The sequence below is a fragment of the Schistocerca nitens genome, chromosome 5 (genome assembly GCF_023898315.1).
Source record: "Schistocerca nitens isolate TAMUIC-IGC-003100 chromosome 5, iqSchNite1.1, whole genome shotgun sequence".
In the NCBI taxonomy this organism is placed as follows: domain Eukaryota; kingdom Metazoa; phylum Arthropoda; class Insecta; order Orthoptera; family Acrididae; genus Schistocerca; species Schistocerca nitens.
The window spans coordinates 762,840,480-762,912,568 of record NC_064618.1 but is presented as its reverse complement, the minus strand read 5'-3'; the positions used below and the strand labels follow the sequence as shown (position 1 = coordinate 762,912,568).

Here is a 72,089-nt window from a genome sequence, read left to right as displayed (position 1 = left end):
CAGTGTCCTCGGCCAATTTGAGTACACTTGATTCTTGAGGCAAGCTCAGAAGAAAAATTCTCAAGTTGACTAATCTGTTGTTCTTAATGTCCTTGGAGAGTCAACTTATTCTTCCTGCAAAGTTGCCGATAACAGCATTGCAGACTGGAGAAACAAAAGCTGGATAATTACGCCCAACATTTAACGAAACAAAAGCTGGATAATTACGCCCAACATTTAACCTATTTGGTAGACACTGCGCTCTATACAATCACCTTGTACCCAGGTTAAAATCGTTGGTGCACTGCATTATTTACGGAAAGTTAATCAGAGCTGATGATCGTCGTCCTCCAGTTCTTACGCAGTCTACAACTTGTTCAAGTGAAAGCTTAAACCAACACTGAAAATTCTGGGAAAGCTCCTTAACTGTGGCTGCTTGCTACCGAACTAGAGTCTAAGAATAAAATACGCAGCCGTGGTACTGTGTGTTGAACGCGCAATACCTGGTAACGTTCGCCCCTGGGCTCGTAGTCGACGGGGCGTCCCTAATATTCCTGCTACATTTAGTGCCTGGCCTGTCGGGTAGTTTTTTAATCTTTCCTTTTCAGAGTACACCCTAATCTATCACTGCTGGTAATACATAGTTTACATCGCGTATTCCGAGAATGTCCTGTCACTACGGCCTAACTGCAGTTCTATATGCGAAATGTACAAACATAACCTGATTTTTTTTTTGGGGGGGGAGGGGGAAGGGGGGGAGTTGGGTTGGGGGGGGGGCATTAGTTTTTTGACTGGTTTTGGGGAAAATCAGGAAGGGAGTACCACAAGAATTAATTTTTGGTTCATACCTGTTCATCGATGCTAAGTGTTATCATAAATCATACCAGACGGAAAGCAACAGAAGACATTATTAATGACGTTTTTCGAAGAACTATTAAGTTTTCTCGGCCTATTCCAGTGGTGAATTCTTCTCGGGTTATCAGCCAAATGGTGGCGTCGACTGGATTTCAACGTTTCGATGAGTTTCTTACTCATTATCTTCAAGTTAAAAAGATGATCAATGTGACACCTGTTGAAGCGTTGTGACAAGACGAAGACTGGTCACCCGGGAAGATTTCATTAATTACTAAGTTGTTCTCTGAAACCGGACCCTCCCTTAATTTTGAGAAAACACACTATATTTAGTTCCGTAGAACAAATAGAGACACAATAACAACCGATGTAGCACATAAACATGACTCACTTAACAGGGTACAATGCTTCAAAGATTTCGGTGCACACCGTAATAAAAATTTGAACTGTAAGAAGCATATTACTGAGATGCGCCAACAAAGAATTTCAGGTACTTCTGCTCTACGTAAAATTGCTAGTCTTGGAAACAAACGACTCAACATTTTTAGGAGGAGGTTAGTGTTTAACGTCCCGTCGACAACAAGGTCATTAGTGGCGAAGCACAAGCTCGGGTTAGGGAAGGACGGAGACGGAAAGCAGCTGCGCCTTGTCGAAGGAATAATTCTGTCATTTGCGTTAAGCAAATTAGGGAAAGCACGGCAAACTTAAATCAGGATGGCAGGACGCGGGTTTGAACCATCATCCCCCCGAATGTGAGTCCAGTGTGCTACCTTTTCACCTATTCTGCATATTTCCACTCAATAACGTCTTGTGGAATAATTTTCTGGGCACTTAGAAAGAAAGTATTGATTGTATGTAAGCAAGCAGTAAGAATAATATGTGTGTTTGCCCATGGTCGTCATGTAGGTACCTATTAAAGAAGTTAGGCATTTTAACTGCACCATCACAATACGTCTATGCCCTAACGAATTTCGTCATAAATAATCCATCACAATTAGAAAAGAATACTGGTGACCATATGTAAACCATTAGAGGGAAAAATGACTTTTATCAACCATTACCTGATCTATTAACATATCAGAAAGTAGTTCAACATGTAGCACCAAAAATATTTGATCATTTTCCCAATATCACAAAATGTGTGACATTTAGTAAAGCAAGTTTTCAATCTAACTTCAAATCTACCATCCTTGATAACGTCTGCTATTCATTGGAAGCATTTTTATTTAAAAATTGGTATCCTGTAAAGAATTACCATTTTTAAGTTAAATAAATTGTTTATTAATGTTAATACCAATAACTAGAGCCCAGATTTTATGTAATTTCATATTCTGTTCCTTTGTATGTAGTAATCAGACAAACTAAAATGTCTACAAATCATACAAGAAGCAGGGGCGGTGGCAAGGGTGTGGCTATGGGGGCTATAGCCCCCCCCCCCTCCCCCCAAAATGGAGTATCATATTACACTGGATTAAATGACTTCAGAAATCAGCGAATATATTACATCAACAGATTCAATCATTTTTTTATAATGATCTAGCAATACAGGATGTACTGCACTTCAAACACATTTTAACAAAAAAATAAGAGCGTCAAATAGCTTACTATCCAAACCAATAAATATCATTAAACTTAACATGTTAGTACTGTTATTTATTAATATACGTTGGGTTTATATTAATGTACCACTCACTATAATCAAGAAAGCTAAATATACTGTTGCAAATATTCATAAAGAAAGAAAGATGAACATTGAAAATATCACTGACATATACAGTAAAAGAAACTGAGACGAATGAGCATGATAAATTGGGCGGAAGACGGAAATATCCAGTGAATTTTGTTACAGAATTCTTTTGTATTCATGTCCAGTTCAAATTTTTACATTCATGTCAGCCTCTGTATCCAGAAAATAAACGAAAACTTATTTGTTGTAAGTTGATCTTTTTTTATGGTTTATCTAATTGATAAAATCTTCCATGTTAAAATAAGTTTTTGTTTTACCCTGAACTTCAAAACAGTTACCAAAAACTACTTTAAGCATTATTAGATGTTACCAGTTTGCCGGTGGAGGACCCCAACTCTCCTTTTGTTAAGCGATATTCAATTCCCCCAACCCCTTCCCCCAATAGCCCCCCCCCCCCCCTTGACCATCTTCTAGAATCGCCCCTGACTAGAAGGACCCGCATTTCAAAGTTTTAAATCACGTATTTTGAGATATAAAATATATTTCACATTACACTACACAATTTCATGTATTTTGATATTATTGTGGAATTACATTTTCTTAAGTCCCCTAAGTTTTCGTTACATATAAAGGAACATTGCTGTCGTCAAACCCGTGACACTCAAACCTAAATCGCACAAGTTTGATGCGGGCAACAATGACTTGTTTTAAACGCTTTCCTTGCTTGTTCTCAAGCGCTTCACAATATGCAACAATCACTTGCATTTAAGTTAACTATGGCGCCAGTAGCATCTTCGTTGTCATGAAAATGAAAAAATGGATTTCTATTGACAGTCCTTTAACCACTGATGGTAAAATAGTCCTCTGCTAATCTTCTGATAAATGTATAGAATGTATGACGAAATCTTAAACTAAACAACGTATACGAAGCAATCTACATATAGGGAATAAACAATGGATTTCTTCAACGAAACAGGTTTTACTTACACAGTTGCAGGGACAGCCTACAACATCTAGCAGTGAATTTTAAAAAGAACTTTTTGAATTGGTTACAGGGAACGTACCCAGGAAACCGTAGCCAGTGATAATCAGGTTGACAACATATACTGAAGCTGTGATTTTCTACAGTAAGCACTTCGGAGCTGTGAAGTCAGTGATGAAGAACTTTTATCTGATTCTACAATGTCTGTGAGTGAACCCTTGTCTGCACTGAACAATCCTAAAGTGCTCAGATTAGTTTCATACAACACAGGCCACTTCAGCTGGCTTCACCAGCCGAAGTGGCCGAGCGGTTCTAGGCGCTTCAGTCTGTAACCGCCCGACCGCTACGGTCGCAGGTTCGAATCCTGCCTCGGGCATCGATGTGTGTGATGTCCTTAGGTTAGTTAGGTTTAAGTAGTTCTAAGTTCTAGGGGACTGATGACCTCAGATGTTAAGTCCCATAGTGCTCAGAGCCATTTGAACTATCTGAATCAGCTGGCTTCCCGACGGTGTTAAGAAAGTGGAGACTTCAAGTATGCCTCTCTAAGAGGCTGTGGGAATAATGGAAGAACAGTTCGGAATGTCAGTGTTGTACCAGGAGAAGTGGATGGCATAGTTTGCAGTAAATCGGAATCTGTGCTGAACAAGAACCCTCAATGCTCAAACCTTGTTATTTTGTCTCGCTTATTAAAGATGAATTCGTAGAACCCTTGAGAATGTTATTCCTAGCACAATGCCTCTGTATATTAGGTGAGTGGGAAAAGTAATGAAACTGATTTTTTATCTACTGAATTTTTAATTTTTTTTTCAACAACAATATTTTCCCTTTCAAGGTAGCTCCCCTAGGCAGCTATACACCGGCGGAGTCGTCGTTCCCATTCTTGGTAGCAGCGCTGAAAGCCTTCAACTGGAAGGACCTCTAACATGCCGGTCATATGATTTTGAATGTTCTCCTGAGTCACAAAATGACGTCCTTTTACTTTTTCAGTTTCAGAGAAAGAAGAAAGTCACAAGAGCTCAGAGGAGGTGAACAGTTGGGCTGTGGAACAACAGGAATGCCTTTTGAAGTCAAAAGTGTAATGTCCGGTCTCACTCGATTCACTCCTTTCCTGAGTCTTTCAAGGCCATGTTTGTAAAACACTTCGTTGACAGTTTATAGTGGAGGAACAAATTTTTTATGCATGGTACCCCTATTGTCAAAACAGCTAATCAGCGTTGTTTAGATTTTTTATTTGCTAGTTCGAGCTTTTTTTCGGTCAAGAAGACGTCTCAGTGTGTCACTCCTCACTTTGCCGCTTTTTCTCAGGATCGTACTCAAAAATCCAAGGTTCATCACCTGTGATCACGCGACTGAACCATTGGTGGTAATTGGCAACCTTCTCAAGAACATCAGTGCGCACGTTCCTTCGACTGTCCTTCTGCTCAATTGTGGTGAGGTTTTTCGGCACCATTTTGGCACAGATGTTCCGCATGTGCAAGACTTCGGTTAAAATTTGATGTACGGTGAAAGTGTTTAACAGGTCAGTCATCATTCTCAATGTTAGACGTCGCTCTGACCTCTTAAGAGCGCGCACACGTTCGACGTTTTCGTCGGTTTTTGAAGCCTTAGGTCTGCCTGAGCGAGGTTCACCTTGAACGTGTTCTCGGCCTTCCAAAACTGATTTGGCCAGTGACAGTCTTGTGATCTTAATAAGGAATATTCCCTATAGGCCTGTTTCAACATTTCAAGGGCCACACTCGCGAATTCCTCAAGTTTAATACACAACTTGATGGCTTAACTTTGCTCTAACTTCCGCTGTTCCGTTTTCGTAACACTCAACAAACACGCAACTTCACCAATGGCGATCTCAAGAAGCACGCGGTGCCTGAACGGAGCTGAAACTCAGACTGAACATGTGGAAGGGATGAACCCAGCGGTCTACACATGTCTAACAGCACAGCGTTGCCAGATCGCTCGCAATGTTGTCAGTCTCATCACTTTTCTCATACACCTCAATAATACGCGCTAGTGACTTGTAGCATAGTTGTGCTATATTTTTCTGTTTATCAAAACATATGGTCAGATACAAGACTGCACATGGCAATAGAACTTTTGGAAAAGTATATTATAATTAACTGTGCATCCTGTTCCAAAGTGACTTAAATGCTTGAATAGGAAACACTAGTACCACACTACTTTGCAGCGGAAGTGAGCTGATTACCATTTAACATAAATATTTGACTAATCTACTTGTGAACGTATATTTTCTAGCAAAAAAGAAACGAAAATTTAGGATTTTACGTATAATTGCTTCATTATATATTTATCAAAAATGGTTCAAATGGCTCTGAGCACTATGGGACTCAACTGCTGAGGTCATTAGTCCTCTAGAACTTAGAACTAGTTAAACCTAACTAACCTAAGGACATCACAAACATCCATGCCCGAGGCAGGATTCGAACCTGCGACCGTAGCGGTCTTGCGGTTCCAGACTGCAGCGCCTTTAACCGCACGGCCACTTCGGCCGGCTATATATTTATCCACATACTTCAACAATTTTGGTTACATTCTTATGGGCGTATATCTTAATTTAATATTATATAAAATCCGGGCTGTAATAATAACATACATATACCCTGTAAACTGATTCACTTCACATTGTTTCAATAAGAGAATCATTCAACTGATCTATGGAACACGTAAGTAACGAACCACTAACCTCGACATCATCACCAGCACCAACCTTTTCGTCTCAGATTATTACTGTCACCCTGTGTCTCCGTCTACAGCTTTGGCCGCTACAGTTTCCTTTGATACCATGGAAGTTACTCCCCCACTTCCTCTCATTCTGTCTCTCCATCTAGTCAGCTGTTTTCCATATTTTCCTTTCGTCGCCGATTATGCAGATGATTTTATTTCTTATATTACCTGTCCGCTTCTCAAACCATTCCAGTCGTCTGCTCCAGGTTTAACACATTCATGATTCACTACTGTACAATGCAGTGCTCCTAACGTTGTTTCTCAGAAATTTCTCCTCAAGTTAAGATCGATGTCTGGTACTACTTCTTTCAATCAGGGCTTCCCTCTCTTCTCATATGCTCCTTGCTTTGTGCTTCATGTCCTATTTTACTTCTAAAGTAGTAAGTTCTTTACCTTCGTCTCTATATCGTCCTCTTTTTTTAAGTTAAGTTTATAGCTAACGTCATTTCTGCCTCTCCTCATTACATTCGGCTTTCTGTGGTTTATTCTCAGTCGACATTCTCTGCTCATTAGATTGTTCATTCCACCCCATAGGTCTTGTATTTCTTCCTCACTTTCACTCAGCATACCATCAGTGAATCTTATCACTGATATCGCTGCACTCTGTATTTTTATTCCACTGCAAAAACTTGCTTTTATTTCTGTCTTTGATTCTTCTATGTATGGACTGAACAGTAGGGGCAAAAACTGCATCACTGTCTAACATCCTTTTTAATCCGAATACTTCTCTCCTGATCTTCCGTTCTTGTTAGTCTTTTTTGATTTTGTACATGTTATACTGTATATTCCCCGTATTTTTCTGAGAATTTCAATCATCATGCATTTGTTTACGTATTCGAATGCATTGTTGCAAACCATTTTTGCATCCACTGCTTCAGTCACGTAGCCTGTACGATCTGCATAGATTTTTCTTCTTATCTCTCTTTAATCGAATTTTTATGTTGTTCATAATTTTCAACACCTTTCAAACCTTTCACGCTAATTAAGGCCAAAAGCGTGGTCTTTTCCGAATGTACTTGTGACTAAAAAGTGACTCTGGTAGCTGGAGTCCAAAGTTTTTGTTAATAATGTCTTTGCTTTCTTTTGATGATGTTTCTATAAAAACTTGTAACTAACCTGTTTCTACGGGTTATTACGTTAAGAGTAAGAATGGAAATGCTTATTGATTGTGAAATTAATGTGAGAAGATTAGGGTCGCCACCGACTCTAATAAAAGGTTTAACCGATTCGGAAAATAAATTAATTTGATCATAGACCAAAAACTCATAAAAATACGTACGTCGTGATATCGCTCATAGGGGATGCGATGTAATTAATAGTATTTCCCGTGCACTGTCCACGAGAATCAACCATTTAAAATAAAATAGTACATGCATGAACACTGTGCAGAAGATCAGCTCCCAGCAACACACCTGAAAATAAGACTTAATCTAAGGCATTTGATTTAAAATAAAAGGGGAAACTAATCACTGGACCTGTGCGTAAGGAAACGCGTTGGATGTGCTAACAGGAAAGCTACGAGGTGAGTGGCTTAGGTGCAAAAACGTAACCTCGGAATGCAAGAGAAAATTGTGTATAAAATCATTTATTCCTAAGATATGGATGTGAGGCATGTACACAATTCCTGATAACATTAATTCCTAAAACATTAATGAAAATCACCGAAACATACACCGTTATAATCTAAACTTAAAATCATTGGTGTGAATCATTCATACAACTGCTGTTGCCTGATAACTGATCGCAATAACTCGTGAAACGGTATACGTTTCGCAGTACACCCGCGTGCCCACGTGGTTGTGGAGATGCAATTTCTAGATATCGTGGCCAAGTTGCAACAATATCTCATCACACAATCATGAACAGTTAACGTTCTTTAAAACAAACATTAGACCGGACAGTTAGTGATGACGGTAGCCCAACTAACTTTAATGTTCAATCACGTGGTTGGCTCCCCACGGACGAAAGATACATAAAGCAAGGCAAATCTACTAGAAGGCAAAGCTATTAATATTTAGAAAAATGAAAGCTTATACAGGCACAGCCGAAGGCCAACAGACATTCATACAGAAGCGAGTGCTCACTTCTTATCGACACCTTTGTGTCGCGCTCTTCCGGTGGATCCAAGTCTGCTATAGAAATTTATTAAAAGAAAAATCTGCCAAAGTTTTGCATTCCTTGCTGCGACAAGGCAAGGCAATCTTTCAGAGTTGAAAAGCGAGACCAAAAGCTAACAGCTCTCCCCTCACGAAGTAACAATGCGCCACGCGGTCTAACTCACCCTACTTCGACTGGAACACAGCTGTGGACGCTTCCCGTACCGGCGGCAGACTGCGTCCCGCTTCTTCTCCAGCCTCTTCCACGCTCCGCGTGGCCCAGAAAACCCAAAGATGCCATTTCCGCCACCAACGTAGGAGGTGGATTTCTCACAAGTAGCGCAAACCTCTGTGCCTGCTTGACCACTACGAGAGTTGGCTATTCTGTACAACTGCTGCTGAATCTGTATGACTATCGCAAACTTTCTGCAGCAGACTACGCCACCGTCTAGCAACGTGACACACAACCACATTCATGCAATCACATCACTATGAGAGTTATGAGAAAAGAGAAACAAGGAAAAGTAAGAGAAATGGTAGTGAAAATGGGCTACCGGACTAATGGAAGGTGGCTACAGGACCCTTTCAAACTTTCATGCCCTAACACACATTTATCTATATCTAACCGAAAAGTGAAATACCAGTTTTCATAGATATAGCTTTAAACTGTTTTTAATATTGGGTGTTCAAGAAAAGTATCGAATACTTTGAGAGATGGTAGTACTCATCGAAACAAGAAAAATAAGTCCATTACATAATGATCCGGAGACGCATTCTTTCCCAGATACAGATGTGTTTATAGGAAGGGCTCCGTGGAGTTTGGTTGCGGTTATTAGGACAGTCGTTGCATTGGCGCTCCGCCAAATCTGTCAGCCATGTTTTATGATGTCTTACTCACAGTACTCTATCTACCAATACGTTGTCTACTGTCAGTTGTGCTGTTAGAGCCGTTTTTTAGGCTACGTTAATTTTCGTCGTGTTTCTTTGCATTATTGTACAGCACTGTCAACCCTAGTTACGTATCATGGTATTTTACCTTCTTCAAAATGTTGCTTCACGTACGTGTTTGTTGTTATTGCACTGTTTGTACGTACGAATGGTGTAGTACATTTACATTTTGTTTCTTCTACCACTTGTTAACAACGGAAGCCTACTAGTCGGCAGACTTTTCCAGCGTCTGAGGGACACAGGTAGCCTTCCACCTCGGCAGACTGACAGTGGAAGGCGCCGCACAGCCCGCACGCCTGACATGGAGGTTCAAATGGTTCAATGCGACTTAACTTCTGAGGTTATCAGTCGCCTAGAACTTAGAACTAATTAAACCTAAGTAACCTAAGGACATCACACACATCCATGCCCGAGGCAGGATTCGAACCTGCCACATGGAGGGGCGTGTGTTATGTTAGGTGGAAGAAACGCCGGAGAGAAGGCATCAACGCCGATTTTCAATCAACGTATGTGCAGTCATACTTGACGATAGATTGATAGGGCCATACGTGCTACCGCAAAGGTTAACTGGGACGCACTATCCGGACTTTCCCATTAATGTTTTGCCTAAAATGCTGGAGGCTGTGCAATTGCAGCAACGAATACAAATACGGTTCATGCGTTATGGCGTACCAGCACACTTGAGTCACAGTGTGCGCGAATATCTCACGCAGGCGTTTCAGGACCGCTGGGTTTCTCGGGGGCGGGGGTTGAGGCAAACCTCGGCCTGCTTGTTCCCCCCGACCTCAGTCCCCTAGACTTTTGGTTATGGGGACACTGGAAAGAATTGGGCTACGCCACTCCAATCAACGATGTGAGGACACTACAGGGTTGCGTCTTCAGTGCGTGCCAGCAGGTATAACAACAACCGGGTATTCTTGAAAGGGTGCGTCGTTTCTTAAGCCGGAGGTCAGAGGGGAGCATTGTCATGAGCGGACGCCTCGTTGAACACCCCCTATAAAAACGTTTTTTTCGAGGAATGTATGCATATTAGGACCCATGTTTATTGGGCTTATTTTTCTTGTTTCGAAGAGTACTACCACCTCTCAAAGTACTCGACACTTATTTTAACACCTTCTATAATTAAATATTTGCTAAAAAAGTTTCATCCTCTGTTCCACCCCTTAGGGTTTGAGTTTCCAAGCCAGCCGGTGTGGCCGAGCGCTTCTAGGCGTTCAGTCTGGAACCGCGCGACCGCTACGGTCGCAGGTTCGAATCCTGCCTCGGGCATGGATGTGTGTGATGTCCTTACGTTAGTTAGGTTTAAGTTGTTCTAAGTTCTAGGGGACTGATGACCTCAGATGTTAAGTCCCATAGTGCTCAGAGCCATTTGAACCATTTTTGAGTTTCCAAACACGGGAAAACTTGAATTTTTTTCTAACAGAGAAATGAAATACAAATTTCATAGGTTTAGCTTTGAAAATGCTGTCATAATGAAATAATTTCATAAAACTTTTCATCACTTCTTTCATTCCCATATCGGAGTTGAATTTCCAAAATCACTGAAATACGTATTTTTTTATTTCCAACAGAGATGTCAAATACCAATTTTATAGATCTGTCTTTAAAAATACTTCACCAGTTCTCTAACAGTGATTTATTTACAAAAATCTTTCTCCGTCTATTTTATCCCATTAGTGGTTGAATTTCCAAAAATGCTGAAACATGTCTTTTTTTTGTTTCTGATTCAAGACTCAAATACCAATTTTCGTACGTTTATCTTAAGAATTATTCTAACAGCGACATGGTTTGTCAAACACTGTCATCCTATATTTCATTCCCTCAGGAATGGAATTTCGAAAAAATCCTTCTTAAACAATGCCTACAGTATAAGATCCACATCCTGTCCAAATTTAAAGTTCCTATCCTTGGTGGTTTCTTACGTGCGATAATGAGTAATAGAATCAGTCTGGACCTACTTTACCCCCTTAGGAGCTCGATTTAGGAAAACGAGTAGGCAAACATCAGTTTTCAAAAATTTAACTCTAAAAATGCTTTTATAATGAAATATTTTCGTAAAACATTTCACTCCTATTTCACTCCCACAGGGGTTGAATTTACAAAAACAATGAATCACGTATTTTTTTATTTCCAACCGAGAAGCCAAGGCAAGGTTATATTTATCACACGGCCTTGTTTCACTGGGCTGACAACTACAGGTAACTGCCATGAAGTGTTTGAAGAAATTACATTCCTTGCGGGTTTGTGTTTCACTTGCATAATTTCGCCGTACTGAGTCACTTGAACTTATGTATTTCGTTGCAATTTTTCGCGTTGGCCTCGTCGCAAACATGCATTTAACTGTCCCATATGCCTAAGTGAGGACGAAGGCGGATACGTCTGCTGGCAGCTGACGGGAAGTCATTTGGCGCCCACCCTGCGTCGGCATTGGCGGTACCAAAGTGTCCCCACTGCGCCAAAAAGAAATGCCTGAGTCACGGTTACGTCTGCAGTCAGACGTACGCTCAGAAGCAAGCGGGATTTTTGCCAGTGGTGGGCGGATCATTAAGTAGATTTGCAACTGAGCACAGTGGAAAGCGTTTACATTCACTCACCAGCACATATTGCTAAAATAGCGGGTGAAGGCTTGGCTCATATTATTTGTGTCGACAAATTTTAGACGGACGTCGCAGTCCACGACCACTTACTTACGCAATAGTGTGGTTAAAATAACTTGCAGATTTTGAGTTTCAGGCCCTTGGAAACGTGCTAGGGTAGCCCGTGCACTTGCGAGGACAACTGTGGCTAGCGTAGTGGTAAGAACACCTGCCTATGCCGGCACGGTAGCTCAGCGTGTTCGGTCAGACAGCTAGCTGGCCTCTGTAATAATAATAATAATAATAATAATAATAATAATAATAATAAACTGAGTGAAGGGATCAACAACGAACTTCAACGTCCGCCACGACCAAATACAACGAACGACTACGAACAAAATGTAAAAAATAAAATAAAATAAAATAAACAGTATACCCTGGTTAGAATTTTCAATTTTCCCCATTGATTGAAGTCAATGCTAAGTCGCAGCCAATGTATGATGTATGTAATTCCTTTGTGACTTGGAGAGGACATCACACTATTGCTCCGCCAACACTAGTGGTACTTGCCAAAATGGGATATAATCTGTGCGGTGGTATAGTAGTAGAAGTAGAAGCAGTAGTAGCATTAGTAGTAGCTTTAATTAACCATAGATCTCTGCTGCAAGGGTATTGGACATATGACGGTATTACACTCCTGGAAATGGAAAAAAGAACACATTGACACCGGTGTGTCAGACCCACCATACTTGCTCCGGACACTGCGAGAGGGCTGTACAAGCAATGATCACACGCACGGCACAGTGGACACACCAGGAACCGCGGTGTTGGCCGTCGAATGGCGCTAGCTGCGCAGCATTTGTGCACCGCCGCCGTCAGTGTCAGCCAGTTTGCCGTGGCATACGGAGCTCCATCGCAGTCTTTAACACTGGTAGCATGCCGCCACAGCGTGGACGTGAACCGTATGTGCAGTTGACGGACTTTGAGCGAGGGCGTATAGTGGGCATGCGGGAGGCCGGGTGGACGTACCGCCGAATTGCTCAACACGTGGGGCGTGAGGTCTCCACAGTACATCGATGTTGTCGCCAGTGGTCGGCGGAAGGTGCACGTGCCCGTCGACCTGGGACCGGACCGCAGCGACGCACGGATGCACGCCAAGACCGTAGGATCCTACGCAGTGCCGTAGGGGACCGCACCGCCACTTCCCAGCAAATTAGGGACACTGTTGCTCCTCGGGTATCGGCGAGGACCATTCGCAACCGTCTCCATGAAGCTGCGCTACGGTCCCGCACACCGTTAGGCCGTCTTCCGCTCACGCCCCAACATCGTGCAGCCCGCCTCCAGTGGTGTCGCGACAGGCGTGAATGGAGGGACGAATGGAGACGTGTCGTCTTCAGCGATGAGAGTCGCTTCTGCCTTGGTGCCAATGATGGTCGTATGCGTGTTTGGCGCCGTGCAGGTGAGCGCCACAATCAGGACTGCATACGACCGAGGCACACAGGGCCAACACCCGGCATCATGGTGTGGGGAGCGATCTCCTACACTGGCCGTACACCACTGGTGATCGTCGAGGGGACACTGAATAGTGCACGGTACATCCAAACCGTCATCGAACCCATCGTTCTACCATTCCTAGACCGGCAAGGGAACTTGCTGTTCCAACAGGACAATGCACGTCCGCATGTATCCCGTGCCACTCAACGTGCTCTAGAAGGTGTAAGTCAACTACCCTGGCCAGCAAGATCTCCGGATCTGTCCCCCATTGAGCATGTTTGGGACTGGATGAAGCGTCGTCTCACGCGGTCTGCACGTCCAGCACGAACGCTGGTCCAACTGAGGCGCCAGGTGGAAATGGCATGGCAAGCCGTTCCACAGGACTACATCCAGCATCTCTACGATCGTCTCCATGGGAGAATAGCAGCCTGCATTGCTGCGAAAGGTGGATATACACTGTACTAGTGCCGACATTGTGCATGCTCTGTTGCCTGTATCTATGTGCCTGTGGTTCTGTCAGTGTGATCATGTGATGTATCTGACCCCAGGAATGTGTCAATAAAGTTTCCCCTTCCTGGGACAATGAATTCATGGTGTTCTTATTTCAATTTCCAGGAGTGTAGAACCTCTGAACAACAAAACTAAAGTAAATCACCTTTACGGAAATTTTCATAGTTACAAGTCTAGCATGACTAGTATGGAACAGGTAGTCAGCTGTAGCCTTGTAGTAGGAACCATCTCGGCATTTGCCTGAGGTAATTTAGGGAAACCACAGAATGTTAATCAAGATGGCTGTATGAAGATTGGAGGCTCTTCCCTCCGGAATGCAAGACCACTCTGGTTAAAACAATGATATCTCATTGGGTTTATCTCTAGTGCACAATGCGTAAAAGGCCAATGCTGTACTATTCATTAATTTTTCACTCCCATTCGCTGCACACAATACACACACTACACAAAAATTGTTTCATTACACCAAACATACCATCAGCTGACGTCAGGATCATTTTGTATACCGCAACTTCCCTTTGCTAGCCTGAAATACTGAGTCAGCAACCCTCTATAGTGATTGGGATATTGGGCTCATAAACAAGATCAGGTGTTAATATTGTAATTTCATAGCTTTGGGAGTAAATTTTTCCAGAAAAGGAAAATCAGGAAGCAGTGTAATGTGAAAGTGTTATTTGGATTGATAGATGTTTCATTACCGTTATTATTATTTATTTCTGTTACATTTTTTACCACACCTCTACTCTGTGTTACATAAATAACCTTTGAATGTGTAGAATGTATTTCTTAATAGCTACTTTTTAATTCCTTTTGAAATAAGTTTGTACCAGTAATTTCATTTCGTAATTTATTACATAGTTTTAGTCCTTGGTAAAAACTGCTGGCTTAAGTTTAATGTTGATTTTTTACTAGTAAATGTAAGTCTTTCACATCTATGCGACATACAGCAGAGTCGAATTTGCACCTAGACGGCACAACAAAGGTGGGCAAGGCTGGGGGGCCGCCGAATACCAGGAAAATTTTGGCTTTGGGCCTAAAATAGGGCCTACTGCTTTGGCTTCCTGGTGTGCTAGCTTGACCTGAAATGCCTGAATTTAAGTGACTTACTTATTTATTTAACATTAAATGGAAATTACTTTCCTGAAAGGTACGTCGTTGTAAAAACTCAGGTCTCAGAATGGATAGGCGTAAGCTATAATTAAATTTATCGCAAGAATTAATAGTCAATCATTATTACGGACAATTGAGGGTTTTTAGAGCCATTAAAAAAACTGCAGTAATCTCCAATAACTCTTTCTTTTTAAATTTGTTTTTACTTTTTTTCTATCAATTCGTTGAAGTAATAGCGCCGTTACTGGATTTAATACAAAAGAAATACAGCCAAAGTTGCAAATTTCACTTTTATTTACTTCTCGACCATTTTGGCGTCGGAACACATTTTCCAATCGTCTCTTGTCTTAGATGTTAAGTAAGCCTCTTGCAAGTTCGTCTTTTCAGCACGAGAAGACGGAAAAGGTGCAGGGGGAAGGAGGGGGCAGTGCAGAAAAGCAAAACTTCGCGAAGTGCAATGTTGGCATATAGAGTATATACAACTGCACAAAAAAATTAATTGTCCTCTCGCAAGTAACAATCTGGAAGAAGTTTCTGCCAGCGTTACAGCTGGTGGTATTTAGATGTATAATCAGGAATATGCTAAGCTGTTGATTCAATGTGACGATGTTTCCGTTGTGCGCAGTGGCCAAACTATTAGTGGGATGTCAACTGGGTAGTGTTGTCAGGTTCTTTATTTAGGAGCTCAAAACGCTACTAATGCAAATTAGTTTCTCTGTGCGTTGTCCGAAAATTTTGCTTTTAATTGCAATTCATTCACTCATTTCGTATAGGCCATCTTTTGACCACGTTATTTCAGCTGTCTTGCTTTACGTGTTCTGATGTTTGCCCAGTGCTGCCGCATTCTTTTTCGGTGTTGCTCCTTCCTTTCCTGGGTCCAAGCCTCTCCTGTTTTTAGTTTTGACTTTTCTGGGAAACCCTCACACGCCATATGTTTCTCCTTGAGTGGGACACGCTCCGAGATGTCATCATGGGTGATTCCCACTTCTTTAAGATCTTCCTCCACCTCTGTGAACCAGGCCCATTTTGTATTCTTCTCCTGAAAGTAGATGATCATACGATTGGTGAGTCTTCCAGGGCTCATTCGGGTCATATGTCCATGAAACATAATCTTCCTTTTCCGGATGGTATCGGTTATCTTCTCTATGTGGAAATGAATGATTATGACGTGTTCTATAATCCCCATTCTCTTCGATGGGACCTAAGAACTTTGTCAAAATATTCCTTTCCTTGGCCTCCAGTTTTTCGGTTAGACCTTTTTTGTTCATTACTAGGCGTTCAGAAACGTACAAGACCTCCGGACGGATAACACTGAAGTAATGCCTTAACTTTGCATTGAACGATACTTATCTTTTGTTGTAGATGTTTTTGGTTAACTGGAATGCCATTTCCATTTTGGTCATGCGTGATATGAAGGCTTCTTTCTCTGATAAGGTGGCTGTTATCCATTCTCCCAGATACTGAAACTTTTCATCTCGCTTAATTTAGCCTTGACCCACTACAAGCTCCCTTGGTGGTGAATTTATGTTCGTTATAAACTCTGTTTTCTCAAATGAAATTTGGAGGCCAGTCTTCTGTGCTTGTACGTTAAGCTCATTAATCTGTCTCTCCGCTGTTTCCACAGAATCATAAAAAATTGCAAGGTCATCTGCAAAAGCGAGACAATCGATTTCAAGATTTTGTTTCTTATAACCCAGCCTGACACCATTTTCAGTTCCTTGGTTTCCCAGTTCTTTGCGCCACTCACGAATCGCCTTCTCGAGGGCACAGTTGAAGAGCAGAGGTGAGAGCCCATCTCTGTGCCTCACTCCAGTCTTTATTTCAAAAGCTTCTGATGTTTCTCCTCTAAATTTCACTTTTGAGGTTGTGTTGGTTAGTGTTTGCTAGATTATCGCTTTGATCTTCTTGTCTGGCTAATTTCTTCTAGAATTGTGATCAGGGTTTTACGATCAATCAAGTAGTATGCCTTTTTGAAATCCACAAAGGTCACAACAATATTTTTATTCCTGAGCTTCAGGTACGAAAAGCTGGATTTGAGGTTCATTATCTGGTCGACGCATGATCGCACCTTTCTGAAACTTCCTTGATACTCTCCCAGCTGTGGGTCTAGCTGTCTTTCTGTCCTACTTCGCAGAGCGTTCGACGTAATCTTAAAGGCTGTTGATATGAGAGAGATACCACGGTAGTTATTTACATTTTAATTGAAATATTAATGTTTATTTCATAACAATTCATATGTCATGTTATGTTGGTTACAGATGATGATGCATTAATTAATATCATACTACAAATCCAAACAGTTGGGATACGATCACCGTTCGATGCTGGAGCTTGTTTTATTTTTCTTCTGGAAATTAACGTTACCTTCAATTATGCAATGCTTTCTATCCGTGACATATGTTAAGTTGTATCATGTTTCGAATACTATACAAAACTGTATATGACCTTAAAAAAGGGCAAGCAAATCTGTTGACACCTTCCAGGAGTGCAAGGCCTTGAATTTCCAACTGCTAGAGACATGAAAATTTCGTCTGAATGATCACGCGAAATTGGTAGTTATATGAAATGTGATATTTGGCACTTTATCCGTTCTCATGGAAACGTTTAGGAAGCCTAAAGACAGCAGTCAGCTATTGTTAGTATACGCGACGCAGTACTGACGCTACGTGCTGTCTTAGAAGAGAGTTTGAGGAAAGGGAAATCTCTATTTACACCATTTGTAGCTCCAGAGAAAGCTTTGGACAATGTTGACTGAAATATGCTCCATGAAACTCTAAAAGATGCAGGGCCAAAATACAGGAACGAAAGGTTATCTACGACTTGTACAGAAACCAGAATGCAGTTGTAAGAGACAAAGGGCATGAAAGGGAAGCAGTGGTTGACAAGCGAGCAACACAGGGTCGTAGCCTATCCCTGACGTTATCCAGTCTGTATATTGTACAAACCCTAAAGGAGACCTAGGAGAAACTTGGAACGGGAATTAAGTTTGAGAGAAAGGAAATAAAAATTTTGATGTCTACCAGCTACGTTATAGTTCTGCCAGAAGCGGCAAAATAATAAGTGACGGACAAGAAAAGTGGAATAGCGTTAGGCAAAGTGGGCATTCTTGGCGAAGAGAAGCCTACTGGTATTAAACATAAGCCTTATTTAAGGAATAAATTTCTAAGAATGTACGTTTCTAGCAAACGTTGTGTGGTAGTGGATCACGGACTGTCCTTAACCGGAATAGATAAAACTCGAATCGTTACGTGGCGCTGCAGAGGGTTGTTGAAAACTAGATAAACTGGTAAGATTAGGAACGAAGAGATTTTCCATAACACGGGCAAAGAAAGGAACATAGGTGCAGGACTGACAAGAAGAAAAGATAGGATTAGAACTGTAGCGAGGACAAGTTACTGAGGTCGTACAGTGGAGGTGCTACTCTGAGATAAAGAGGTTGGCACAAGACAGGGATTCGTGGCAGGCTACGTCAAACCAGTCACAACACTAATGACTCAAAAACAAGTACTATTCAGTAACCGTCATTTTAATAGTTACCTTAAATATCGTCCAGGGCTAATACTTAATGTGCCCCGCCTCTACTAATCTCGACGCCGACAGACAGTGGAACACAAACCTTCCTTTCTTCCAAAGGTACGTCGCCGTGAAATGGGTATAAGTGCAGATATTGTGCTCATTGGTACCTTAATATGTACCCACTTTGGTGTATTACTTGGTTTTTCTCTGCGTCTAATAGGCTTCCCACGAACACGTCACCTGATGTTTTCTGCCCGGTCGTAGCTGCAACACTAAGTGGACTACGCCTGTCGATATAGACTGATCGTTTTGCGACCACGTGTCCACACTCCAACTACTGGCCTGCTGTCCAGGAGAAAATAAGTCTTGATAGCTTGCTCTTGCCACATGTACTTGAAAGTACTGAACAACCTAAAAACATACTATGAAAGGTCTCTGCTGGATTCCTTTCATGTTAATGCCTTAAATCTGTTGTCATTTACGGCATACATTCCACTTCTGAATTTACTGTGGTGTTTCTGACTCCATCTGGGAGGAGACTGAGCAGTGGAACGTGTTACTTTTACACATAAACAAGAACGATCTGTCACACTACTTATTTATATGTAACCTACATATAGAACCTACATCCGCTTTCTTTTATATACTGTATATGATAAGATACTGTCATCTCCCTTTCTTTCTGTGTGAAACAATGAATGAGCAAATGTATTTCTAGTTGCATGCTTGATGGTAGCAGACAAGCCTGTCTGCTAGACAACAGTAGGACCAACGTCGAAACAGGGAGCTACGCTTTTTAAAAGCAAAGAAGTTTCTATTCTTAGTATGGTTCTGTCCGTACCTTGTCATGTTGGTATGGGAAGCTGTCTCTCTGGTCACTTCCGTTTGTATCTGTGAAGCACCGTCCGTAGGGGCCCAGGCCAGTCGGTCCGCGGCGAGCGTCTGAAGTGGTAAGATCTCTGGCTAAGCGCGTCTCTGCTAAGTCCGTAGGACAATGGATTTCTTAGGTTGAGCCTAAGTGAAAATTTAATCACCTTTATTTCAGGTTTAGATCTAAAATATCTAATGTTATCTTAAATTGCAACACAGTGTAATTCGAATGTGAAGTTCAGAATATCCTCCAGTAGCTGCTTGGCAACTACTTTGTGAGTAAAGTGGAACCATGTGTGGATGATCTGTAACTCTAAGATCATCAGTCTTAAATGCGAATGTGCGTGAGATTATAACGTCTCGTCTTGACAATATTTTTCAATATAGAAACTTTTCTTTATGTTCAACCCACGTGGGGTGTACTTTGTGATACCAGTACCACGTGCTTATACAATTGTTTGACCCATCAGGTTAATAGTATGAGGATAGTTTTGTAATTTGTGTTTCAATGTAATTTACTTTAATTATCAAAATTATTGTGGAGTTACACTCTTTGTGTAAACCAAGTTGACCACGTGAAGCATGCGGTGTAATCATCAAAGTAGCCCTCAGCTATTCTTTTCGGGAAGATTTGACAGAGAGTTAGTATGAATTTAGTATACCAGTGTGTGGTAATTTCATGACGGACAGGATTGCGCTACGAACGCAACTTCTTTGGGTTAAAATTGAATCGGTTGGATGTGGTTCATTTCCTCTTGCATATGTTTCAACGTTCTTCGAGTGTTATTTTATGAATGCGGTGTTGTATGCAGTCTCCCAATCTTGGCTCCATATTTGATGTGTTCCGTAAGATTACAAACTCACATTTTCACAATCCTAAAGAAGGCACCAGTTTAGTTAAGAATCAAGTTTAATATGCTGAAATTTTAACGGAAGAATGATCAATGTTAAAATAAATGTCTAAATATAAACAGATTTATTTCTTTTTATAATATATATATATATATATATATATATATATATATATATATATATATATATATATATATCACCGATTGTCGTAAGATGACTAATAAAAGATTATAATTAATGTTAGTCTGGTTGAGAATTTGATAAGCTAGACTGGAGACCTGGTGAAACAGTTGCTCAGTAATGCAAGGTTAACTTCCGCAGACAGCTCACAGCTTTTAACCCGCTTTTATTGTCTTCAATATCAGCACCGCTTTCAGAACAATTTATCGCATCAACTTACAACTACTCGTAACAGCTATAATTATTAGTCTGAAAATGAAATAAATACTGATGTAATGTTCTTCAGTACAATGTTCTCAATCGACGATAAAAATACTTGCAATTGTTCCCCTGACAGCCTGTACTGAAAGTGAGGAGCGCTCAGCATAAAGTCCTTCAATCGAGCTCCCATTGTGCCCACTTAGCCACGCTCTTTCAGGAATCTGCACAGCCCATTCCCTGGAGTGCGCACTCGCCATTTACAGCCGCTCGTGCGGGGTCTGCGCCGCTGCCACTCTTCATTACGGCGGAGAGGACAGCCGCTTCTGGTCCCCCGCCACCAGAGAGTACCTTTTAGCAGTCGGTATAATCATTTCCCGAGTTCCTCGAATCCCCTTGCACAAGGCTCTGAGGCGCGGAAAAGATCCATCAGCAAACTGCCACTGCCCGTGGGCGGTCGCCCTCTAGGCGGCTTCAGAGTTCCGCGGAATTCTCTGATTCACTTGTCAAATAGTTTGCCTCTACACGAAAGCTAATTGCAGGCAGCGTCCTCCTGGCAGATTATTACGAGCCCACCTCAGATTTTTTCCGTCTCATTTGCTGCTTTACTGACTTCAAGCACTGAGAATAACATGTCATCTTGTAGGCGCCTCTTCAAAGTGCTGGGCTTGTAACTTAAACCTCATTTTATACGATAATGAAACATGAAACTCGTCATAAGGAATCAATCGCAATTTGAGTATAGTGATATCGTTGGTTGTAATAGTAGAAGAAAAATCGTCATAACTAGAAAGTGAAGCTGTCAGTGGATCAGAAGTGAAGTCAGTACGGAGCCATAAAATCCACTGGTCATTTCCTCCCTTTAACAACTAATCTGAAATCATTTTTATTCTACATTAAATACACTGAAGAACCAAAGAAACTGGTACACCTGCCTTATATCGCACAGGGCTCCCGCGAACGCATAGAAGTGCCGCAACACGACGTGACATGGAAGAGACTAATGTCTGAAGTAGCGATGGAGGGAAGTGACACCATGAATCCTACAGGGCTGTCCATAAACCCGGAAGAGTACGAGAGGGTGGAGATCTCTTCTGAACAGCACGTTGCTGGGCGTTCCAGATATGCTAAACAATGTTCATGTCTGGAGTGTTTCGTGGCCAGCGGAAGTGTTTAAACTCAGAAGACTGTTCCTGGAGCCACTCTGTAGAAATTCTGGACGTGTGGGGTGTCACATTGTCCTGCTGAAATTGCCCAACTCCGTCGCAATGCACAATGGACATGAGCGGATGCAGGTGATCATACAGGATGCTTACGTACGCGCCACCTGTGAGAGTCGTATCTAGACGATCAGGGGTCTCACATCATTCCAACTGCACACGCACCTCACCATTAAAGAGCCTCCAAAAGCTTGAACAGTCCCCTGCTGACATGCAGGGTCCTTGGTTTCACGAGGTTGTCCCCATACCCATATACGTCCATCCGCTCGATGCAATTTGAAACGATACTCGTCCTACCAGGCAACAGGTTGTCTGTAATAACAGTCCAATGTCGGTGTTGACAGGCCCGGGAAAGGAGTAAAGCTTGTGTCATACAGTCATCAAGGGTACAAGAGTGGGCCTTCGGCTCCAAAAACCCGTATTGATGATGTTTCGTAGGATGGTTCGCACGCCGTCACTTGTTGATGGTCCAGCATTGAAATATGCAGTAGTTTCCGGAAGGGTTTGCCTTCCGTCAAGTTGAAGAGTCTCTTCAGTCGTCATTGGTCGCGTTCTTACAAGATCTTTTTCCAGCAGCAGCGATGTCGGAGATATGGTGTTTTACTGGATTCCTGATATTCACGGTACACTCGTGAAATGGTCGTGCGTGAAAATTCCCACTTCATCGCTGCCTCAGAGATGCTGTGTTCTATCGCTCATGTGCGGATTATAACAGCCGGCCGGGGTGGCCGAGCGGTTCTAGGCGGTACGGTCGCAGGTTCAAATCCTGCCTCGGGCATGGATGTGTGTGATGTCCTGAGGTTAGTTAGGTTTAAGTAGTTTTAAGTTCTAGGGGACTGATGGCCTCAGAAGTTAAGTCCCATAGTGTTCAGAGCCATTTGAACCATTTTGGTTCAAAATGGCTCTGAGCACTATGGGACTCAACATCTGAGGTCATCAGTCCCCTAGAACTTAAAACTACTTAAACCTAACTAACCTAAGGACATCACATACATCCATGCCCGAGGCAGGATTCGAACCTGCGACCGTAGCGGTCGCGCGGCTCCAGACTGAAGCGCCTAGAACCGCTCAGCCACACTGGCCGGCCGAACCATTTTGATAATAACATCACGTTCAAACGCACTTAAATCTTGATAACCTATCATTGCAGCAGCAGTAACCGATCTAACAACTGCACGGACACTTGTCTTATGTAGGCGCTGCCGACCGCAGCGTAGTATCTACCTGTTTACATACCTCTGTATTTGAATACGCATGCCTACACCAGTTTATTTGGCGCTTCAGAAGCAGGAGACGGGGATGTGTGACAAATCTTAACGTCCACTGTTTTGAACCTGAGGATTTTATTGTGGTGGAGGGATATCACGAGTACATGTGTATTTGTTATAAAATAATGGATTTTGTTTAGCGCAGGATATTGACGAATTCATGTGGTTCCTGAGGAGGGGCAGCAGCCTTTTCAGTAGTTGCAGGGGCAACAGTCTGGATGATTGAGTGGTCTGCCCTTGTAACATTAACCAAAACGGCCTTGCTGTGCTGGTACTGCGAACGGCTGAAAGCAAGGGGAAACTACAGCCGCAATTTTTCCCGAGGACATGCAGCTTTACTGTATGATTAAATGATGAAGTATTGAATAGGATTGGGGAGAAGAGAAGTTTGTGGCACAACTTGACTAGAAGAAGGGATCGGTTGGTAGGACATGTTTTGAGGCATCAAGGGATCACAAATTTAGCATTGGAGGGCAGCGTGTGGGGTAAAAATCGTAGAGGGAGACCAAGAGATGAATACACTAAGCAGATTCAGAAGGATGTAGGTTGCAGTAGGTACTGGGAGATGAAGAAGCTTGCACAGGATAGAGTAGCATGGAGAGCTGCATCAAACCAGTCTGTGGACTGAAGACCACAACAACAACAACAACAACAACAATTGACGAATTTTTGCTAATAAGCCCATATGGGCAAATCCAGCAGCTGACAGACGAGGTCGTCAGTATACGTGAACCGTGCAACAAAAATAATTTTATAACGTTGTTAAAGTCGCCTGCATACAGCGTTCGGCAGCTGCTACTGATAACACTCACACCTCTCTGTGTCCATGCGTGGGCCACATTCTCAGGCAGCATTGTTTTAAGAGGTGCTGTGAGTGTTTGTGCGGCAAACAGGTTTGTACTTCAAGTCGGCCATAGGAATTGTGGACCGTTAACGAGAAGGACACAGACTGGCGATTCCCATTTATCAGTTTTGCATAGGAAGTTTCTTCAGCAGTTACTGGCAACCAATGCGTATGTGTTGAGGCCATGGCAGGTATTCCCCACGCTAAACGGTTAACATACACACAATGTATAGAGGCGCTGGACTTGTTAGACAGGAGTCGCTGAGGCTCAGAGTGTGGGGCCATAAGCGAGACAGCGATAATTGCTGGGGCTGATGGTGCCGGGCATTAGTACCTGCAGGCTTGTTCAACCGAGTATTTACATGCGTCGTCTTGGCAAAGTGGGAGATGGTGAGACAAAATAATGTAAATAGCGATATGTGCCTGTCCATCGGATTGATTTTGTCTTTTTTTAACACTATGGCATCGCATATTAATAATGCAGGGACAATGTAGGCTTGCCACGTAGCAAGCGGTTGTTTGTTGTTAAATAATACACAGTGTAATTTATTTAACGTTCAACTGTCTCATACGTGTTTTTGAATGCTGGTTGGGCTTCCGCTTTGTAGTGCATACAGAAAACGCAGCGACGTTGTTAAATTATGGTAATTCTCGTCTTCTACATACACTACATCACATATTAATAATAATAAACAGCAATGACGCAGATCTCGTATGTATCAACAGTTTATTTCTTTAAATATCGTGCTGTGGCAGGTTAATGGTAATTATGAGTCTTTTTTTTATTTTGCCTGGGAGCACTGACTGACAAAAATAATGTCGCCCATATATGAGCTCTAGTGCTAAAAGCAGGATGGTTTGGGAAGGAAGGGTAGCTTGTTTCTTGTTGGCCCAGACAGAAAGTGGGAACGGGAATGCTCGGTGCTTAAACTGTTAGCAATACTTATCTGCAAAAAGCCATCTACAAATTTTCGCAGATGAACGTGTAGGAGCCCGTGTGTTACGACAGGCTTTCTGTTATTAATGTGGGCTGTATGACACCCTTTGAATGTTTCATTAAGAAGCAATGTCTTTCCTGACAGCAACCATGTGGGCTGCATTCTAAACTATTAGACATACATTGATTAAATGACGCAAATTTCCCTGCCATTACTATGGGAATTCAGGGCAAATGGTGGCGCCGATACTGGTCATCTCACTATGTACGTATTTGTAGCATTGTGATAAACCTCATACATACTGTATTTACGAATATCTTTGGTTGAGAATCTTGGAAAACGGTAAAACTGCAATGCTTCAAGAATTTTGCTATGGTGTTGAAACCTGGTCAGTCATTTGGGCTCACCTCTCTTTCATCTAACTAATCATAGTTATCGTGACAAAAAATAAAAACACCTAATCTGTCCTTATGATTTTATTTTATTTTGTCGCTACCAGTTTCGACGCTACATTGCGTCATCTTCAGGCTGTTTTGATGCGGTACAGGTTGATACGATCCCCATGCATAACCCGTCAGTTGCCAGCATTACTGGATTCGCAGATAATGTGTCAGCACTACAACCATCAACTGACAAAAAAAAAAAAAATCACAGTTATGGACAGTATGCGGATTAGGACACTCATGTTGCATTAACGAGACATGGTGACCAATTAAATGAAGAGTGTGAAGGACTGGCATGGATTAGGATCGGTATTGGTTGTTATGTAGTTTCTCATGTCATGTTCCAAGGTGAAGGAACTGAGCTCATGTTGGGAAACGTCTTCCTCATGGCCAGCTAAGGCTGCTGTTGAGCGCAGTGGCTACCACTGGCGTACATAGAAAATTATCCTGTTTATGGCAAGAAATTTAGAAAATACGAAGGACTGAGCTCAGGTATGCTGGATAACAGGCGAAAAGACTCGGTCACTGCTTCCCCCTGTGGGTGTAACAGTGCTGGACAGGCCATAACAACAGAGGTAGATTTGTGTTCCTCAGGGACAGGCACTTAACGGGACATGAAGCACTTCACTGCAGAGGTGGGTGCTAGAAATTTTATGGCTCCTTCGCGGGATCACGTTGGCACAGGGTGCTATTAATTGATCCCAACAGAGGAGAGAGCATGCCTCAGCTTTCACAGATAGGCCTGACACTGTTTTCCTCGTGAGCCTTCTAAAAGCCGTTTTGGACTGTGGAAAAAAACTTTTCTCATCAATTACCATAATGGGTTAGCCTAGCTATACATCCGCTGCTCAGGCATCTCAAGAATTCTTCCATTTTTCGTGGGACGTGCTGGTATCTATGCCAGTATTCCCGTGCGAAGAGAAAAGTGATGTAAGAGAGCTGATTGTGACATCAAGGTATGTACCGGAGGGTGCGTGTTTGATTTCACAGTAGAGAGATGTTTGGTCCAAAAGCATCTGCCCATCTGTCGAAGGCAGGTAGTATGGAGTATTAAAAAAGGCCCTATTGGCGGAAAAAAACCGTTCACAGCTTTTCATTTGTGCATTGTGCTTTTTGAAGCTCCTCCAAGTGGAACATACGGTTCTGAAAGGCACCTAAGACTGCAACATTTTGAATGTTGTGAGGAGAGAGTGTGGATTCCGATTAGACTGCCAGAGAGGAGTCATCATCAGCCTGCCGGACTTGTAAGTCTTGTCTAGCAGCCATGAGGCCCCCCATATACTCAGGGTTAGATGCAAAGCAGCTCTAGTCAGTTTTTGGTTTGTTGCTGTGAGGTAAATCAGAACGAACTTTCTGACAAAGAGCACGGTTTGTGAAGCATTGTAGTTTTGTGTCTTGTGTCTGCTATGGAGATGCATCTTCGGGTCCTGTATCAAGCAAATGCAGGTTATGATACATCGATCAAGTCCCCACAGAGGCACATAGTTGTCTGCATTGCAGATTCATTATGGTGCCTGGTAAATATTGTGCTCCTCTTGTCTGATAAGAATATTGGAGGTGAACTGCTCACCGTGTACGGCGTTTGCCCCCGTGAACAGCAGCAGACGTAGCTCGAGCATTAGCATGTAGTTCGCCATTCACAGTTTCTGTCAACTGAGTGAATTATAGTCAGATTGCATTATCCTCATTTCAAGTGGGAAGGGTAGTGTCGGACTCCACCCACTGCAGCACTATTCATCATCTTTCTAATTAAGTGTAATTATGTTCATTCTTGTGTTTCTCTCATAATAAATCTGTATAGACACATCTAAGATTTTTAATTTCAGTAAAAGCCATTCCATGGATGTTGTGTATTGACTCTTAGTAGCCTCTTACATCATAAATTTTGTCGTTATTTACCGAGACTTTGTGGAATATGTCCTGTTGTCATTATTTCTTTTAATAGGAGATTGGGTTCGTTTTAACACGTACACTATGACTGCACACACGCTAGTAACTTAGGGATGACTTAGCAAGGACTTATTTATTTATTGGCGTTTCTTTAGCATGTGACGTCTTTACAGGGACGTATTTGTTATTAATTTTTGCACTGGTGTAATTTGTTAACATCACATTCTGACCGAGACGAAAAAACCGGTAAAAATTTCAGCAAGTTAACTCAAAATAGCAATTAATTATGAGATTACTTACATGTTTTCTTATTCTGCTTGTGGCTGTTCCTCTCACTACAGAGCACGTACTTCAAATGGTGCGCAATAGCCCATATTTCCTAAATGATTAAGGGTATTTAGGTGCTTTTGGGGGGCAGGCCACATTGTGACTAGCTGAGAGCATCATGACATTGACATTAAATGACACTGTGAAAGGTCTCTGTTGGATTCCTTTCATGTTAATTTCTTAAATCTGTTGTCATTTACGGCATACATTCCACATCTAAATTTACTATGGTGTTTCTGACTATCTGGGAGGAGACAGCAGTGGAACGTCTTACTTTTACACATAATCAAGAATGATCTGTCACACTACTACACTTTAAAACACAGTTTGTATGTAATTCTCGTCACACAGTCTCATACGGAACCTACATCCGCTTTCTTTTATATACTGTATATGATAAGATACTATCATCCCCCTTCCCTTCTGTGTGAAACAATGAATGAGCAAATGTATTTCTAGTTGCATGCTTGATGGTAGCAGACAAGCCTGTCTGCTAGAGAACAGTAGGACCAACGTCGGAACAGGTAGCTACGCTTTCTAAAAGCAGAGAGGTTTCTATTCTTAGTATGGTCCTGTCCGTCCCTTGTCATGTTGGTATAGGAAGCTGCCTCTCTGGTCACTTCCGTTTGTATATGTGAAGCACCCTCACGTAGAGGCCCACGCCAGTCTGTCCGCGGCGAGCATCTGAAGTGGTAAGATTTCCGGCTAAGCGCGTCTCTGCGAAGTCCGTAGGACAATGGGTTTCTTAAGTTCAGCCTAACTGAAAATTTGATCACCTTTACTTCAGGTTTAGATCTACAATATCTTATGTTATCTCAAATTGCAACACAGTGTAATTCGAGTGTAAAGTTCAGGATATCTTCCAGTAGTTGCTTTGTCACTACTTTGTGAATAAAGTGGAACCATATGTTGAGGATCCGTAACTCTAAGAACATCTATTTTAAATACGAATGTGTGTGAGTTTATAACGTCTCGTCTTGACAATATTTTTCAATATGGAAACTTTTCTTTATGTTCAACCCACGTGGGGTGCACTTTGTGAGACCAGTACCACGTGCTTATACAATTGTTTGACCCATCTGGTTAATAGTAAGATGATAGTAACCAGTTCGAGGTTTTTCTTTTGTAAATTGTGTTTCGATGTAATTTATTTTAATCATCAAAATTATTGTGGAGTTACACTCTTTGTGTAAACCAAGTTGACCACGTGTAGCATGTGGTGTAATCATCAAAGTAGCCCTCAGCTATTCTTTTCGGGAAGATTTGACAGAGAGTTAGTATGAATTTAGTATACCAGTGTGTGGTAATTTCATGACGGGCAGGATTGCGCTACGAACGTAACTTCTTTGGGTGAAAATTGAATCGGTTGGTTGTGGTTCATTTCCTCTTGCATATGTTTCAACGTTCTTCGTGTGTTATTTTACGAATGCTGTGTTGTATGCAGTCTCCCAATCTTGGCTCCATATTTGATGTGTTCCGTAAGTTTGCAAACTCACATTTTCACAATCCTAAATAAGGCACCAGTTTAGTTATGAATCAAGCTTAATGTGCTGAAAATTTAACGGAACAATGATCAATGTTAAAATAAATGTCTAAATATAAACAGATTTATTTCTTTATCACCGACTGTCATAAGATGACTATTAAAAGATTATAATTAATGTTAGTCTGGTTGGCAATTTGGTAAACTAGACTGGATACCTGGTGAAACAGCTGCTCAGTAATGCAAGGTTAACTTCCCCAGATGGCTCACAGCTTTTAACCCGCTTTTATTGTCTTCAATATCAGCACCGCTTTCAGAACAAATTAATGCATCAATATTACAACTGACGTGACGTGATGTTGATGTGATGTCGAGAGCAATGGGAAGAAGCTCACTTATGTGCAATAATGAAATTAATTTGTTATTATTATTATTTTTAACAAACATTCACACTCTGCCCTCTTACTATGGATCTCAGACGAAGTAGGCAAAACTCATGTAACTGGATTACTAACAATAATAGTGAAATTAATTTATTATGATTTATTTATGACATCCTGAACCCAAACAAACCTCAAAGCTCTCCACAGGGCTCAGGAAACAAGACTGCTATTGCCCAATCAATTGCTCAGTTTATAAGGAATGAGGAGGGGGAGAGGGGATTCGAATCTTATTGGTCCAGGGAGGTGGGGATGAGTCAAGTGTGTGTGTGCGGGATGGTGATTGCCTATGGGTAAGGGAATGGGATGGGTGGGGGGGGCGGGGGGGAGGTGGCCTTGTGTATGGCTCGCACAATTGCCTCAGATTCGCAGGCTGGTTGATAGAGGAAGAGGTGACCTTTAATATAAATTCGCTAACGTGTAATCTGATACCTGATGTGTAACATCACACTCAAGGTCAAAGTCATCTCATACTGGTGCAGAATATCTGCTACAATGGCCTGTTGTAAAATTTATTATTCTCTATATAAATTCACTGTGTAAAAGACAAACTTGTGCGATGCCACATGAGAAGAGCGCGTTTCGAGTTTCCCATGAGCAGTTTTCTCTATACCCTGAATTTCTGACTGACTTTGGAAAGTCGTCTTGTGACGCACCATGTCTGAACATGAGCTATTCTTTCTTGCAGCCACTGCTCACAGTTATTTTTACAAGGGATCAGCAGTATATTATGATTAAGAGAAGAGGTGTGTTACCTGCAGTTTCTGTGTATTGTCTGATAGTGTTTTAATTGGCCCTGTGGCCTTGTGCAGTTGAAGTGATTTCAGCTCTTTCTCAGCGATTCCCACACTAATGCCTTTCTCATAAATTTTTGGAGTACTGTGAGAATTATGCTTCATCTATATCTATGTCCACACTCTGCAAGCAATTGTGAAGTGGTTGCCAGGAAGAACTTCCTACACTAAAACACATTATTGCCCATTGGATTTGTGCGTGGACTGCAACAAGAATGACTCCTTAAATCTCTCTGTTCATGCTTCAGTATAATTAAGCTGAGGTAGTACTCCTGGATTTCCCTTCGTAACATAATATTTGAAAATGTATTTAAGGGGCTCCGGAAAGGCTCAAAATCATGAAAAGTTCAATTTTTACTTTTTTGCGTTTTCTGAATCTGCAGACTATTACCTTTTAATAGATATATAATTTATTCAATTCCGAAGACTACAACTATTTTTAAATTTTTTTTGAAATGTGTTCCACATGGGCGTGACCCACTGTGGCGCTGTTAAACTGCTGTCAAATGGTGTTTTTATTAACGTCCGTGTTCATCAGGTACATTTTAGTGATGTGAGATAAAGTATGTATTGTGGCTAACCTGTAATGGTTCAATATATATCGCTGGTGTGATTGTCGATTGTTTCATGTTTATTTACTCTGTCGTTATCTCGAAAATATTCGTAATTAATTCTGTTTCTTGAGTCTCTGTTTTGTTGAAGTATAATAATGAGTAAAAGTAAAGTTATTAGAAATCCTCTGAAGGCTTTTAAGAAAAGGAGAAATGTTGGAAAGCCAAAGGTATGTGTTATTACTGTAAAAAATAAAGACGATGAAAATCCTCAACATAGCTTGTGTCCCAAAGAAGAAGACAGTTGGTGTAAATATAACAAAGGATTGCTAACTGGTGAAGTGTACACTCATAAGCATAGTCTGCCTCATGCAATAATGGAGGTGATAAAACCTATTTTCAGAGACTTAGCAGCACCTGAACTGTTGAAAAGTGTATTCACGGAAAAGCTCAAAACCCCAATGAAAGTGTAAATAGTGTTATATGGTCTAGAATCCCCAAGACTGTATTTGTTGGAATAGAAACACTTCACTTTGGTGTGTATGATGCTGTTGCGACTTTCAATGATGGCAACATTGTAAGGTGCAAGGTATTTAGAAATATGGGAATGAAGATAGGTTCTAACATGGTACGAGCGATGCTTGCTTTAGACAAGGAACGCCTTCGGGCTGCAGACAGGGCTGTAAAGAGTCTAGAAATACAAGCAAGAGTAAACAGGAGGAGGAACAAGAGGAAGCTGGAGGAGGAGTTTGTAGAGGATGAAGATAATCCATCCTATGGACCTGGAATGCACTAAAAAGTTAATCCAATCTTTGTCGCTCGATTCCCAAAACTTTTATTTTCTCATACTAATTACATGTTTTCTAAGGATCTTCCAAACATATTTGTTTCAAACTTTCAGTAAATGCTACACAGTACCTTCAACATAATTTGACACAGCCTTTTTCCAAAAAACTGTATATTTTTGAATATACAAATAAAAAATTGCAAAAAAATGTTGTGAATTTTCATTACAATTGAAAAAAAATCATCTTTAATAACTGAACTAAAATTTTGTAAAATCCCTGTGTTAAGTAGTAGCCCATATTCCAATAGATAATCTGTAAAAAGTTCAACTTCCTACCTCAAATACTTTGTGAGGAAAGATGTAATTTATAAGCGTTATTTTAACATTGCAAGTATAGGGCGTTCCGGAGCCCCTTAAGCGTTTTTGCTCTTTGCTTTTTCACATACAGTTTTGCTTCGAGTTAATTAAATGAAACAACAAGTTTACTGTTACCATTCACAGTGACTGGTGACAGTAAACTTGTCGTTTCACTCAGTACAAATAACAGCCACAGTAAAGCCTAACCAAAAATGTTCACATTTTCAGTTTGCTTCGTATGTTATCAAAATATAGATACTTTTGATATGGATAGGTGAACAGGCTAACCAAAATAGCCTTGCTGCGCTGATACTGCGAATGGCTGAAAGCAAGAGGAAACTACAGCCGTAATTTTTCCCGAAGGCATGCAGCTTTAATGTATGATTAAATACTGATGGCGTCTTTTTGGGTAAAACATACCGGAGGTAAAATATTCCCTTATTCAGATCTCCGGGCGGGGATTACTCAGGGGGATGTCACTACCAGGAGAAAGAAAGCTGGCGTTCTATGGATCGGAGCGTGGAATGTCAGATCCCTTAATCGGGCAGGTAGGTTAGAAAATTTAAAAAGGGAAATGGATAGGTTAAACTTAGATATAGTGGGAATTAGTGAAGTTCGGTGGCAGGAGGAACAAGACTTTTGGTCAGGTGAATACAGGGTTATAAAGACAAAATCAAATAGGGGTAACACAGGAAGAGGTTTAATAATGAATAAAAAAATAGGAGCGCGGATAAGCTACTACAAACAGCACAGTGAACACATTATTATGGCCAAGATAGATACGAAGCCCACGTCTACCACAGTAGTACAAGTTTATATGCCAACTAGCTCCGCAGATGACGAAGAGATTGATGAAATGTGTGATGAGATAAAAGAAATTATTCAGATAGTGAAAGGAGACGAAAATTTAATAGTCATGAGGAACTGGAATTCGACAGTAGGAAAAGGAAGAGAAGGGAACGTAGTAGGTCAATAAGGAATGAGGGTAAGGAATGAAAGAGGAAGCCGCCTGGTAGAATTTCGCACAGAGCATAACTTAATCATGGGTAACAATTGGTTCAAGAATCGTGAAAGCAGGATGTACATATGTAAGAGGCCTGGAGATACTGGAAAGTTTCAGATAGATTACATAATGGTAAGACAGAGATTTAGGAACCAGGTTGTAAATTCTAAGACATTTCCAGGGGCAGATGTGGACTCTGACAACAATCTATTAGTTATGAACTGTAGATTAAAACTGAAGAAACTGCAAAAGGATGGAAATTTAAGTTGATAGGACCTGGATGAACTGAAAGAACCAGAGATTGTACAGAGTTTCAGGGAGAGCGTAAGGGAACAATTGACGGAATGGGGGAAAGAAATACAGTAGAAGAAGAATGGGTAGCTTTGAGGGATGAAATAGTGAAGGCAGCAGAGGATCAAATAGATAAAAAGACGAGGGCTAGTAGAAACCCTTGGGTAACAGAAGAAATATTGAATTTAATTGATGAAAGGAGAAAATATAAAAATGCAGTAAATGAAGCAGGCAAAAAGGAATACAAACGTCTCAAAAATGAGATCGACAGGAAGTGCAAAATGGCTAAGCAGGCATGGCTAGAGGACAAATGTAAGGATGTAGAGGCTTATCTTACTAGGGGTAAGATAGATACTGCCTACAGGAAAATTAAAGAGACCTTTGGAGAGAAGAGAACCACTTGTATGAATATCAAGAGCTCAGATGGAAACCCAGTTCTAAGCAAAGAAGGGAAAGCAGAAAGATGGTAGGAGTATATAAGAGGGTCTATACAAGGGCGATGTACTTGAGTACCTGAGGTCAATATTATGGAAATGGAGGAGCATGTAGATGAAGATGAAATGGGAGATATGATACTGCGTGAACAGTTCAACAGAGCACTGAAAGGTCTACGTCGAGACAAGGCCCCGGGAATAGACAACATACCATTAGAACTACTGATAGCCTTGGGAGAGCCAGCCCTGACAAAACCATCTGATGAGCAAGATATATGGGACAGGCGAAATACCCTCTCAGTTCCAATCTTAAGGATAGAAGGTGTGTCCAGAAGTGAAAATTACCGAACCATCTGTTTAATAAGTGATGGCTGCAAAATACTAACGCGAATTCTTTACAGACGAATGGAAAAACTGGTAGAAGCGGACCTCGGAGAAGATCAGTTTGGATTCCGTAGAAATGTTGGAACACGTGAGGCAATACTCACCCTATGACTTATCTTAGAAGATAGATTAAGGAAAGGCAAACCTACGTTTCTAGCGTTTGTGCACTTAGAGAAAGCTTTTGACAATGTTGAGTGGAATACTCTCTTTCAAATTGTGAAGGTGGCAGGAGTAAAATACAGGATGCGAAAGGCTATTTACAATTTGTACAGAAACCAGACGTCAGTTATAAGAGTCGAGGGGCATGAAAGGGAAGCAATGGTTGGGAAGGGAGTGAGACAGGGCTGTAGCCTATCCCTGATGTTATTCAATCTGTATACTGAGCAAGCAGTAAAGGAAACAACAAAAAATTCGGACTAGGAATTAAAATCCATGGAGAAGAAATAAAAACTTTGAGGTTCGCCGACGACATTGTAATTCTGTCAGAGACAGCAAAGGACCTGGAAGAGCAGTTGAACGGAATGGACAGTGTCTTGAAAGGAGGATATAAGATGGACATCAAGAAAAGCAAAACCAGGATAATGGAATGTAGTCGAATTAAGTGTGTGATCTGATGGGATTGGATTAGGAAATGAGACACCTTAAGTAGTGAATGAGTTTTGCTATTTGGGGAGCCAAATAACTGATGATGGTCGAAGTAGAGAGGATATAAAATGTAGACTGGCGATGACAAGGAAAGCGTTCCTGAAGAAGAGAAATTTGTTAACATCGAGTATAGATTTAAATGTCAGGAAGTCGTTTCTGAACGTATTTGTATGGAGTGTAGCCGTGTGTGGAAGTGAAACGTGGATGATAAATAGTTTAGACAAGAAGAGAATAGAATCGTTCGAAATGTGGTGCTACAGAAGAATGCTGAAGATTTGATGGGTAGGTCACATAACTAATGAGGAAGTATTGAACATAACTGGGGAGAAGATAAATTTGTGGCACAACTTGACTAGAAGAAGGGATCGGTTTGTAGGACATGTTCTGAGGCATCAAGGAATCACCAATTTAGTATTGGAGGGCAGCGTGGAGGGTAAAAATTGCAGAGGGAGACCAAGAGGTAAATACATTAAGCAGATTCAGAAGGATGTAGGCTGCAGTAGGTACTTGGAGATGAAGAAGCTTGCACAGGATAGATTAGTATGGAGAGCTGCATCAAACCAGTCTCTGGAATGAAGACCATAACAACAGGTGGAGAGTAAAATTTGGAAACTACAAGAATAGATCAGTGGTTAGGGAGAACAGGTAATGATGATATTATATAAGTCACCGAAACAAATATCGTGTATCTCATCTTCAGACAATCTTGTAAGCATAGATTTCATTCAACAAAACATACATTGTCTATGAGAACCTGCTATAAAGTACAATAAATGATTCCGTATGCTGTATAGTAACTAAAAGAAAATATTTTTAGCTACTGGACAAAAACCTAGGTCCAATTTGTAATAGATTAAGGATAAGCATTTACAACAGTACCAAAGCAAATCAGCGAGAGATTTCGTGTTGAGAATGCTTTAGCGAATCATGTAACTATATTTAACCGAATCACTGACGTTTTGTCAGACATTATCTTACCTTCAGTGATGCTTCGGATTGAAGTGTTAGAGAGCTGTAGCGCCACATTAGGCCTATATGAATACGGGTACAGATTTTCAGATACTTCGTCTTAAGAAGGAACAGTTAGCATGCTGCTGCAGCTGTCGCGTCATCAGTCACAAATAAGAGTCACACTACGGAACAGCTAAGTAAACAGCATAATAGTGATAATAGGAAACGCAAAGGGCACATGTGTGACTGAAAGAACATGGCAGCTATCACATACACAATCACACATCTTGCAGCAAGTGCAGGAGCAAGACCTGACCTGCTCGTAATAGTACAAGTGCTGTCAGACCCTTCAAATCTGCAATAAGATGAACTTGGAAACTGCACACCGTTGGACATGGTGAATTGTTACTTCAGTGTTCGAAAAGGTATAATGAAATTCCAACCAAAGCAAACGGGGGATTTTAATTATACAGAATAGTTGATGTTACGCGGAGGCCTCAGTCTCCAGTTTGTATGGTGAGAGGGCACAATTGCTTTGCGGTGACTGTAATCAAGTTGTCTTTGGCTGTGGAACGACATGGGGCTTCTGGTACTTGTATCCAGTCGTAGTCTTCCCATACCGAGGCATCAGCCTTCCTTTGTAACGTTGCTGAAATGTCACTGACAGCAGGAGTCTGAAACACGCCGAAAATCTGAGAGGATTCATTAAATAATCTGACGACGCGGGACTGAGGGAGTGTTTACTGCTGAGCATGTTAATACATCCGACACATGTTAGTTACATTCGTTTCAAGCTAAGACGACGTGTCTTTCTCGCATTAAGGCCATTCCACACTGCACGTGGTGTGCGTGTCCGGACGTACGCTAGCTGCTTTTAAAAATATCGCTTCCCTTGTTATCAAATGAGACCGTTGACACTGCAGGGCCATGGCCACGCGCTACGCCAGCTATACTGGACACGCGTGGCTTCCGTTCGCTCCCTGAGCGATCTTTTTAAACGTGGCGGACACGTCTTCAGTCCGCGCATGCGCAGAGCTGGGTTAGACCTCGTGCAAGCCAAGCCTCGTGCACTACACAGCGCGCCATCATTGTTGTCTGAGCTGTTGTGTTTATTGTGGATCATTTGCAAGTAACAGGTGTGAGATTGTGCTTTCAGTAACTTTCGTGGGTTCAAGATGGAGCAATTGATTGAAGAAGTACGTACTCATCCAGTGATTTGGAACTTTACATTAGAAGTCTACAGAGACGTGACATCGAAGGAAAAAGCATGGGATGAAATTGCCGAATCATTATCAAAAGACAGTAAGTACATGCATATTCTGCAGTAATATTATTAAATATCTTATAAATAAATTTGTATAATATTTTATTAAAACGCGCAAAATTGTTAAATGTAGTGTCCAGTCACCATAATTTTCACCATATTTTTAATTTTATTATTACATTTTGAAAGAAACCAATATTTCAATAAACTGAAATAATCAGAAGAAAATTTTAAGATCAGCTACTGTTATATTCTGTTCAAATAATAGCGGAGAAAATGCAGTAATTATAAATAAAATGCAGTATTAACATTCAGTGCTCTTGTGTTTACAGAGAGTGAATACCCATAACAGGGAACTGAAATATCCAGTGTTTTCATAAAATAATGGTGCATTTTTGAAATAAAATAACAAACAAACCAAAAAAGGTACACCCAAAATATTTGGTTTATTGAAATCCCGACAGAAAACAGTTAAACTCCCTCTTAAATGAACCAGATTGCAAATTTGTTGTGAGTGAATTATCTTTTTCAGCTATTTCTATGTGAACAGGATATTTAAATTACCTTTGCCATGGAAAATTGCAATCTGTTTCTTTTAAGAGCAATAATGAGGCAGTATCCTCAGTAACAGGAGTCATGTTGCACCATATGTGCGATGAACTAGACCGTCATTTTGATATTTACACAGCTGTAAATGTTGTTGTTGTTGTTGTGGTCTTCAGTCCTGAGACTGGTTTGATGCAGCTCTCCATGCTACTCTATCCTGTGCAAGCTTCTTCATCTCCCAGTACCTACTGCAACCTACATCCTTCTGAATCTGCTTAGTGTATTCATCTGTTGGTCTCCCCCTACGATTTTTACCCTCCACGCAGCCCTCCAATACTAAATTGGTGATCCCTTGATGCCTCAGAACATGTCCTACCAATCGATCCCTTCTTCTGTTCAAGTTGTGCCACAAATTCCTCTTCTCCCCAATCCTATTCAGTACCTCCTCATTAGTTATGTGATCTACCCATATAATCTTCAACATTCTTCTGTAGCACCAAATTTCGAAAGCTTCTATTCTCTTCTTGTCCAAACTATTTACCGTCCATGTTTCACTTTCATACATGGCTACACTCCATACAAATACTTTCAGAAATGACTTCCTGACACTTAAATCTATACTCGATGTTAACAAATTTCTCTTCTTCAGAAACGCTTTCCTTGCCATTGCCAGTCTACATTTTATATCCTCTCTACTTCGACCATCATCAGTTATTTTGCTCCCCAAATAGCAAAACTCCTTTACTACTTTAAGTGTGTCATTTCCTAATCTAATACCCTCAACATCACCCGACTTAATTCGACTACATTCCATTATCATCGTTTTGCTTTTGTTGATGTTCATCTTATATCCTCCTTTCAAGACACTGTCCATTCCGTTCAACTGCTCTTCCAAGTCCTTTGCTGTCTCTGACAGAATTACAATGTCATCGGCGAACCTCAAAGTTTTTATTTCTTCTCCATGGATTTTAATACCTACTCCGAATTTTTCTTTTGTTTCCTTTACTGCTTGCTCAATATACAGATTGAATAACATCGGGGAAAGGCTACAACCCTGTCTTACTCCCTTCCCAACCACTGCTTCCCTTTCATGTCCCTCGACTCTTATAACTGCCATCTGGTTTCTGTACAAATTATAAATAGCCTTTCGCTCCCTGTATTTTACCCCTGCCACCTTCAGAATTTGAAAGAGAGTATTCCAGTTAACATTGTCAAAAGCTTTCTCTAAGTCTACAAATGCTAGAAACGTAGGTTTGCCTTTCCTTAATCTTTCTTCTAAGATAAGTCGTAAGGTCAGTATTGCCTCACGTGTTCCAGTATTTCTACGGAATCCAAACTGATTTTCCCCGAGGTCGGCTTCTACTAGTTTTTCCATTCGTTTGTAAGGAATTCGCGTTAGTTTTTTGCAGCCGTGGCTTATTAAACTGATAGTTCGGTAATTTTCACATCTGTCAACACCTGCTTTCTTTGGGATTGGAATTATTATATTCTTCTTGAAGTCTGAGGTTATTTCGCCTGTTTCATACATCTTTCTCACCAGATGGTAGAGTTTTGTCAGGACTGGCTATCCCGAGGCCGCCAGTAGTTTCAATGGAATGTTGTCTACTCCGGGGGCCTTGTTTCGATTCAGGTCTTTCAGTGCTCTGTCAAACTCTTCACGCAGTATCGTATCTCCCATTTCATCTTCATCTACATCCTCTTCCATTTCCATAATATTGTCCTCAAGTACATCGGCCTTGTATAGACCCTCTATATACTCCTTCCACCTTTCTGCCTTCCCTTCTTTGCTTAGAACTGGGTTTCCATCTGAGCTCTTGATATTCATACAAGTGGTTCTCTTATCTCCAAAGGTCTCTTTAATTTTCCTGTAGGCAGTATCTATCTTACCCCTAGTAAGGTAAGCCTCTACATCCTTACATTTGTCCTCTAGCCATGCCTGCTTAGCCATTTTGCACTTCCTGTCGATCTCGTTTTTGAGACGTTTGTATTCCTTTTTGCCTGCTTCATTTACTGCATTTTTATATTTTCTCCTTTCATCAATTAAATTCAATATTTCTTCTGTTACCCAAGGATTTCTACTAGCCCTCGTCTTTTTACCTATTTGATCCTCTGCTGCCTTCACTACTTCATCCCTCAAAGCTTCCCATTCTTCTTCTACTGTATTTCTTTCCCCCATTCCTGTCAATTGTTCCCTTATGCTCTCCCTGAAACTCTGTACAACCTCTGGTTCTTTCAGTTTATCCAGGTCCCATCTCCTTAAATTCCCACCTTTTTGCATTTTCTTCAGTTTTAATCTACAGTTCATAACCAATAGATTGTGGTCAGAGTCCACATCTGCCCCTGGCAATGTCCAACAGTTTAAAACCTGGTTCCTAAATCTTTGTCTTACCATTATATAATCTATCTCATACCTTTTAGTATCTCCAGGGTTCTTCCATGTATACAACCTTCTTTCATGATTCTCAAACCAAGTGTTAGCTATGATTAAGTTGTGCTCTGTGCAAAATTCTACCAGGCGGCTTCCTCTTTCATTTCTTAGCCTCAATCCATATTCACCTACTACGTTTCCTTCTCTCCTTTTCCTACACTCGAATTACAGTCACCCATGACTATTAAATTTTCGTCTCCCTTCACTATCTGAATAATTTCTTTTATTTCATCATACATTTCTTCAATTTCTTCGTCATCTGCAGAGCTAGTTGGCATATAAACTTGTACTAGTGTAGTAGGTTTGGGCTTCGTATCTATCTTGGCCACAATAATGCGTTCACTAAGCTGTTTGTAGTAGCTTACCCGCGTTCCTATTTTCCTATTCATTGTTAAACCTACTCCTGCATTACCCCGATTTAACTTTGTGTTTATAACGCTGCAGTCACCTGACCAGAAGTCTTGTTCCTCCTGCCACCGAACTACACTAATTCCCACTATATCTAACTGTAACCTATCCATTTCCGTTTTCAAATTTTCTAACCTACCTGCCCGATTAAGGGACCTGACATTCCACGCTCCGATCCGTAGAACGCCAGGTTTCTTTCTCCTGTTAACGACATCCTCTTGAGTAGTCCCCGCCCGGAGATCCGAATGGGGGACTATTTTACCTCCGGAATATTTTACCCAAGAGGACGCCATCATCATTTAATCATACAGTAAAGCTGTATGCCCTCGGGAAAAATTACGGCCGTAGTTTCCCCCTGCTTTCAGCCGTTCGCAGTACCAGCACAGCAAGGCCGTTTTGGTTATTGTTACAAGGCCAGATCAGTCAATCATCCCGACTGTTGCCCTTGCAACTTTGAAAAGGCTGCTGCCCCTCTTCAGGAACCACACGTTTGTCTGGCCTCTCAACAGATAGCCCTCCGTTGTGGTTGTACCTACGGTACGGCTATCTGTATCGCTGAGGCACGCAAGCCTCCCCACCAACGGCAAGGTCCATGGTTCATGGGGGGGGGGGGGCACATTGAAATATACTAGTCCTGCAAATACAATTGTATTTCACGAGGATTTCAATAAAATATTTTTTTTGTTGATCTTTTTTGGTTTATTCGTTATTTCATGTGAAAACTCTATCATTATATTATGAAAACCCTATATAATGTTTCTAATGTCCTATGCCCCCCCATGAACCATGGACCTTGCCGTTGGTGGGGAGGCTAGCGTGCCTAAACGATACAGATAGCAGAACCGTAGGTGCAACCACAACGGAGGGGTATCTGTTGAGAAGCCAGACAAACGTGTGGTTCCTGAAGAGGGGCAGCAGCCTCTTCAGTAGTTGCAGGGGCAACAGTCTGCAAGATTGACTGATCTGGCCTTGTAACATTAACCAAAACGGCCTTGCTGTTGTGGTACTGCGAACGGCTGAAAGCAAGTGGAAACTACAGCCGTAATTTTTCCCAAGGGCATGCAGCTTTACTGTATGGTTAAATGATGATGGCGTCCTCTTGGGTAAAATATTCCGGAGATAAAATGGTCCCCCATTCGGATCTCCGGGTGGGGACTACTCAAGAGGACATCGTTATCAGGAGAAAGAAAACTGGCGTTCTACGGATCGGAGCGTGGAATGTCAGATCCCTTAATCGGGCAGGTAGGTTAGAAAATTTAAAAAGGGAAATGGATAAATTAAAGTTAGATATAGTGGGAATTAGTGAAGTTCGGTGGCAAGAGGAACAAGACTTCTGATTAGGTGAATACAGGGTTATAAATACAAAACCATATAGGGGTAATACAGGAGTAGGTTTAATAATGAATAAAAAAATAGGAGTGCGGGTAAGCTACTACAAACAGGATAGTGAACGTATTATAGTGGCCAAGATAGACACGAAGCCCATGCTCACTACAGTAGTACAAGTTTATATGCCAACTAGCTCTGCAGATGACGAAGAAATTGAAGAAATGTATGATGAGATAAAAGAAATTATTCAGGTAGTGAAAGGAGACGAAAATTTAATAGTCATGGGTGACTGGAATTCGACAGTAGGAAAAGGGAGAGAAGGAAACGTGGTAGGTGAATATGGATTGGGGCTAAGAAACGAAAGAGGAAGCCGTCTGTCAGAATTTTGCACAGAGCATAAGTTAATCATAGCTAACACTTGTTTCAAGAATCATAAAAGAATCCTGGAGATACTAAAAGGTGTCAGATAGATTATATAATGGTAAGACAAAGATTTAGGAACCAGGTTTTAAACTGTTGGACATTGCCAGGGGCAGATGTGGACTCTGACCACAATCTATTGGTTATGAACTGTAGATTAAAACTGAAGAAATTGGAAAAAGGTGGGAATGTAAGGAGATGGGACCTGGATAAACTGACTAAACCAGAGGTTGTACAGAGTTTCAGGGAGTGCATAAGGGAACAATTGACAGGAATTGGGGAAAGAAATACAGTAAAAGACGAATGGGTAGCTCTGAGGGATGAAGTAGTGAAGGCAGCAGAGGATCAAGTAGGTAAAATGACGAGGGCTATTAGAAATCCTTGCGTAACAGAAGAAATATTGAATTTAATTGATGAAAGGAGAAAATATAAAAATGCAGTAAATGAAGCAGGCAAAATGAAATAAAAACGCCTCAAAAATGAGATCGACAGGAAGTGCAAAATGGCTAAGCAGGCATGGGTAGAGGACAAATGTAAGGATGTAGAGGCTTTTCTCACTAGGGGTAAGATAGATACTGCCTACAGGAAAATTAAAGAGACCCTTGGAGATAAGAGAACCACTTGTATGAACATCAAGAGCTCAGATGGAAACCCAGTTCTAAGCAGAGAGGGGAAAGCAGAAAGGTGGAAGGAGTATATAGAGGGTCTATACAAGGCCGATGTACATGAGGACATTATTATGGAAATGGAAGAGGATGTAGATGAAGATGAAACGGGAGATACGATACTGCGTGAGGAGTTTGACAGAGCACTGAAAGACCTGAGTCGAAACAAGGCCCCGGGAGTAGACAACATTCCATTAGAACTACTGACGGCCTTGGGAGAGCCAGTCCTGACAAAACTCTACCATATGGTGAGCAAGATGTACGAGACAGGCGAAATACCCTCATACTTCAAGAAGAATATAATAATTCCAATCCCAAAGAAACCAGGTGTTGACAGATGTGAAAATTACCGAACTATCAGTTTAATAAGTCACAGCTGCAAAATACTAACACGAATTATTTACAGACGAATGGAAAAACTGGTAGAAGCCGACCTGGGGGAAGATCAGTTTGGATTCCGCAGAAATGTTGGAACACGTGAGGCAATACTGACCTGACGACTTATCTTAGAAGAGAGATTAAGGAAAGGCAAACCTACGTTTCTAGCATTTGTAGACTTAGAGAAAGCTTTTTACAATGTTGACTGGAATACTCTCTTTCAAATTCTGAAGGTGGCAGGGGTAAAATACAGGGAGCGAAAAGGTATTTACAATTTGTACAGAAACCAGATGGCAGTTATAAGAGTCGAGGGGCATGAAAGGGAAGCAGTGGTTGGGAAGGGAGTGAGACAGGGTTGTAGCCTATCCCAGATGTTATTCAATCTGTATATTGAGCAAGCAGTAAAGGAAACAAAAGAAAAATTTGGAGTAGGTATTAAAATCCATGGAGAAGAAATAAAAACTTTGAGGTTCGCCGATGACATTGTAATTCTGTCAGAGACAGCAAAGGACTTGGAAGAGCAGTTGAATGGAATGGACAGTGTCTTGAAAGGAGGATATGAGATGAACATCAACAAAAGCAAAACAAAGATAATGGAATGTAGTCGAATTAAGTCGGGTGATGCTGAGGGAATTAGATTAGGAAATGAGACACTTAAGGTAGTGAATGAGTTTTGCTATTTGGGGAGCAAAATAACTGATGATGGTCGAAGTAGAGACGATATAAAATGTAGACTGGCAATGGCAAGGAAAGCGTTTCTGAAGAAGAGAAATTTGTTAACCTCGAGTATAGATTTAAGTGTCAGGAAGTCGTTTCTGTAAGTATTTGTATGGAGTGTAGCCATGTATGGAAGTGAAACATGGACAATAAATAGTTTGGACAAGAAGAGAATAGAAGCTTTTGAAATGTGGTGCTACAGAAGAATGTTGAAGATAAGGTGGGTAGATCACGTAACTAATGAGGAGGTATTGAATAGAATTGGGGAGAAGTTTGTGGCACAACTTGACTAGAAGAAGGGATCGGTTTGTAGGACATGTCCTGAGGCATCAAAGGATCACAAATTTAGCATTGGAGGGCAGCGTGGAGGGTAAAAATCGTAGAGGGAGACCAAGAGATGAATACACAAGCAGATTCAGAAGGATGTAGGTTGCAGTAGGTACTGGGAGATGAAGGAGCTTGCACAGGATAGATTAGGATGGAGAGCTGCATCAAACCAGTCTCAAGACTGAAGGCCACAACAACAACAACAACAATGTCCTATGTCTGCTACAATAGCAACTTGAAAGAGAGAGGAATAAAACATACGAAACTTCATGAAAGTAATAAAATTGTTAATCTATAAACATTACATTTAAAAATATGTAGAATAATACAGTATATAATGAAAATATGAAACTAGCCCTTGTAATTTATTGCTTTTACATAAGTTAGTCTTGCCATGGCACTTCGCCCTCCTCAGAATTAAAGTAAGCCACAAACTCATCGCGAATGTTTTTTGCTTCTTTGGAGGTTTGCGATCCAAATCGAGACACAGGCTTCCAGCAATTCTTGTAGGATTCTACGATGGCCTCTGAAGAGGCCATAGGTACTGGGTCGCCTCTGCTTTGAAGGTAGTTGTGCAGGACTGCTGTAGCTTTTATTATTTTGTTTACTGTATCAATGCTACAAGTCAATGGTCGAAAGTACACCCGCCACCTTTGTGCCAGTATACCGAAAGCGTTTTCAGCTACCCTCCTATAATGGCATACCCTGTAATTATACAGACGTTTTTCAGATGTCATACAACCTCCACAATCACAAGAAAATGTTATACAACGACCTACCACAACAATTTCACATACAAAACATGTAAGATATTCAAAAACATGGCATAAACACAGCCTACAAAAAAAATAACACAGTACATAAATACATCCCTAAACTATAATACAGACCAGGCAGATACCAACAATGTGGTATCTATATTTGTGATGACACAAGATGTAAAGAGTAAATCATCGCATGGAACAACTTTAAACAAGAATACTATAGACCCACCTCTATAGGAAAAGCTATGAGCATCATAAATATCAATTTCTTCTCTTTCCAAGAAAACATCCAGATGAACAAAGGACTAAAACGCAACAAATAGTTTTTCAGCGACAAAATAAATATTGGAAACCAGACACTGAACAAAATAACTAAAAAAATGACATAATGTAGGAAAAAACACCTTCCCTTTCCCATCCTTCTCTCTCTGTCGTTCTACCATTCCCCTCCTCATCCATATTTCATTTCACCTCTTGCTTCTCATCATTTTCCTTCAACTCACTCTCAGTGCCACTACTTTGCACTCACTGTTCACACACCTCATTCCACAGTTCACCGTAAAACTCAGATACTGCAGATAGCGTTATATGACTAGACAGGCGGCGACAATAATAACCAAGTCGAAATCTCCCTGTGCAGGAACCATAGCAATTTTGCGAGTGCAGGCCCCGTGGATGCCCCGTGACATATGAGGGTTTGGGTTGATCCTTAATGGGTGCTCAAACTGGAGAAGTTGTTAAGGCGACGCATCGGGTAAAGTGTGAAATCCGGGTTCGGGTTCAGGTCCAGCACAAATTTTCATTTGCAATGGGGTTGTGCAGCTGAAGCCTAATCATATTCGCAATTTCGAATACATTTCTTCCATATTATAATATTTCTTACATAAATACTTCTGTATATTTCAGGTGTGACAGTAACGTTCGCACTGCTATAAGACTCCAGCTACTGGAGAAGAAGAAATTCTCTGAGATAATGCTGCAGCGAGGAAGAAAATCAGGTCTTCGGGGCTACATAAGGATCGCCAAAAATCAGTCTACAGACTGGGCGACACCCGAGTAAAGTTCCAAAGTATCATACACCACGAAAATCTGAAATTACACAGTTGTAAAATGAACATCAATAAAAGTAATGCTTGTTACGCACATTGTTGTCAAGTCAGATCATGTTGAGGGAATTAAATTATGAAATGAGGCACTGTAAGTAGTAAACGAGTTTTGCTATTTGGGAAGCAAAATGACTGACGACGCTCGAAATTAGCACGATATAGAATGTAGACCCACAATAACAGGAAAGGCGTCTCTGAAAAAGAGAAAGTAACTAACATCGCGTATAAGTAGAAAAGTCATGAAGTTGTTTCTGAACATATGAAGTTGAACATGGGCAGTAAACAGATCAGAAAAAAATGAGATAAAAGTTCTGAAATGTGCCACAGAATAATGGTGAAGATTACATGGACACAACAGATAACTAATGAAGAAGTACCATATCGAACTGGAAAGGAAAGAAATTTATGGCACAACTTGAATAAAAGAGGTGGGTTGTTCCAGGCTAGTAGTACGCTATGTTGAATGAGGGCCAACAGTAGCCATAAGTAGACATTACGAAAAATAGCCGCTTAGCTACTCTTGTAAATAGTTTATTTAAGGACTGGTTTCGAGCCGGCCGTGGTGGCCGAGCGGTTCTAGGCGCTTCAGTCTGGAACCGCGCGACCGCTACGGTCGCAGGTTCGAATCCTGTCTCGGGCATGGATGTGTGTGCTGTCCTTAGGTTAGTTAGGTTTAAGTGGTTCTAAGTTCTCGGGGACTGATGATCTCAGCTGTTAAGTCCCATAGTGCTCAGAGCCATTTGAACCATTTTTTGACTGGTTTCGAGGTCTCAAAGCATTATCATCAGGTTAGATATGGTGAATCATACCATTAAAGTTGCAACAATCATGGGACCGAATATTCATTGTCATTCCATGTGAAGCAGCTAGTAACACTGATGGACAACACGTTGTAAAATTTTTTAAAGCATAATATCCGATGATTACAGCAATCCAATAAAATGCTTTTTTAGCGATCTTTGCTTGCGAAGTTTTATTCACTTAGCATACACTCACGGAAAATCGCCCCATACTGACCATGTCAGGAATATGTAACAGTTTAGTGACTGAAACTTCCTGGCAGATTAAAACTGTGTGCCGGACCGAGACTCAAAACTTGGGACCTTTGCCTTTCGCGGGCAAGTGCTCTACCAACTGAGCCACCCAAGCACGACTCACGCCCCGTCCTCACAGCTTTACTTCTGCCAGTACCAAGTCTTCTACCTTCCAAGGCGACGAGGTACTGGCAGAAGTAAAGCTGTGAGGACGGGGCGTGAGTCGTGCTTGGATAGCTCAGTTGGTAGAGAACTTGCCCGCGAAAGGCAAAGGTCCCGAGTTCGAGTCTCGGTCCGGCACACAGTTTTAATCTGCCAGGAAGTTTCATATCAGAGCACACTCCGCTGCAGAGTGAAAATCTCATTCTGGAAACATCCCCCAGGCTATGGCTATGCCATGTCTCCGCAATATCCTTTATTTCAGGAGTGCTAGTTCTGCAAGATTCGCAGGAGAGCTTCTGTAAAGTTTGGAAGGTAGGAGACGAGGTACTGTTAGAAGTAAAGCTGTGAGGACGGGGCGTGAGTCGTGCTTGGGTAGCTCAGTTGGTAGAGCACTTGCCCGCGATAGACAAAGGTCCCGAGTTCGAGTTTCGGTCCGGCAGACAGTTTAAATCTGCCAGGAAGTTTCATATCAGCGCACACTCCGCTGCAGAGTGAAAATCTGATTCTGGGGTTTAGTAACTGTTGGGAGAGTGGTGGTGTGGGGAGGGAGGGGGGGGGGTTAAAACTGTGGAGGGAGACAAATTCTTGAATACAATAAGTAAATTCCAGTTGTTGTAGGTAGCAGTAGTTCGTTAGAGATATTTGAGAGGGGGGGGGGGGGCGAGTTGCATCAAATCAGATTTTGAACTGAAGACCACGACAACAACAGATCCTCATTGCAAAATACTTGTCTTATGTCGTCTTTATGTTTTTGACCATAAAGTGTTCGGACACCGTGGGAAGTTTAGCACTGTGAAAGAGTCGTGAACAAGGTACCGCGTTTAACACAGACAACCCGTGGCCTGCACGACGTTTGTGTCCATCCGGGCAAAACAAAAGTGAACTGTGCTGCCTTTGAAGCAGACGGCGCAATTCCAGTGTGGGAGGAGCCAGTCCAATGAGGCTTCTATAGACACGCGAGGCGCACTGCCTCCCCCTCGAGTGACTGCACACGAATAAAGCGGGTGTCCGGTCACAGGTGGGCAGAATGGCCGACAGTGACAGCAGCCGCAGCGGATGGCGGACAAAGGCGGCGCGGATGCCCTGCCGGGGACTCCCCGCGGAGTCCCCACTAATGGGGCTGGACTGTCCAGAGTTGGCGCTGGCAGCGGCACGGACTTTTGGCAAACGAGGCCCGCAGTCCTCCTCAAAAGCTGACGACTGTGCGGGTGATACATCATGCTGAGCACCCGCGGCGACACACAATGCCGCCGACATTAGAAAGCGCTCTCGTACCACGAACGATCCGCGCGTCCTCCTCTTCAAGTTCCCGTTTCTTCTTGACCAGCGAAAAACGCGCAATCCAGGGGTGCGCAGGAATTCCGAGCGACGGCTTTGCAATCATTAGCATGTCGACACCTTCTGTCGGAAGCTCTTTTTCCATCCATTCCTGTGACGTAGACGAGACTGAAACAAAATAGGGAAGGAGTCGAGACACATAAAAACATGTAAACATTATTAAACATTTCTTACTTAGCGTACGGTTTGTAACACGCCCAGGAGTACGAATGGCAAGGGAGGGACACTTTTAAACTGACTTCACATTTCGTGACCATTTCTTTTCTTGACCTTGCGCCCTGTCCACACCACGTACCTGGTAATCCCGCGGCGGTCGTACTGTTCTGCTCCACACTGCTGCTGGCTTGCCTGAAATTATGTATCGAAATATGCAAGCGAATATGGGGAGCCACTCAACACTAAAACACAACATTGTTCGACATATGGTATGAACAACTATATTCTGAGACGATTAAAGGAAAATCGCAGGTTGCACTGTTTACATTCTAATTCAGAAGTGTTATCCCAATTAATGGATGATTAACAGTCCACAAAATATCATTTAGACGAGCGTACGCGTAACCGACACGACGCGGGTGATTGTTGATGATGCGGAAGCCGAATGATCGAACGAAAGTTCTTACGCTCGTCACATATACAGATACCTGGTAATAGTCCTCCTTGTCACTAGTAATGATATAACACTGTTCGTAAAGTTAATTTTTCAGTTTTCAGTTCTCACTTGTACGAGCGTGCGCGTAACCGTCGCGGCGCGGTTGTTGATAATGCGGAAACGCGATGATCGAACGCACGTCTACACCCTCGCTACAAGACACTGGCACTTGACTGCACTCGTTTATGGTAACTAATTTCTACTGATTCACATTTGTTAATTCTGGGAGACCGAACACGGCGCGGATGATTGATGCTGTGCGACACGCAACGACAGGAAACATAAATACGTTATCGGCGGCACTGCTCATTTTTAATTACTTCTTGACGCACTTTCCTCTGAATTATTTCCATATTTAATCACTTTACTGTAATAGACTTGTAGCAACACTTCAACCTGAATACTAACAATGCTTCTTACATGCAGAGCTACACACTACACAACATAACAGTTTCGTGTCCTGTGCTCGACTCTGCAGACCCGGCTACCCACAAACTAAGCCAGCGATATGACAATACGCTTACAGGCTACGGTACGAGTTGACAATTGAAAGTTCCCCAGTGCTGAAATATGTGCGGAAATGACACATAGTTTTATAATTAGTGTCAAACAATCTCCATTCAAACAATGTCCACTTTCCACGAGAACAAGAAAACATTTACGACAATGGACCATCGAAAGAAAAATATCGATGACTGAGAAATTGCTGTAAGCAAAACGCTTCGTAATGTTTTACATTTTATCCGCTTTGCATTCACCATTTTACATTCACAATTTTTGTATAAAATTCACCGTTAGAAACATCAAGACACCAATTCCCACCAAGGTAATTGTATTTCTTTCGGATTTTTCCCGCCTTTTGTTCCGAGTGGTTCGATTTCGCTCACCACAAATTCCTCTCCTGTGACAACCTTTTCTTCTCAGTGTTCAACTGCAACCTACGTCCTCAATTATCTCTTGGATGTATTCCAATCTCTGTTATCCTCTACAGTTTTTATTCTCTGCAGCTCTCTCTGGTACCATGGAAGTTACTTCGTAGCGTCTTTGTAGATGTGCGATCATCCAGTCCCTTCACCTTGTCAGTGTTTTCAGTACATCCCTTTCCTAGTCGATTCTGTGTAGAACCTCCCCACTGCTTATCTTATAATACCACTTAATTTGCAATATTCGTCTGTAACACCCCATCACAAATGCTTCGATTCCCTTATGTTCCGGTTTTCCTACAATGCATATTTCACAGCCGTTCAGGCAGTGCTCCAAACACACATTCCCGGAAACTTCGTCGTCAAATTAAGGGCCATGTTCTATACCAGTAGACATGTCTTGGCCAGGTATGTCCGTCATGCCAGCGCTAGTCTGCTTTTTGACATATTTCCGTCCATCATGGGTTATTTTGCGGTCTAGGTCGCAGAATTCCTTAACTTTACCTACTTCGTGATCACCAATTACGATGTTAAGTCATTATATTGTTCATTATAGTCAACACATACTTCCTTCTTCATATTCAATGAGGATAGCCATTTCATTAGCGAATCTTACAACTGACACCCTTTCGCTTTCAATTTTAATCCAACTCTTGAACCCACCTTTTATTTCCGTCATCGTTTCTGCGATGTATCGATTGAACAGTAGGGGAGGGGGATCAGACTACATCCCTTTGTTACACCCTTTTCACTTCGAACACTTCGTTCTTGGTCTTCCAGTTTTATTATTGCCTCTTGCTTCATATACATATTGTACATCTTTCCCTACAGCTCACCCCTATTTTTCTTAAAATTTCGAACTTCTTTCATCATTTTTCAGTGTGTAACGCTTTTTCTAGGTGACAAATCACATGAAACTATCTTGATTTTGCTATCTTCAGAATTATGTGAATGATATTTATCCGGAAGTCTGATGGTGCGTCACCAGTTTCATATATTCTACTCACCAAGGAGTCGTTTTATTGCCCCCCCAATGATCATTCCGATGTGAAGTTATGTATCCCTTTTGTCTTACTTGATTTTAAATGTTCCAAAGCATATTAATTTCTGATTTTAATACTGGCCTCTTCAGTCTTTGAGGTTCGCGACTTATTCTCAAAGATATTTCAAGGTCATTCTGGTTAGTTTATTTCATCCACTCAGTAAGTATGTTCAAAGAATAGCAATCACTTCTTCCTCATTGGTTGTGATATGTTTTCTGCGTTCTAAGACACTCTAATGTTACTCCTTAAATTCCAATAATCGGAAGAATTTACGTTACATATATTCCTTATTATTATTCTTTCTAATACTTCTAATGTTTCAAGTGCATAATTGAGTGCCTAATATTTGCTGACATATTGGTATTCGGGTTTCCATGCTGTGTTTTAGTGGCTTATTTTCAGGTATTTAGAAAGATTATTTCAATACTGTGCATCCTTTTCCCTACAGTATATTGTTGTAAACGTTTTCTTGGATTGTTTCCCCCAGATATTTGAATTTCCTTTCCTTCTCTGTTATACCAGTATTAGTTCTGAAAAATATTCAGGAGCGCTTCTCACAAATTTAGTTTATCGCTTTCTGCTGCAGGAAACCGACATGTACTGCTACACTAGTAAGAGTTTTAGCAGATAGCTCAAAATACTCTAAAAATCCTACGAAATTTGTTGTAAAACTTTTACTCTTTCTTTTTAGCACGAATGGTAAACATGAGAAGGACTAGAGATAAGCCATTGCTGTGTCTGAGAACTGTATTTCTTTGAAATATGCATCAGCGTGCTTTACTTTTGAGATTCTGTGCTTCCTTTTAGTATCATTGGTGTTGGACAGGGTACTGAAAAATAAGCTCTAGTAGGTTATGGACATAAAACAAATTCCTAAATGTCTTATACACGTCCTGAAGAATTTCTACCATATGACTCACATGTGTGTCAAGAAGATTCCTCAAGAAATTTCGTTTCTAAGTACAGAAACACTAATGTCCATTATAGGTGTAGTGAGGGGAGAAAGAAAATCCGAATAAAGAAATGCATCAGTCTCTCAGTACCTATGTATACTGGTAACCTATATCGTTAAATCGTGCGTTGTCTACATAAATGGAACTATCACGTGGAATGGATAAGCGTATAAGTCTTTCGAATGGGAATGCCAAATACCACATGGAAAGACTGACAATGTGTGAAAGCATTTGTTACTAATCTCTGAATGAAAATCAATGCACGAAAAATAGCAAATAAATAAATAAATTGCCCATAAATAGGCAACGCGATCTGCTACTGTTCGATTAAATGGTTGGCTCCAAATCACTGGAAACAGAAATTATCGTAAAATACCTAGGAGAATCTGTCCGGAGCCACATGAGGTAGAACAACGATATAAAACAAATTTTAGGAAAAATCAGATGGCAAGCAGAGAATAGTTACGAGAATCTTAATGAAATGCAGTCCATCCACGAAAGAAACAGCTTACAAAGACTTGCTCGGCCGATTCAAGAGTATTGTTTTATTTGTGTGCTCCTTGAATGGTTGTTTGCATAAATCTGGTACTACATGCATCTAAATCTGAGTGACTAATCGTTATTTACAAAGCTCTTCCCCACAACGTTCGCGAATGGAAGAGAGAGGAGGGAAAATGATAATAGTACAAGTATTATCCGCCTCACACCGTAAGGTGGGTTACGGAGTGAAGATGTAGATGTAGAACACAAATTTTTGTGGAGCACACTGTATCCTTCTCCATACACCATAAGGTAGCTTTCATACCAAATCTGTAGAGTCAGATCTGCGTAAATAAGAGAAATAATATCCACATATGCACCGACTGCGCAAATCTCTTACAGGTATCTGCAGATATTAAAATTTTGTAGATTGCTTTTGTCCGTTCGGTACTCCAGAAATCTGACGGTAGACTTGCACTTGGCTTGAACTTTCGTCTGCTGAAACTGGACCTCGTAATTTACATTCCATTGATTACGAACATACAGACCTATCATGATCACATTTTAATATAACTGCCTGTCATATTCTTGATAACTTTCGTTAGTTATACCTTCCTATGATAATTAGTAGAAGCTATTGTAAACTGTCGCAAGTATGCGTAGACTACGGTAGTTTTGGTCAGTAAAGATCGCAACCACTTTACCTGATCGTTAGATGTGTTGCATATCTATTGGGCGTTACCCCATTCTGGTCGCTCTGTTTGGGTATGTGATCAGTGTCTGACTGGATTCCCCTAGATACCGGAAGCGGCGAACCGTCTAGAAGCTGCGTTACGATGTAAGGTAACTATAATTTCGCACCTTACAAGCACTCATCTACATATTTTGCTGTGATTTACAATCGGAATTAGATATCATTTGATAGGTTGTACATTGTATATATGAATATTTAAAGAAGACTGACATCGTCACGTACACCTTGTAAATAGTTGTTATCGCCTATTGCATGAAAGGTGATGGAGTGTTGTGGGGCGGCGGATAGAATTAATTGTTATATAAAAGTTTGAATGTTGAAACATTGCATTCCTTGCTGTTTTAACCATATGTGCGGCGACGGGTGGAACTATTGTTGTTAAAAATGTTCCTATTATTTAGAATGTTATTTATGCTGTCTTTCGCCGTTCTCAACACTGGCTCTCTAACTACAATATTGGCAACCAGAAAGTGATTAGCAAAACGTGAAGCCTGTAATTAGATTTCCTAGTGCCCACTTCATCTGAGAATACACTTATAGTTACAGCTTATAGCTCTGAGGAATTAGGAGATTGTCCGGGATTTATAATCAAAAACGGTCTTGAAAAAACGTTCTGTATTCTGAAAGTCACAGATGAAAACAAAAGAATCCACACAATCTAACTAACAGAGCAGTTCAGAGTCTAATGCGCTGATGCAACTATAAATGTCCAAATTAAATGTTTAAATGAATGCTCGCCGTAATTTGATGATAAGGTTCATCAAACGCCACGCTAAATAATGGTAGAATGTTTGTCCCGCGGCGGCACGTGAAAATACGACAATACGCAAACTGAAGATCGATAATTATAAAGTCAACCCAGAATTAACACTTCACGCGAAAATAATTTCATGGTTACACGTATCCCGAGCAACTTAATACGGCATCCGAGGCTGTTTGTAGCAATGATACCGACGCGACGCGACTCCCGACACAGATGGCGTGCTATTCAGCGTCTGGAGAGAACTGGGGCCTTGCTTCCTGGCGCAGCTTTCTTATATATAAAGCCGCGGTGCGGACGGCTAAGGGAACGCCTGATCAAATCGGCTCTCCCGACGAGCCGCTGGGCTAGTAATGCACCACTTTAAGTTACCTAATAAATCATAGCTTCTCTTGCTGATGGCCGATGAAGCTCTTAATTTAAATGTGCATTCAGCACGCAGGTAAGTATTGATAATAAAATTTTTACGTGGCTAAGTTAAATATTTTGGGCGAGAGAATTAATTTAATTACACTGCACGCAGTAGACGAGCTCTGAACTGGCCCTTTGGAGATACGCTATCGCTATAGTTTTATAGGTATTCAAATGAAACTTCTCACATCTTCATAGTTATAGCGGATCTCCAACCTACTTAAATATAAACATCCTAGCCTTATTTATTAGCCTACTTAATCTATCTTGCTTCCTTAAGTTTTAAGACAAAAACCAGAAAATATTGAATTTCAACTAAAATCTTAAATTGTGAGATCCAGAAGACTGTTTCTATTAAATATTTATGAAAAAGGAATCTGATTATAAATTTTGAAGTCTCTAGCTCTTTTCTGTTGCGCCAATGATTTTTACAGAAAAACGTTCAAATTTCGAAAATGGCTAAAGTTATCGAACTGATATTCCACAAACATTAATTTAGTATTACTCCTGACATGCTAGAAACATTTTAGGTTATTCACTAGATTTTTAAAGTATTGCGCAACATTTATGACGTCAGAGCTAGTTACAATGGACTGGCTGGCACACAATGGAAAGACTGATGTGAATTTATTACGGCGTGAGTAGGCTGCTTCCCTACAGTGTCTTTACTATCGCCGGCCGAAGTGGCCGTGCGGTTAAAGGTGCTGCAGTCTGGAACCGCAAGACTGCTATGGTCGCAGGTTCGAATCCTGCCTCGGGCATGGATGTTTGTGATGTCCTTAGGTTAGTTAGGTTTAACTAGTTCTAAGTTCTAGGGGACTAATGACCTCAGCAGTTGAGTCCCATAGTGCTCAGAGCCATTTGAACCATCTTTACTATCCAAACAGCGTAATGAATGATTGCCTATACTAGCAGAGGTAGGAACGGCAGTGGAAATGAAACGGCAGGCGTAAATCAGGCGCTGGGTGCAAAAGCCAGCACAGGTGTGTTAGTCCTGCTTAACACAGGAAGTAATCCAAGACCCATGGTCGGGGCACGTGAGCGCTCAAGTACAAGACAGCGACGACCGGCCGGTTTTGTAGCGGGGCCGGAAGGATAACCGAATAATACTTTGGAAACTCTGAAAATCTTGGACGTTACAGATAGGAATGAGGAAGCGTTACCTCGGAAATCACGCAGGCTAGGTTATTTCTGAAGATTTTTACTCTGAGAAGTGTACCATTGTATGGATGCCCAATTAACGGTATACGTATTTCCTCACAAACCTTCCGCGCTGGACGACAAAAATCTAAAATATGGTTGGTCGGCGTTTGGAAGAATCTGTAGAGAGGGAGAACATTCTGTGGTTTCGAGAATATGATTCGGCTTCTGAGGTTACGAGGGAGGGGAGCCGAGCTTTGGTGGGTGGTCAGTGGTGGAGAGAAAGAAGTCTTCCGTTTTGAGCGCCCGTGTTTGACGGTCGCTCAGTATCAGCGTTTGTTGCTACACACGGACTTGTTGTCGTTGCTCTCAGGAGATTTTATAGTTATAACGGTTAGGCACTGTACTGTTACGAACTTATATACGATTCTGGATTTTGCCTCCGGGTAGAGAGTCGTCGTTGAGTATGCAGCGTTCAGTGATTGAGAGCACTTATTCTGCCTATACTCACATTGAGACACTATCTCAACTCTGTCCTTGTGGCTGGGAGTTCGCGTTTCTCGTCTGTAGAACACAGAGAGGAGCTGACAATATTAGATTATCTTAATCAGAGGACCGTCTTCTGCTGTCCTAATGTTTGAATGAGGTTATTTTTATATTTTGTGGCTGGAGTTCTTCCGTCGTCGCAGACGTGTACGAGAACCATCACTCCGACGCACCAGACGCAGTACATACGGTGATAATCCTGATTGCTTCGGATTATTAAGGGCTATAAAGCTAAACAGCTGTCATCAAGTAAATTTTATTTCCACTGAGGTTGCACACCACTGTAGATCATCTTTGAAAGTGTTCTAGTGTTTGGTACTTAGGTGATGTGAGTCATCTCGCGTTATTTATATTAGATCACGTAGCCATAAAAAGGGGCAAATTTGGGCAATTGATCAATCATATTAGTTAGGAAATCCATTTGTATCTCTTCATGTCCATCGGACATTGACATATAAACATTTATAATATATAAAGGGGTTTTAAACCACAATAAATGTATAAGCAGAAACAGCATTTATCATTTGTAGTTACTAGTTCCCTTAATCATTCATTTATGTTGATGTTGTAATTTATATGTTAAAAAGCAAGAAGGAAAAGATAATATCATCACTAAGAGATCCTAAGATCTGCTCCAGGGGGTAGTAAGATAGGGCCAAATCTTCATTGTCGCGTTCAGTATTTTCCGTTGCGCACATTCATTTTATACCCGCCTGAAGTAGCGTCTTGGAAGGATGTATAAAGGACCGTGTAACCTATGGAACATTTTTGTTCTACATTGCTACCCTCCTGTCTATCACTTAAAAATAAACAGTAGTTACAGCATAATTGAAACGGACAATATTTAATTCGGGTTTTATTCGATAACTGTTGATTTTTGACGTGAAATAGATGGACTTATTAGGAAAAATACAAACATAGTACTGATTTCTCACACAACGTTGCAAAACGCAACTTCCTCAAATAAAGTTAAAATTAAAGAAACCGCAAAATGAAAACATATCAAACATCGCTTCGATACTTTGTCGAACGTATACAAAGCATTTTTCTGTCATTCATCAACTTCTTTCAAACTTATCAGTAATAACAGGAAACTCTTGCGTTTGAAGAACGCTCTACTGAGTGCAAGAAACAACAATAATAAAATGCACTTGCATGAAAAGAAATTGCTTTGGTTACATAAAAGCGCAGAAGTTACGCGATCAGCTAATTTTTACTACTTACAAAATTCAAATTATATTTTGTAAAGATGTAGCATATAAAATGGACTGAACGATGTGCGCTTCTGTTATGTGCAAAACACTCAAAAACCAAAGGAAGTTGTCTCCCAGTTTCACTCACACAGATTCATTATGTTTCTTTGCTACCAGTTCTACCGGTAACCGAACCGTTTACTACGTCATCCATATGTTGTACCAAAACAACCGAAACGTAGTTTTGGTCAAGCGCAGCTCCAGTAATTAGTGAACTTCAAACACAGACATTTTCTGAGAGTGGTTTCCGCAACACTGAAGCGTCAAATTAAATCGTGTTACAAGTTGTTTCATCTTCCATAGTGTTAAAAGTTAGTCATATATCCACTTATAATATGTACATTAGTTAACGATATTATTCTACACTTATTGCATTGTGTACTTGTATGTATTTTAGAGAAGCGTTGATAGGCACGCTGATTGTATACCGTACATTATTTACGTAGCACGCAATACACTATGAGGAGTCAGGCCAACACGGGCGGGTGGATGGAATTGATTCGGTCGTCAGTGTGCTGCTGCTGCTGCGGGAGCAGGATGCTCACGCAAAGTTGCAGGAAACTAGGAGGAATGGCGTATCGCCATCTTTAGCCATTGCCAAAGAGGACACCTTCCATTCGCGTCAATATAGCAGAACTCGGCCCGAATAGATAACAAGTGTGTTTTAAAACAAGAATTGTTATTATTAACGATAGTTTATAAAGCAAAGAGATGAAACTCTTATTACTGCCACTGTTTTAAAATATAATCACACAGTAATTGTCATTGCAGATATCCGGATTTAGCTATAACTACCGATATGATTATCGACACTGGCTTTTATCCGCAAACTGATTATTGCTGCCCGCATCTCGTGGTCGTGCGGTAGCGTTCTCGCTTCCCACGCCCGGTTTCCCGGGTTCGATTCCCGGCGGGGCAGGGATTTTCTCTGCCTCGTGATGGCTGGGTGTTGTGTGCTGTCCTTAGGTTAGTTAGGTTTAAGTAGTTCTAAGTTCTAGGGGACTGATGACCATCGATGTTAAGTCCCATAGTGCTCAGAGCCATTTGAACCATTTTTTTTATTATTGCTGTGCATATCTTGCACGTATCTGCCTCTGCGTAAACTTCTACATGCGAGTTAATGCGAATTATATCAACAAATTTTCGGAGATTGTTATACGATATCATCTGTAAATTTTGGTAACAGATACAGGTGGTCTCCGGTTGCTCGTTAAAAAGTTATCACATTTCGTTAGGTTTCTTATTCCAGTCACCATCTTGTCTCTTTTGCAATGAAAATACCTACGAAACTGTGCACGTGTCGATGATATGCACTGTGTGTTTACCTTGTTCTCAACCGTGGTTCCACTCAGTTCTTTAGAAAATCAAATTTACAATCTCACCACAGTTATTTAAAGGAAATAGGAAGCCCGGGATCACTGGTGATGGACAAGCTTGTGATTGTTTTACAATTTTAATTTGACTCGAAACAGACGTTATTATGAACCTCAGTTCGGACATTTACCCTCTTACTGATGCAATATACAAACCTTCACGTTAATTGAATTACATAAACACGAGAGAGAATCAAAGAATCATATTTTGCGTCCTCAACCAAGATCATACATACGTAGTAGGCATCATAAACAATCGTTCTTGTTTAACCATATCTCAAACGACTAGTAACAATATACACTTCTAACCCAAAGCTATACAGCCACATAATACCACATCTTCATAAAAAAAAGACAAAGACCTTAAAGCTTAATAAAACTGAACTGCCCACATAAAGGTCCGCAATGAAACACGCTTACACTAAAAATGCACAGTGGACCAACCAAGGTCGCAAAACTAGCACACAGGAAAGAATAACAAATTGTGTAAGTAGGCTGTTTAGGTTTTTACGTAGGTAACGCCACGTAGCGCTCTATATGAAAATCACTGACTGTGCTGTGTGAAGTCTGTGGCTGGTTTGCATTGTTGGAATATTCGCTATTGTAGTGTTAGGCAGCTGTATGTGAACAGTGCGTAGCGTTGGGCAGTTGGAGGTGAGCCGCCAGCAGTAGTGGATGTGGGGAGAGAGATGGCAGAATTTTGAGAGCGGACGATCTGGACGTGTGTCCACCAGAAAGAGTAAATTTGTAATACTGGATATCATGAACTGATATATATATATATATATATATATATATATATATATATATATATATATATATATATATATATATATATATATATATTATGACTTTTGAACTTTATTAAGGTAAATACATTGTTTGTTCTCTATCAAAATCTTTCATTTGCTAACTATGCCTATCAGTAGTTAGTGCCTTCAGTAGTCAGAATCCTTTATTTAGCTGGCAGTATTGGCGCTCACTGTATTGCAGTAGTTCGAGTAACGAAGATTTTTGTGAGGTAAGTGATTCATGAAAGGTATAGGTTATTGTTAGTCAGGGCCATTCTTTTGTAGGGATTTTTGAAAGTCAGATTGCGTTGCGCTAAAAATATTGTGTCAGTTTAGTATTGATCAGAATAAGTAAAGAGAGTAATGTCTGAGTACCTTCAGTTTTGCTCTGCTGTTTGAAAATCAAATAACGTAGCGGTTTATCAGCACAGTAATTCATTAAATTTTCAAAGGGGATGTTACAGTTGTACATTCATTAAAGATACACAGATTATTAACATAAGTGTTCAATAAGAATGGCCAGTAATAACTCAATCAGTAAAATGACTTACAGAAACGCTAATATTAACAAAGTCGCCTCACTTAACTAACGGACATAATGACTGAATGATTCGCAAATTGCACTTAACTTTAGAGAACAGCGTCAAGGCAACACCGACTCAGAGGAAGGCCTCGGCGCTTGTTCGTGACGTCACGTCAGCTAGGCACGGCGAACTCCAGGTCTGTTGCAGGCGTACTCATAATGGTGGTGTCTCCCTCTCTGACACATGAAAATGTGAAACTATTGGCGGTAGTTGACCAACACACATTGTTCTGAGAGATTTCTGCAATCAATTAATTGTGCAATTCATTACACTTCTTAACAAATAGTGTACTCCTGAACTTAAATTTCCACCTGTTTTAAGGATTGACATACAAAAACAACTCCATGGTCCAGCAGCAACAGAATTCGTGCTTCTTTACCATTTTTGTAAATCTGAGGAAGTTACGTTTGTACTGGGTTGCTTTTCAAATGGTTCAAATGGCTCTGAGCACTATAGGACTTAACATCTATGGACATCATTCCCCTAGAACTTAGAAATACTTAAACCTAACTAACCTAAGGACAACACACAACACCCAGTCATCACGAGGCAGAGAAAATCGCTGACCCCGCCGGGAATCGAACTGGGTTGCTTTTACAAGAAACTGTGAACATATTGGTGTTCTTCTTTAGGTATCTTGGTTGACTATGGGGTGAGGAGCACTGAATGTTAATGAAATATCTTGCGATTGTACACGTTGGGGGAGGGGCTGGGGGACAGAAGAAGAGGCAAAAGAAAGATACTTGTTTCATCAAAAAAAATTTTTATGTTATGAAATTTCTCCTTTCAGTTGCAAGAGGGGAATATTTATCTTTTCTAGTGTGCATGTTTAAAAACCTTTAAGCTCAGCGGTATTTTCGATGTATGAAGCTATTTTGTTTCCTGTTTAGAATTCCTTTCGTTGAAAACGACTGTAATCTAATGACTGGCAACAGTTGGACATTTACACTTGTAAATTTGTCCACATTTCCAGTGACGATGTCAAACGAAAATAAATAAATAAAAGAAACGAGTTAGTTGTAAGGGGGTTGGGGTAAGTTTTGATAACAAAATGGATCAAGCAAATATAGTTACTTGAATGTAAAATTTCCGAAGCTTGCAATGGGGCAAAGCATCTTCTCATATTGATTTACGTTTGTTTCGACAGGATTCAGTAATACAGAACTATGATTTTCATTTGTAGCTTTACGATAGTAAGAAAATCTTTCATCTAAATAAAACCGCAGAATCCAAAACAATACCAAACATTTTGTCCAAAAATAAGAGATTTATAGTGATAAGCACGCCCAGGCGTTTCTGCCTGCAACAGACCTGGCGTTCGCCGTGCCTAGCTGACGTGACGTCACCAACAAGTGCCGAGGCCTTCCTTTGAGTCGGTGTTGGTTAAGGCCCACAGCAGTATTTGGAAGCAACAACGCTACGGCCGGCAGGCAATACGAGCGTTCACACCCCACGGTTTGTGCACAGGGTCACGCAGCAGGCGGTATATATTCATATGTAGTCCGACTGGCCTCACAATGAGCGGTCCTGACAAGAATCCATAACCGCATCGACGCCAGGAAACGAGCAGACTTAACAAATGGCCTGAAGCACAAATAGATTGCAATGAAAACAAGATCCAATCACAGCCACACTGGTATATATATTAAGCATGCCCCCAAATTCTTATGGAGCAATACTCTAACATTACTCGTCTCCCAGTAAATTAGCAGGAACTTAGAGATCACGTCCAGTTGCCTTAATGCACTTTCTACATTAAGTAAACATACCAAATCCTGCCGTAACAAATGATTAAACCATCAATTCTACGGCTGCGTGCACAACCGCAACCAGTCCCAAAGCGGTCAATATGTCCTAAAATAAGTTAAAATTTGCATGGAAACCACTTAAAACACACCCTCCACAGATGAGAAACGAAATGAGGAACATCAGCCTCCTTAAATTAGCCAATGCGGAACCAAGTTCATCTCCGGCAGCTACCCATGCCACAATAAGATTCCACTGTCTTCTCAGTTAAACACAGAAAAAAAGTCATACGTAACTTGGAGCTTGCAAATTACGAGCTGGGAAGCTGTTCAGCGTGAGCCGACGAACCCACCACAATTTTGCACGTCAAGGCACCCAATGAACGGCACCGTACATCCGGGGCGACAAAAGACAAGGGCGGCGAGCACGGCGAGGCCCATGAACCACGATTAGGGACACAGGCTTGTTTTCAACACAAGTTGGCTCGTTGAACGGCGACCGGAGACTGTCGTTACACGTTCACCCGGAAAACCGCCGGGGGCAGTCAAAGATAGCAAGACAGTCGAATATCAATATCAGCGATGCAAGTAGAACACCCTAGCGCCAGCCGCTTGGCTCAGTTCAATTCACGCACGGTACTTTCCGTAGACAACAGTAACGCCCACGTCGCTCTTCGTCCTCAATCTAACATTCGTTGCTGCTCGGTTCTGCCTATGGTTTGTTTTTCACGTCAGTGCTAGTTGTACATCAGCAGTGAATTCACTGCAATACGGACCGGTTTACTGACGAAGAGTTGGTAGACACACAGGCTGTACATGGGTTCACTTGGATCAGTGAAACAGCAACACAACAACAATACGCTCAGGTATTCCAGCAAACACACCACAGTACTTTTGTTTAAGCTTATCCATTACGGACATCACAGAACATTCACTATACGAGGGGCGTTTAATAAACTATGCAACAAAGTTTTTTTCTAAAGCAGGTTGGTTTTATTCAGGATTCACTGTTTTGGCCACAAAACCCTATTTCTCAAAATAATCTCCTTTCAAACGGACAGCTTATGCCACCTTATTGGTCACCTTGTTGGGCCTGTATGCCTGCATGGTACCACTTTACTGGTCGACTTCGGAGCCAGTACCTCCCCATCATCCGTGTACTGCTTTCCGCGTAGTCCATCCTCCACTAGGTCACACAGGTGCTCTTTATGGCCTTCCGTTAGGCGGCAACGAACCCAGGAGGCACACAGCTTTGTCTACTGCAACTGGTGGATGAGTGTGTCAGCACCACCAACAGAGACGTCCAGTTCAGCAGTGATATGTTTGACTGTGATCCGTCAGTCATCTCAAAGGAGAATGTCCGCCCTTTCCAGCTTTGCAGTCACAGCTGAGGGAGGCCGGCCGTCACGCGGGAAATCGGACAGGATTGCGCGACCTACACACACCAAAAAAAGTTCTGCATCACCTCGGTTCCGAGAGTTCCGGAACCTGTACAGAATGTTGGAATAGAGATCGATATAACCTTCATTTTCGCCCTTTTTGTAGCTCATGAAAACCACGCATTGCATGTTGTTCCATCATACTGCGAGACCTTCAGAGGTGGTGGTCCAGATTGCTGTGCATATCAGTACCTCTAATACCCAGTAGCACGTCCTCTTGCACTGTTGCATGCCTGTATTCGTTGTGGCATACTACCCACAAGTCTATCAACGCACTATTGGTCCAGATTGTCCAACTCCTCAACGGTGATTCGGCGTAGATCCCTCAGAGTGGTTGGTGGGTCACGTTGTCAATAAACAGCCCTTTTCAATCTATCCCAGGAATGTTCCATAGGTTTCATGTCTGGAGAACATGCTGGTCACTCCAGTCGAGTGATGTGCACGATGGGGGCGCGAATTGTCGTCCATGAAGACGAATGCGTCGCCAATATGCTGCCGATATGGTTGCACCATCGGTCGGAGGATGGCATTCAGATATCGTACAGCCGTTACGGCGCCTTCCATGACCACCAGCGGCGTACGTCGGCCCCACATAATGCCGCCCCAAAACGGCAAGGAACCTACACCTTGCTGCACTCGGTGGACTGTGTGTCTAAGGCGTTCAGCTTGACCAGGTTGCCTCGAAACACGTCTCCGACGATTGTCTGGTTGAAGTCATATGCGACACTCAGCGGTGAAGAGAACGTGATGCCAATCCTGAGCGGTCTATTCGGCATGTCGTTGGGCCCATCTGTACTGCGCTGCATGGTGTCGTGGTTGCAAAGATGGACCTCGCCATGGACGTCGGGAGCGAAGTAGCGCATCATGCAGCCTATTGCGCAAGGTTTGAGTCGTAACACGACGTCCTGTGGCTGCACGAAAAGCATTATTCATCATGGTGGCGTTGCTGTCTGGGTTCCTCCGAATCATAATCTGCCGGTAGCGGTCATCCACTGCAGTAGCAGCCCTTGGGCGGCCTGAGCGAGCCATGTCATTGACGGTTCCTGTCTCTCTGTATCTCCTCCATGTCCGAACAACATCGCTTTGGTTCACTCCGAGACGCCTGAACACTTCCCTTGTTGAGAGCACTTCCTGGCACAAAGTATTAATGTGGACACGATCGAACCGCGGTATCAACCGTCTAGACATGGTTGAACTACTAACGCATGGTTGTTTACCTCTTTGGGCGGGTTTAGTGACATCTCTGAACAGTCAAAGGGACTGTGACTGTGATGCAATATCCACAGTCAACGTCTATCTTCAGGAGTCCTGGGAACCGGGGTGATGCAAAACTTTTTTTTTAATGTGTGCAGTTGTGATGATGACAGACGCCTCGCCCAATGATTCATCGTGTTTTGCTTCACTGCTAGGTCTCCCTAGACATTCAGCAAGCGCCTATTAATATATGCAATGCTCTTTCTTCCGCCGAAAGAAACTCAATGACAGCTATATGAATGTGTGGTTTCTGATCTTACGGACAGGTCCGAAATAACAGACACCACGCTAAATCCGTAACTGTGATACATATTATGTAAACTGGAGGTTCAAGGCGGAGAAAGGAAAGGAAACGGAAGAAACTTGTGATATTAGCTTTACATGGAATTGATGCGGAATCACTGTTTGTAAATAAACAGGAAAGAGAGAGCAGTTTCTAAACGACGCACTCCCCCTTTTGTGAATTGAGCTGTGCTTATCCCGGGTGCAGTAACTATGCCTGTCTTCATTTTATTTATTCTTTGACCTCTGCTTTCCAAGTTGGACGTCCTGACGCAAAGGAGAGTAGGTAATAGTTGAACATCAAATCAGTGTTCGGTTTATGTTCTACTCATCGAAGTTATTTGCAGGAGACGCTCGACGTCAAGAAGTCATCTGACTCTGTTGATAATGTGTATAAATTCTAATAGAATAAATGACAAACGCTGTGTGGGAAACCTTCTTTTACAGAACTGTTGAAGATGAGGACTCCTGGCATTCTTTCTGTTCAAAAGACCCCGAGTCGTGATGTATATGTCAGGTCGTAAGTGTAATTGAAAACCAACACATTTCATATGTCACGAACGCGGTGTATATATTTTTATTGCTCCAAGATGACCAGTTTCAAAAGCTTTATGTTGACATCATATGATCTTATGTACTTACTATAAATGCGCCATATGGTTCAAATGGCTCTGACAAGGGAACCTCCCCATCGCACCCCCCTCAGATTTAGTTATAAGTTGGCCCAGTGGATAGGCCTTGAAAAACTGAACACAGATCAATCGAGAAAACAGGAAGAAGTTGTGTGGAACTGAAGAAAATAAGCAAAATATACAAATTGAGTAGTCCACGCGCAAGATAGGCAACAACGAGGAGAACGTGAGCCCAGGCGCACCGTGGTCCCGTGGTTAGCGTGCGCAACTACGGAACGAGAGGTCTTTGGTTCAAGTCTCCTCGAGTGTGAAAAGTTTAAATTTTTATTTTCAAACAATTATTATCCGTCCGTGCGATGCGAAATAACTGCGCCGTAGTATGGGGCGCTACACCTTAACAAACATCGAAACACACGACGTCACTCGACTACAGCGCACGGAAGAGACAGTATTCCTGCTAACGAGGCTCCCTGGCTGGCAGTTGACTGTTCGCTACTTTGGAAGAGAGTGCATTAAAAACGTGAGGTGTATTCCGTGGGCAATATGAATCCAGCAAATAGAGCTCGCGACTTCAACAATAATCGCACGGTTCTGCGGTGCGGTCGCAAAACACAGACACTAAACTTATTACAGTGAACAGAGACGTCAATGAACAAACGAACAGATCATAACTTTGTGAAAATGAAGACAGTAAAATTTTCGCTCAAGTGAAGACTTTTTTTTTTTTTTTTTTAGGTGTCCGGGGGGGGGGGTCTCGGGGGGCAAAGTGGGCAGGGGTCGAAACCTGGGGCCTGGCCACAGTGTCCCCCTCACCACCACCGAGCCTGTGGTGCTTAGGGAAGTGGGAGAAACAGGAATCAGCAGTAGTGGAAGGCGTTGTTATTTATTTATTTGCATGTGTTTTTGTAATATTCACTAATAGCATGAAATTATGGGAACACATATTCGAAAGAGAAAAGAAATATAAATTCTAGGTAAAGAAAAAGAAAGGAAAAAGGAAAAGCAAAAAGAAATAAAATCCGCGCAATCTGCGACGCGCTCTCCCATCCGCGGAGGTCAGAAGTAGAATAGATCGTAGGCGGTTAAAACTCAGCCACCGCCGGGGGAGGAGGAGTGGGTGCCCTCTGTGCCAGGCACCCCCCAACTCAGTGGAGGTCTAACAAAGACCGCTCGAAGATAGATAGCAAATAATGTTCGGTAACGTGGCGTGTTTTCGAGAGCTGCATGGGCTGTTCGTAAATAGGTCCAGTAGTCGAGGCGTGATTTAGGTCCCTCATTAAAGAGATAAGCGACCGCCCACCCTTTGACCCACGTAATAGCATGACATTTGGCGGCGGGAAAATGTCGGTCCTCCGGGTATAGAAACATTCGAGGCTCGACTGTGTCTGGTGGCACCCGGAGATAGCAGGCAATGATTTGCTGCACGAAGCGCCATACATCTTCCGATGAGGCGCATGTCAGACGGTGTTCATCAGTGTCCAGTTGCTGGAAAAGGAGACAAAGAGGGGATTCTGACAAGCCAATGTTGTGCAGGCGCTGCTTCGTGGCAAATTTCCTGTTGACTATGTGATACCACAGTGCCCGGACGTTCGTAGGGAGGAAGGGCTGGTGGACGGTAGTCCACACTATGGGCCACTGGATGGAGGGGTGTTTGGTCTCCATCACATTCCGGGGAACACAGCGCAGCAACAGGCTGTAAAAATCCTTAGTCCTAGGTGGGCGTGTATCTGGGAGACTGGTATGTATGTAACTGTAGTCGACGAAAAAGGTCGAAATATGGGACAAATGAGGCACGATATGGCCGACAGACACTGGTGGTGAGGTGGAAGCAGGTAGGAGGACCTCAAGCAAGCTGCGTGTTAGAGATGTATCCTGGCCCATTCACTGTTTTCTCATGGTACTCATGTACAAGGCTGCAGCTCGCATACGGACATTGACGACTTGAACCAAGGACCTCTTGTTTCGCAGCTGCTCACGCTAACCACGGGACCACGGCGCTCCTGAGCACACATTCTTCTTGATGTTGCCTATCTTGTGGATCGACTACTCAATTTGTATATTTTGCTTATTTTTTTCATAGTTCCACACAACTTCTTCCTGTTTTCTCGATTGATCTGTGTTCAGTTTTTCAAGGCCTATCCACTGTGCCAAGTTATAACTAAATTTGAGGGGGGTGCGATGGGGAGGTTCCCTTGTGAGCACTATGGGACTTAACATCTGAGGTCATCAGTCCCCTAGAAATTAGAACTACTTAAACCTAACTAACCTAAGGACATCACACACATCCATGCCCGAGGCAGGATTCGAACCTGCGACCGTAGTGGTCGCGCGGTTCCAGATTGAAGCGCCTAGAACCGCTCGGCCACACCGGCCAGCTTGCGCCATATGAACGCAAAGCATAACATGCACTCTCCACGTATACATGCGTTGATAAAAATCCGGCTGATGAAATACACACAACTGGTAAAATACACAGTGGTAACAAAAAGCTGTTTTGCTGTAAATGCCTCCATTTGCAGTAGTTCCTGACACTGCGTGGATTACAGATATCCTCTACGCTGTATGATGTATACATATACGCACTCTTATGTTCCTTTTATACCTTTGCTTTTATTGAAATGATGTACATTAATTTTATGTTATATATCCTTTCGATTGCTTCTGTAGTGGACGCCTCGTATCCAGCAAGGCTTGCATCTGCCTCTGGACTAGATGACTTTTTGACGTACGTTCAGCTCCGCGTCGTTGTTTCTGTCGCACTCCCGTCCCCTACCCCCCTTTTATTCTATGAGTATACTTCGTGGATCCCTTGTAGGTCTGGCAGGTTTTAGCATTTGCGGTCGGACCTCTGCGCTTTTCTTTTTACGTCATATTGCTTTGTAAATTATTAACTTTTTAAATTTTTTATTAATAATGTTGCTTGCTCGTTGCCAATAAGCACACAGTATGTAACTATTACAGATTTTATATGGAGCACAAGTCGACAGTAATTTTATATGTATGGCCAGTTGGCATTCCTAATTGTTGTATTGGGCGCATTGAAAAATCCTCCTTTCTTTGTGGTGCATCGCTGTTCATTGCTTGTAACCACATTATGTGATCATTTAGCATGTACTACTACACACGCCATCTAGCGGCCAGATAGGTTACTTCGTAGCGGGTCTGCCACCTATGTGTTACCACTCCGACGGCAGCGTAGATCAGACGATGGCAGCATGAGACAGTTGAAATTGTCATCTTCGAAAAATAAAAGTGTCTACATTGCGATAGCGGTGTAAGAAGTGTGTTTTCAGTTACGCTTATTGTCTGACATTTACACCATGACTCGGGGTCTTTTGAAGAGAGAGGATGACAGAGGTTCTAATCTTCTGCAGTTCTGTGAAAGAAGGTTTCCCACACAGAGTTTCTCATTTGTTCTAAGTTATTAGCATTCCTCAACATTATTCTGTCCAGCCACCCATAACTCGGCCCCCACCCTCCACACCTTTGTCCTGTCAACTCCCGATCCTAAGTTTCTCGACGCTCGTACCCTCACCATGGAGAACAGAACCTAGTGCTCCCATCTCCCAACTCATTCCCCGCAGGGACTCAGTCCTTATCAAGTCCCCGTCCCCATCCTTTCACACAGACCTCCTGCGAAAACTCCCACGAATTATGTTTGGCCCCCACGCCTCTCTGACACCCCTCCTTTCGCCTTCCACTCCTCGTCAGCCCCAGCCTCCCCGTCGCCCCCACCCCCACCTACACTGCTGTGATCACCAAGGTCAGCCCGGTGATCACAGAGGATGAAGTGTTGGCAGAACTGAACTCCCACCCGGACTTGGAAAACCGCTCTGCCCGCCATATCCACAATGCCTCTGGTCCCACCTACCTCGTGCGGGTGTTCTCTGAGTCCGCCCCATCCATTGACCATCTCCTCACCCAGGGAGCCCTCATATACCACCGTCATCACCCTGTTGAATCCTCCAAATCCCTTCCCCAATCCTACTGTTGCCAGCGGTGCCTGATGTACAATGACCACCTAACTTCCAACTGCAAACCCCCCCCCCCACCTGTCCCCATTGCAAGGCCTCCCACTTTCTTAAGAACTGCCCCAACCTCGCTGCTCCTCCTTCCTGTAATACCTGCAATGGCCCCCATCCCACCTATTCCCACAAGTGTAAAGCTAAACCCCCTCCAGCCACCCCTGAGCTTACAGTCCCAGTTCGTCCCGTCGACCCCCCTGTCCATCCCAAGAATTCCCTCCGTCCACCCCCCACGGCCAAGGACATCATCCGGTTCCTTACCGTTGTACTCCAAAACATTCACCCTTTTCAGCGCCCCCACACCTTCCAACAAATCTCCCTTGTCGCTCGCTCCATTTTCCACCTGAACACCTTCGCCACTTACTCCCACAACCAAGCCCACTTCACCTTCACCCACCTCAACACCCTAGTTTAAGTCTCTTCCCTTCCCTCTCTTCCCCCCCCCCCCCTCCTTCCTGCCATGGCACGGCACGAGTATCGCATCCTCTTCCAGAACATTCGCTCCTTCTGCTCCAACAAATACCTCCTCATGCACACCCTCTCCCACCACCAGGTCGACACCTTCCTCTTGAACGAAACCTTTCTCCACCCCCACCATTCTATCCGCACCTCTCCCTATACCCTCCACCGCACTGATGCTCCTGGTCCTCGTGCGCAGGGTGGAGTCGCGATTGGCCACCTTAAGCATATCCCCGTCCGGCCACAACCCCTCCTCAATGACCCCACTGAACACCTTATCCTTAGCGTCTTCTTCCCCTCACTCACCATTACCTGTGCCACCATCTATGTCCGCTCCACTTCTCCTCTTCCTTATGACTTCATCTCGCACATTGACTGCACCTTCTCCATCTATGTGATTGTCGCCGACCTCAACATCCATAGCCGCACTCCTGCTGCCCTTCGGCGGTGGCATCAGATCCTCTTCACAATCCAAGGTGACCTTGTTCCCCTTCCCCAGCACACCCGACCCGAAAGTGACACCACCCCCGATGTTGTCATTGCCTCCGCCAACCTCCTTGGGCGTATTGCTGTCGCCATCCTTGACCCCACAGGTAGCGATCACCTCCCTGTCCTTCTCACCATAACGTCTGCTCACCGCCCCCCTCCAGCTCCGCACTCTGCACCCCTTCCCAAGGTCGTCCATGACTATCACCGTGCCAACTGGGATGCCTACCGGGACTCCATCTCCACCCAGGTCGAAAGCCACCCCCCTACCTATCGCCATCCTGATGACATCATCCACGCTTCGTCCTTCCTTCAGAAGGTAATTACTGACGCCATGGAGGCCCATGTTCCTACTAAAACCATCCACCCACACCGTCCCACTCTCCCTCCGTGGGCTGTCCTCCTCCTCCGTGAATCCCACCGCCTCTATCGCTCCTTCCTGCACACTCGTGACAGGGATACACTCCAACATCACCGGCAAATACAGCGACACGTATGGAACCTTATTACAGCAACGAAACGCCGAGACTGGCGCCAGACCTGCACACGACTCAACGCCACCGTCCCTATCACCTCCTCCAAGTACTGGTCCGCCTTCCATCGCCTTACTGGTTCCCTTTCCGCTCCCCACTACCCCCTCCTCCATAACGATCGCCCCCTTCCTGACAACCTCAGTAAGGCCAACCACTTCGCTTCCCACCTTTCTGAGGTCTTCTCTATCCCCAATGATCCCCACTTTGATTATTCTCTTTTCCCCACCATCATGGAACGTGCCGATACCTCGGTCGCTCCACTTGCTCCTAGTCTCCAGTACTTGGGGCAGTTGCCTCCCTCCGACATCAACACTCCCATCACAGCACAAGACATTAAACTTATCCTCCGATCCAAATGCAACACGGACCCTGGTCACAACTGTGTCACCTACCGTCACCTTTGAGAAAGCCCCTATTCTTTGTCCTCGCCCATCTCTATAATGTCATCCTCTCTACTGGCTTCTACTCTGACCTGTGGAAGACCTCCCGCATCCTCTTATTCCTCAAACCCAACAAACCCCCTTCTGCTGCCTCTTCCTATCGTCCCATCTGCCTCACCTCCGTCTTCAGTAAGGTCTTTGAATCCATCCTCTCCCGCCATATCCATCAGCACCTTGCTCAACACCACCTCCTCCCCCTTACCCAGTGTGGCTTCTGACCCTTCTTCTCTGCTGAAGACCAACTCCTCCACCTTGTTCACCTTCTGTCCCTCAAGCTCAACTCCCATCACTCTGCCATTTTTGTTTCCCTTGACCTCCAAAATGCCTATGACCGTGTATGGCATCCCGGTCTCCTCTTTAAACTCCAAACCTACGCCTTGCCTATCAATTTTGTCTGTCTGGTCACTTTCATCCTCTCGCACTGTCCTTCCTATGTCACCCTCCACAACACCAACTCCCGTATCTTTTATCCCACAGCTGGTGTTCCCCAGGGTTCTGTCCTCTCCCCTCTCCTTTATCTCTTGTATACAGCTGATATGCCCAAGCCACCCCCACCAGTCCACCTTCTCCAGTATGCTGATGACACCGCCTTCCTGGCTCTCTATC

The 72,089-nt window shown here is 42.3% G+C and overlaps 1 long non-coding RNA gene across 1 annotated transcript; it reads left to right on the top strand.

Moving 5' to 3' along the window:
* The first annotated feature begins 36,652 nt into the window (after positions 1-36,652).
* On the top strand, positions 36,653-46,028 carry LOC126260175 (uncharacterized). Its single transcript, XR_007546620.1, has 2 exons — positions 36,653-36,941; positions 45,792-46,028. It is a non-coding gene; the product is annotated as an uncharacterized LOC126260175 (long non-coding RNA).
* Positions 46,029-72,089: the final 26,061 nt, after the last annotated feature.